Raw genomic sequence first — 72,089 nt, forward strand, 5'->3', positions numbered from 1 at the left:
ATCATTTGATTTAGGTCAGGACGGGTTAGTGAATCATTTAGCGAATTGAATCATTCAGATCAGATCGACACGCAATTTGAAGTCCAGATTTAAATCAAATTCAGATCAGGACTTCCGAGTGTGGATTGTGAATCATTTGATTTAGATCAGAACGGAGCATGAATCGCAAATCATTTACCAAACTAAATAATTCAAATCAAATAATTTGCGATGCGCGATTTAAAGTCCCAAACTAAATCAAATTCAGATCAGGACTTCACAATGTGGATCGCAAATCATTTGATTTAGATCTGAACTTTGTGTACCATGAATCATTTGATTCATGTCGGGACTTCGGAGCGCTTATCGCAAATCATTTGATTTAGATCGGAACTTCGGAGCATGAATCATAAATCACTAAACAAACTGAATAGTTCAAATCAAATGATTTGTGATGCGCAATTTAAAGTCCCAAACTAAATCAAATTCAGATCAGGACTTCAAAGTGTGTATTGCAAATCATTTGATTTAGATTGGAACTTTGTGTACCATGAATCATTTGATTTAGGTCAGGACGGGTTAGTGAATCATTTAGCGAATTGAATCATTCAGATCAGATCGACACGCAATTTGAAGTCCAGATTTAAATCAAATTCAGATCAGGACTTCCGAGTGTGGATTGTGAATCATTTGATTTAGATCAGAACGGAGCATGAATCGCAAATCATTTACCAAACTAAATAATTCAAATCAAATAATTTGCGATGCGCGATTTAAAGTCCCAAACTAAATCAAATTCAGATCAGGACTTCAAAATGTGGATCGCAAATCATTTGATTTAGATCTGAACTTTGTGTACCATGAATCATTTGATTCATGTCGGGACTTCGGAGCGCTTATCGCAAATCATTTGATTTAGATCGGAACAGGTTAGTGAATCATTTAGCGAATAGAATCATTCAGATCAGATCGATACGCGATTTGAAGTCCCGATTTAAATCAAATTCAGATCAGGACTTCAGAGTGTGGAACGTGAGTTATTTAATTTAGATCAGACCTTTGGTGCGGGTTCGCAAATCATTTGTTTCAGATCAGAATTCGGGAGCGATTACACAAATCTTTTTTTTCAGACTTTTTTCTTAAACAGTAGAAAACATCAAACTATATATGCAGTTATAAAGTAAAAGTGTAGTATACTTCTTTTATGCAGTATACTATTTCTCTTTTTTAGAATTTGAAATGGAAGACATCATTCGATAAGTGAGATCTCTGATTGAAGTCCTTGAAAATCAAAAAACTGGTGCTTAAAAAGTCCTTGAAAGTCCTGGAGTTTCATTTTACAGTATCTGTACGAACGCTGGCTCACAAAGACTGCATTTATTTGATCACAAATGCAGTAAAACTGTAATATTGTGAAATATTATTAACATTTGAAATTATATTAAATAAAGGTACAATTTATTCCTGTGATGGAATATGCTGATTTGAAGCTCAAAAAACATTTATTAGTAAATAAATGTTAAAAACATTTTTTTTGTGTGTGTGTGTGTGTGGCTTAATATTTATATGGAACTGTGATACACTACCATTCAAAGGTAGTTCTTTTCAACTGTCTTTTCATCAAAGAATGCTGGAAAAATCCTGTTTTGATAATAAGAACCATTATTAATAATTAAGCAGTATGTTAGAATAATTTTTGAAGGATTGCGTAACACTAAAGACTGCAGTAATGATGCTGAAAATTCAGCTTTGTATCTCAGTAATAAATTACATTTTAAAATATATTAAAATTAAGAATATTTTAAATTGTAATATTATTTTCACAATATTCATGCTTTTTGCTGTATTTTCGTCAAGTATTTTCAGCCTTGCTGAGATCTTAGGAGACTTATCTCAAAAACATAAAAATATACTTTAATTTTATTGTTTATTCTTACAACCTTTCTGGGCCTTGAACATGGTAGTTGTGTTGCTGTCTATCCAGGGTCAGAAAAGCTCTCAGATTTCATCAAAAATATCTTAATTTGTGTTCTGAAGGTTTCCTATTGAACCTAAAGAAGCTGCAAATTAAATTAAGGTTATCCGGTTTAGAAGTTCGGGTTCTCAACATTGAGTGTTGCCTTCTCCAAGATCAGTGACTCTTTGTAGTCTTTTATGATTTTATGCAATGAAGGTGTCCACTGTTCTCAAAAATCCTCCAGGTCCTGTAAATTCTATTGGTTTCTGCGCATCCTCTGCACTTTTGAACTCCTACCTATTTAGAACAATTGAGGGACTCATCCACATCTATCACAAACATCTTCAAGACGTCATTGATGCTCACGGAGGCAACACATGACATTAATGTCATTTTTTGGGGAATGTTTAAACATCTGTTATGTGGTTTCTTCAGGGCAATGCTCAAAAAGATCAGAAAGGTCTGATTTGAAAGATTTTCTCTCTGTTTTTAAATGCTGAGTTGTGTTTTAAAGCTTTGTCTTGATCTGTTTTTTTTCTAATCTGTCTCCATTTCATGAGAATGAAAATTTGAACATTCCCTACATGTTTGAAAATGCTTTTAGGTTGTTTGGTTTGGGTTTAATGACAGTGTTTTGGATGACTTATCTTTTGATGGTGCCAGGTTGGCAGCAGATTGGTACTTCAGACCACCGGGCTTCTTATGATCATCTTGGGACTCTTCGGTAAATTCAGCGCTGTCTTTATAACTATTCCAGACCCGGTCATTGGTGGAATGTTCCTCGTCATGTTCGGGATGGTAGCAGCGGTGGGAATTTCCAATCTTCAGGTACACCTGATAGTCGACATACATTTTATGTCAGGGCGACTTCATCTAAAAAAATACATACTAACGAGTCATCATCTCATATTTCATTTTATGTTTGTGTTTTTCTTGCAGTATGTGGATTTGAACTCTTCCAGGAATCTCTTGATTCTTGGCTTCTCAACCTTCAGTGGTCTTGTGCTCCCAACCTGGTTTCACTCGAACCCAGGCATGATCAACACAGGTGAATATAGCATTAAAACACAAATTTACAGCAGCATTTAACCCATCAGCAGTGGGAATATTAAAAAGCTGTATTAGTCAGTAAAAGCATTAGTTAAAAGAACTCATAAAAACTCAGAACATGAGCATCTGTACTCTTATAGAAAGACCGCTGGTAGTATAATCCGCGAACACATGGGTACCCTGTAGCATGGCCAAAAAGATCAAAAGAAACCAAACCTGGACATGAGACAAGAGTTTGCTTGTGATGTTAACTTGATCTTGTGCAAACACTTCAGGCATTCATAAAAAAATTAGTTTTTTATCAGCTCATTCCTGCTTTGATGTAAGTTTTATATGATATTCAGAATTTTTTTTTTATTTCTCTCACCCTTCTTTGTAACAGGACAGAGACAAGATTGTTATGTAACATATCAAATCCATAAGTTATTAAAATAATAGTGTGTGTACTGTATATACACGGCCATTCAGAAGTTTGGGATCAGCAAGATTTGTAATGTTTTTAATGCTCATCAAGGCTCAATTTATTTGATCAAAAATACAGTATAAACAGCAATATTGTGAAATATTATTACAAAATAACTGTTTTCTCTTTTAATATACTTTCAAATATAATTTATTCCTCCGATGTGAGCTGAATTTTCATTAGCCGTTACTCGAGTCTTCAGTGTCACATGATCCTGCCTGCTTTGTTTTTGTTTGTTTTTTGGAACCTGTGATAGTTTTTTCTGGATTCTTTGTTGAATAAAAAGTTCAAAAGATCAACATTTATTCGAAATAGAAATCTTTTCTAACAATATAAAATTTTATAGTATCACTTTTTATCATTTCAACTCATTCTCACTGAATAAAATATTGAATATTTGAAATTTCTGACATTTTACAAAAAGGTTCATTAGTTAACGTTAGTTAACTACATTAGTTAACATAAACTAAGAATGAACAATACTTCTACAGCATTTATTAATCTTGGTGATGTTAATTTCCACATTTATTAATGCATAATCACAAGTTGTGTTTGTTAACATTTGTTGAGTGACTGTGAACTAACATAAACAAACAATGAACAACTATTTATATTAACTAACATTAACAAAGATTATTAAATAGTGTACTAAATGAATTGTTCATTGTCTGTTCATGTTAGTTAATACATTAACTAATGTTAACAAATGACACCTTATTGTAAAGTGTTACTGATTTTTTTTTTTTTTTTTTTTTGAAAAATGTACTGACCCAAAACTTTTTAACGGTAGTGTACATTGACTTCTATTTTAAATAAATGATATTCTTTTCTTTTTTTTTAACAAAAATATTAAGCATCACAACTTCTTCCAACATTGATAATCAACATATTAGAATGATTTCTGAAGGATCACGTGACACTGAAGACTGGAATAATGATGCTGAAAATTCAGCTTTGCATCTCAGAAATAAATTACATTTTAAAAAATATTAAATTGAAGAATACTTATTTTAAATGGTAATATTATTTTCATAATATTCCTGCTTTTGCTGTATTTTCATCAAGTAATTTCAGCCTTGCTAAGATTCTTAAGAGACTTATTTCAAAAACATGGTAGTGTAGTAGTAATCCATGCTGCATATTAAGTCAGTTTTATTTTATATAGTGCTTTTCCCAATACACATTGTTTGAAAGTAACTATACTTTATATTTTAAAGTATACTAAATTTGAAACCGTTATTTTAAATTGCAATAATATTTCACAATATACCGTTTTTTCTGAATTTTTGATCAAGAAATAAAGCCTTGCTGAGCATGAGAAAAAAAATAAAAAATCTTACTGATCTTACCAAACTTTTGAACAGCAGTGTAGATAGAGAGAGAAAGTTCATTTAAAGTAAATCTCTTTGTCTGTGACCAATATTTACAGCGCTTTGATGACTGATGATCCAAAAAAATGTAAAAATAGGTAAAAGTTAACTATTAAAAAGAATAGCTGAACATAAGTTCACAAATAAAATATATTGTTACTGACTTGATTTTGGTATAAACGTAAAATCCTAAAAAACACTAACTTCATGAGATTCATACTTGGCTTTAATACACAGAATATTAATTACATTGCTAATGAAAAAATATAAAATAGAATTGTTTTTCTCGTTATCTGATTGTGTAAGTAATGCTTTTTTAACCAAGAAAATGTGACTGGGACATGAATTTAAAATTTGATTTAAAAAAAAAACAGGGTTTTGCTTCTCATTTCAGAGCACCACTGCAAACTTACTTTTTATGGAAAGCAATGGATTACAATTACTTTTTACAGCCTGGGTTGGCCTAGCTTTTTTGGCTTATTTGGTTTTTAAAAACCCCAGAACTTACATTTTTGGCAACTGTAAAGGTCCTTTCACAACAGAAGTAAAATAAACAAGTCTCAGGCTGAAAGAAGAGCCTCTGCCCCTCACTCCCAATTCAACTTCCAATCAACATGGTGACAGTAGAGGTGTCAGTGAATAAATGCGAAAACATTTACGTTACTTATCTGATAAAGTATCTCAGATATTTCATTGTAAATTTAATAGTAATGTATTACTAGTTAAAAAAGTAAACTGATATCTAATTACTCATATTACTCATGTTACTTGTAATGCGTTACCCCAACACTGTATATACGTGTTATTTTTATCATGTGTGTATTACACAATATTATATAATATTCTAAAAAAATTTAAAGTAATTATATTATTTTAAAAAGTAACTCTCTCTCTGTCTATATATATATATATATGTGTGTGTGTGTGTGTAAAAAATTCACTTGAGCAGAATCACTCTGAATATATATATATTAGTGCTGTTAAACGATTAATCGTGATTAATCGCATCCAAAATAAAAGTTTTTGTTTGCATATTATATGTGTCTACTGTGTATATTTATTAGGTGTAAAAATACACATACATACAGTTTATATTTTAAAAACATTTTCATGTATTTACGTTTTTACATATTTATATTCATATAATTTATATTATGTTTAAATATACTTAATATATATATATACATAACATTTTTCTTAAATATATACATGCATGTGTGTGTATTTATATATACATAATAAATATGGAGAGTACACACACATATATTATGTAAACAAAAACCTTTATTTTGGAAGCGATTAATCGCAATTAATCGTTTGACAGCACTAATATATATATATATATATATATATATGTTTATATATGTATGTATGTATGTATTTACTGCTTTATATTTATATTTAAATTTATATTTATATAAATATATATATAAAGCAGTAAATACATACTATATATATATATACATAATAAATATGGAGAGTACACACACATATATTATGTAAACAAAAACCTTTATTTTGGAAGCGATTAATCGCAATTAATCGTTTGACAGCACTAATATATATATATATATATATATATATATATGTTTATATATGTATGTATGTATTTACTGCTTTATATTTATATTTAAATTTATATATATATATATATATATATATATAATATATATAAATATAAATTTAAATATAAATATAAAGCAGTAAATACATACTATATATATATATATATATATATATATATATATATACATAATAAATATGGAGAGTACACACACATATATTATGTAAACAAAAACCTTTATTTTGGAAGCGATTAATCGCAATTAATCGTTTGACAGCACTAATATATATATATATATATATATATGTTTATATATGTATGTATGTATGTATGTATTTACTGCTTTATATTTATATTTAAATTTATATTTATATATATATATATATATATATATATATATATATATATAAATATAAATTTAAATATATATATAAAGCAGTAAATACATACTATATATATATATATATATATATATATATATACATAATAAATATGGAGAGTACACACACATATATTATGTAAACAAAAACCTTTATTTTGGAAGCGATTAATCGCAATTAATCGTTTGACAGCACTAATATATATATATATATATATATATATATATGTTTATATATGTATGTATGTATGTATGTATGTATTTACTGCTTTATATTTATATTTAAATTTATATTTATATATATATATATATATATATATATATATATATATATATATATATATATATAAATATAAATTTAAATATAAATATAAAGCAGTAAATACATACTACATATATATATATATATATATATATATATATATATATATACTGCTTTGCATTACATGCAAATGTTGCTTCAGCAACTGAACAGGATAAGTAGCAGTAGTTGTTTAAGATATGCTATGTGAAAGGTCACTTGGTGCAAGTGGCACATCCCAAGCTTAACTACATCGGTAAAAAGCATTGTCTGGACTCCTGAGGTTAGGGCGACTTATCTGCCAATCCTCTTTACAAGTCTCCGTTTGACTCTGCTGTAATCTCCCCTCTTCGCTTCAGTGCGAACCTTTCGCGTAAAAATCAACGGCCCTCCTTCGACATCCGGGCCAGTGCACCCTTCAGATGAACTTTGTCCTAATCTTCGTCCCGAGTTTTCTGTTAACACTGCTTAAAACAAGGGGGCTTTTCCACCAACAAAAGTCCAGTAGTGCTTTATCAGGGGCTCTTTTAAGCAGTTTATTGACAGGCTTTCAGGAATTAGTGCTTTAAGCTGACACATTGAACTCCTGACCAACGCTTGCTGCATGGGTCTCGTCAGATGGATGGTAATTGGCCCTGGAACATCCACCCTATTAAAACATAATAATAAGATATCTTATACCAAGAGTTTTTACACCCACACATTGCCTTACATTTATATACATGCATTAGACATCTGTCGATGTCCATCCGTTTTTTTGTGATCTGAATGTTTTAAATCTGTCAACAGGCATAAAAGAGCTGGATCAGCTCATAATGATTCTCTTCACTACACACATGTTCATCGGTGGATTCTTTGGGTTTGTTTTGGACAACACAATACCAGGTACATTGTAAAAATGCATGACTGTTGGGCATGTTAATCTGCATGGTCGAAAGGTCTTTGTTTAATTCATATGGCATACGAACGTTATTATTCAATAAAAATACACATCAACAGGAAATGCTAATGAATGCACACTCTTGAACATCCAGAATGGCAGAAATGGGTACTGCAGTCCAAATTCAAAATCTTGGAGAGCGTTGTGATCTCTGTGTAATCTGGTTCAAGACAGTTCGATATCATCCTACATCGCTGCAGAAGTACTGACCCAGTGTTTACAAAGTGAACGTGCAAAGAAGATCAGATGCCCTTTACGAAAAACGGTAAAACAGCGATGTAGGACAATTTTGAAGTTGGAGGAGCAAATGAGATGGGAGTTTTTTGACATACCCTAACTATCTTAAATCGGAATACAACGAGTACACGCAGAGCTAGACAAGACAAACATTTGAGGTTAAAAAGCATATAAACTCTCAGTTTTCTTAGAAAATAACTGATCGTTTCACTAGATAAGACCCTTCTTCTTCGGCTGGGATCGTTTAGAGCCCTTTGATGCTGCATTTAGGAAGTTTAAACTCGCAGGCACCATAGAAGTCCACTATATGGGGAACATTCCTGAAACGTTTTCACCAAAAAACATACTTTCTTTACGACTGAAGAAAGAAAGACATGAACAATTTGGGGGGGTGAGTAAATTATCTGTAAATTTTTGTTCTGGAAGTGAACTTTTTAGGTCAGGTAGAACCTGCAATCTCTAACCCTGGCTTCCATGACTGCAATACGCTGTTTTCCGTAATCTGGCAAACCGGGGTGTCGATATACTGTTGGGTAAATTTGCAATGGCCGGAATCACACAGACCAAAATGAAAACAGACATTCTGACACGGAATGCACATTTCAAAAGTAGAATAACTCTCTGTAGCATTTTGGAGAACTTTAGCATTTTGTAAACTTTAGGGTGCTTTCACACCTGACACTTGTTTCGGAACCTGGCGCGTTTCCTCCCTTAGCTCGGTTCGTTTGGGCATATGTGGACATGGCAATCGCGCTTGGATCTGCGGCAAAACAATCAGTCCAAGATCGCCTGAATGCAGAGGTCTCGGCTTAATTGAAAACAAACTCTGGAGTGGTTCGGTTGTAGTGAGAAAGCAATCCAATCCAACGGACCAACGAAACAGGCTATAAAACATGGTATAATGGGTAATTACAGTTCTGTGAACAGGAGTACCTTTGTTGTTTTGCTAATACCACTTAAATTCAACCTGTGAATGTCTGCGTGTGGGCACATCTTTGCCATTCAAAATCATTTTAGAATGACGTTTAATTGCTGTCTTTGTAGTAGGTTTATTTTAAAAATGTTTTCCAGACGAATCCAGGACTCCCGCTTAAAATTATAAATTAGTATAATGACAGCTACAAAAAAATGCAAGAATAAGCCCGCAAGGCTGTTGCCGTTCCATCATGACGGATGACAACTGAGTGGAATCCCGGAAAATAAACCATGTAATTTTGACCAATGAGAGGACAGTTTACTCACACGGGACTTGTATTAACACATTTGGTCCGTATAGAAACTTTGCTGTGTGAAAGCGCACCACACCAAGAATAAAAAGCAACATTGTAATAATTTTAATCCCTGTTTCAGAACAAAAGGATGTGAAAGCACCCTTACGTAATCCCTAAATATCTATAAAATCTATGCATTTTCTGGTTGCAAGATTTAAAGGGATAGTTCACCCAAAAATGAAAATTCTCTTATTAATTACTCACCCTCATGCCGTTCCAAACCTGTAAGACCTTTGTTCATCTTCGGAACACAAAAAAGGGTATTTTTGATGAAATCTGAGAGCTTTCTGACCCTGCATTGACAGCAATGCAACTGACACGTTTAAGGCCCAAAAAGGTAGTAAGAACATCATTAAAATAGTCCATGTGACATCAGTGGTTCAAGCTTAATTTTATGAAGCTATGAGAATACTTTTTGTGCGCAAAGAAAAAAAATGACTTTATTTAACAATTTCTTGTCTTCCGTGTCAGTCTTTGTCTAGTCACATGGACTGTTTTAACAATGTTGTTAATAAGTTTCCAGGCCTTGAACGTGGTAGTTCCATTTCTGTCTGTGCAGGTTCAGAAAGTTGTCGGATTTCATTTAAAATATCTTAACTTGTGTTTTGAAAATAAACAAAGGTTTACAGGTTTGGAACAATATGAGATGATAAGCGATTAATGACAAAATTTTCATTTTTGGATGAACTATCCCTTTAAATATCTGATTTGTCTTCTAGTTGTGTTAATGTAGTATTGGTATCATTAATAAAAAATATGTTGTTGTTTTTTTTTCTTAGGAACAGAAAGAGAGAGAGGAATAAAGAGCTGGAGGAAAGCAGTTCACGAAGGCTCTCAAATACACGTCAGCGATCACTCTTGTTACAATCTGCCTTTCTGCACAAACTTTATTCAGAGGTTTAAAGTGCTCCACTATCTCCCGTTTCTCCCGTCAGTTAAGTCACAGGAATTGGGAACACATCTGTAGTGCCGGAGCTTCCTGTGGTGAGGCTTGATTTTTGAATGGCACATTCCAGGCAAGAGGTGAGCAACGTTCAGGCCCGGCTCCAGAGTTAAACCGATCAGAATAACCACAGAACTGCCCTGGGTTTCCATTCGAAATCAACAACTGTGAACATTTTCAGCTGTTTTGGGATTATTAGAGTACATGAGGATTCCTCAAAAACTCCAGCTAAACTTCACTGTGAACATGGTGAATTTTAACCGTAAAATTGAAGTTAGATTTTTCAAATGACTACTTAAACAAACAACAATTGAAAATCTTGTTTAATTTGTGCGAGTTCTTACCTGATCAGTGAGTGCAGAGAGTGACGAAGTCCCACACTAAGAGTTAGATTTTCAAAAGTTCATAATACTGATAATAAATCAAAATGAACCCTTTTGCGTCAATGAAATCCAGTTGTGCTTGCAGGTAAAATAACATGTCACCTCAGGACTGCTGCGTATTTGCTCTAATCTAGAGTTCACAGGTACCGCTGGCATAAACGTAGCCGTTGTCATGACAATCATTGCGCACATTTTGTGAAACAACCTGTTTGTCTTTTCATGTCAGCTTTGCTGGCACACTTATATAACAGAATTCTTTTTTTCCGTTTTACTTGCTGTTGTTGATATATGAAATATCAAAGCATTAATATCATTCATACTGTCTAACAATTTGATATTTGAGCTGGGCCTGGTGCCATGTCAGTTTTTCTTTGTGCCATTAATTAAATTTAGTAAATTGAATACAGAAATGCAGTACTACACAAGAAATGTCATGTCAGTTCTGTGAGAACTGCACACAAGGCGTCTGAAATCCATGTTCTTTGAACACATTCCAATTTTGATTAATTCTTAAGTAATTATAGCAATGTGAATCAATTTTTAGATGTATTTTATATTAGTCTTGTGATTTTGTGCACGATATTTATTAAACATAAATCATTAAATACATGCGTGCGTAAAAACAGACCTATCACATTTCGGCAAGATTTCTTTAATGCTACCTCTACAAAAACCCAAAAATATTTGATTTAAAAAAATCCTTGCCAAAGAGAGGACGCTCTGAGATGATGCTGTCCTCAAATGCAAATTTAACTATTATTTTGCACACTTGTCCATTTAAATGACTGTATCCCGAAAATAGACAAAAGCAACAATTCCTTTCAAGCTGAATTTTTAGATCAAAGACAAAAAGGCCTGTGAATAAATAAATCAAATTGTGTTCATCTTCCTTGAAATGCAGGATGCGGTTCATGTTTACATTTGTACCCAAATAAATATGTTAATGACTTGCTCCATTTTGTTTTATATTTATTTATTTATATTTATTTTATATAGTTATCATGACCCAGCTGGGTTAAATCTTTTTACCAAACATCCTGGGTTATTTTATTTGAGTCAATTATTGTTTAAAAATATTATTGCTGGCTTAAAATGAACTGGAACTTATAAAAAACACATACAGAATTACTAGAGGCAACAGCAATAATATATATATATATATATATATATAACATTTAAAAGTATTTTATTTTAATGTATCCAACCGTTCTGCGTAATCGCTTTTTACCAAAATAGCGGTAATTCTCGGGCCGGTGTGTCGCCGAAATCTGAGCCGGTGAAGGGCTGCTGTTCGCCAGGGTGACCGCGAACTTCAGACCGTGGCCTCGCATTTCACTCGTGAAGATGCCGTGACTGACACCAAAATCTACCCGTAAACAAACAGTACTGACATATAGAGAACACATTTTAACGTCAAATTAAATTAAACTCAGTACTATAATGAATAAAATCGCTTTATTTTATGCAAGGCAAGGCGTTTCTGCCGTGCGAAGTGACGCAGCTGACTGACATCTCGTCCTTGTAAATTAATAAGGGCTGGCAAACGATTAATCGCATACAAGATAAAGTTTGAGTTTGCCTAATATTTGGCGTGTACTGTGTGTAATTATTATGTATATATAAATACAAGCACATTCATGTACATATTTAAGAAATATTTACAAGTATATGTATTTATTATCATTTTTTAGAAGTTATATATAAATAAAAATATTTTGTACGTAAACAACATATTTCTCTTTAATATATACCAGGGCTGGCGAATGATTAATCGTGATTAATTGCATACAAAATAAAAGTTTGAGTTTGCCTAATATATATGTGTGTAATGTGTGTAATTATTATGCGTATATAAATACAAGCACATTCATGTATATATTTAAGAAATATTAACAAGTATATGTATTTATTATGATTTTTATAGAATTTATATTATATATAAATAAAAATATTTTGTACGTAAATAACACATTTCTCTTAAATATATACATTAATTTGTGTGTATTTATATATACATAATTACACACAGAACACACACATATAATCGTTTGCCAGCCCTAAAAATAATATAATTTACAGCACAGTAAAAACGTAATAAATGAAATAAAATGTATACAAACCTTTATTTCGCTGAAGAAGTGCAATAACTCAGCAGCTGAGTTGTTTCATCAGAGACAGGCTTAACCCAGCGACTGGGTAGAAAAAAATAACCCATCAACTTAGTTACGGAAAAACTACCCAGCACCTGGGTAAAAAATATCAAAAATAACCCAATAAAATGACCCAAAAAGTTGAACCCAGCATTTGGGTTTAAAAAATCCCCAGCACCTGGGTAAAAATATTAAAAACAGCCTAATAAAATGCCCCAACAGACTGAACTCAGCATTTGGGTTAAAAAAATAACCCAGCATTTTTAGAGTGTAATATTATCATTATTTGTGTTCTGCAGAAGAGTTCAGAACGACATGAGTGTGAGTAAATAGTGACAGAATTTGTTTTTGGGTGAACTGTCACCTCTAGTGGGGAATAAACTGACTTTAAAGCGTTTTAGATAACTGCACAAGTTCAGACACTGGTCACTAGTGCATCCGGACTCCCCGGCACCACAACATTTAGCTCACTTACCTAAGAGCCGCCTGTTTTCTTTGACGTAGGACAGTTGCGTCAAAGTATCAGTAAACAGAAAGACAGATTTTGCCATGACATTTCAGTCGTGCCAAATGAAATTACGGCACTGCCAGTTCTCATTCCCTTTCAGAGGAATTCATGCAACAACATTTGTTTTAAATGCCTATGGGAATCCCCCCGGTGCCGTCTTAGGCCACGCTTGACTAAACAACTAAAACACAAGCAACCAATTTTCAAAGTCACCCTCAATTAATCACAAATATCTCATTTTCCATCTATAAAATTCCATGCAATGGGATTAGTTTGTATGTACTTTTGAGCGTTTTTATAAGGCAGTTTTCAACTTTTAATTTAATGGTATTATTAGGCAAAAACAACTTTCAGAAAAAGAAATTATCAAGAAACATATGCCAACCATAGCCAATGTCGAATCAACACGTGTGTGTATGAAAACAAATTTGACAGTCAAATATTGAAGTATAGCGTGCCATTCGGCCTTTTCACGCACGTAAACACATATCCCGCTGAAATACATATGAATAGCCTCCAGGCAAAAAAAAGCATACATAAACCTATAAAAACGGATAATATGGAACCTGACTAAATGCTGGTTTCTGCTCACTCATTCACTGGCCTCTCAGCTGATATCAGTCAGTCCGACTGTGGACGTCATCGGCATTACTGATATGGGCCTTCTTGGAATAGATATATGCTTAAATAAGAAATGGACCCATGAAATGCTTTCCATTAATGAATCCTGCCCCAGTTTGTAAAGAATAGTAGAACAGCAGCCACTGTAGCACGAAAGAAGATTACAACTAAACTTTTGAAGGGTTACAACTGTACAAAATTAGGAAGTGTGGAGACTCTTGCTTTTAATGTCTTCAGCACATCTGTGGCTTCAGCACATCCTTGGCTTCAGGACGTCAATTGTTTCTCAGACTGTGCTGGTGGGATTTTGGTCCACTCTTCTTCCACAGTTTGGTAACTCTAGTGGGTTTCTTAGCCATAACTTTGTCGCTGAGGGTTTTCTGGGCCCGCCATTTCATTATTTCAGTGGTCTTAGCTTCAAGGAAATGCTTTACTTGTTTTGCAGTGTGATGGGGCGTTGTTTTGCACGAAAATTGCAGGCTGATTAGGAGATGTTTACAAAGAAAGAATTGCAAGTTGCTGACAGAGGTTCTGATAAATATTTACACTGACCCTGCCACGTAGCTGCATAATAGGCCCAACTCCCGTTGCAGAAAATCCCCAAAACCATGACACCTTCTCCTCCACCTTTCACTGACTTCTTTACACACGTCAGTCTTTCCTCAGTTTGACGCCGAACAAAATGTTTCTCATCAGACCCAATTAAATTAAACTTGCTCTCATTACTTAAGTGAACTGTGGACCAGTTCTCCTCTCTCCATACAACATGCTCCTCAGCAAAGGTGAGTGTAGCCTTTGAATTCTTTCTGAGAAGTTTGGTCACGGCAGAGTGCGCTTTCAGTCCGACTTCTCTTAGGCTGTGTTCACCCTTGTAGTTCAGTTTGTTTGGTTCATTTGGTCTGGACCAAAAAGGAAAATTATACATTTGGTCCTAGTCCACTTAAGAGTTCACACTGGCATTTTTGACAGCGAACCTAAATATACCGAACCTAAAGGCATAGTAATACGTTCACAACCTAATTGGTCGGGTTGAATGACGTATATTTCGTGACGGAACTCACCGAATACTCCAAACAAAAGGAAAATGTGCGTTGACTTAAAGCAGCGCTGTAGGTCTATTACATCAAAGTACTCATTCACTGATCGGTCTGCTGAGAGCCACTTTAAGCCGCTTATTGTTGCATGCATATGATTTTATTTTCACCATCTGCGAACTCACAAAGAGCTCATAAAAGGCACTTTACCTTCTCATTTCTCCACGTTTGCCCTCTACTCATTTTGTATTGGATACACCGCTTGTTTCCTGTGTGAAATCATGTCGCATTGGTTCGTTTAGAAGTATTTGGTCAGTGTTTCGTTCATATTTCATTCGAACCGCACCAGAGTTCGTTTGGAAGCGGACCGAGACCCATCTTTTTAGCGGTCTCAGTCGGCTTGTTTGGTGTGCACCAGGGTTCGGATGGCAGCGTTCACACTTACTCAAATGAACCGCACTAACAGAGCAATCGCACCAGAGTTTGTTTTAATCAAAGCAAACATGGCAAGCAATTCCAGCTGCAGTGCTGAACCGATTTCTCCATTGAAATTTCCTGCTTTATGCTGTCTTCTTGTGTATTTGTCTTACATGGATGACTAGCCTTTTTGTGGGACTTTAGGGGGACTTGAATGAATTCAGTGGTATTTTTTGTGAATGCATGACACGGAGGAAAAGAAATTGTTGAATAAAGTTTTTTTCTTTGCGCGTAAAAATTATTCTCATAGCCTCATAAAATAAAGGTTGAACCACTGATGTCACATGGACTATTTTAACAATGTCCTTACTACCTTTCTAGACCTTGAACGTGTTAGTTGTGTTGCTGTCTATGCAAAGTCAGAAAGTCTCGGATTTCATCAAAAATGTCTTAATTTGTGTTCTGAAGATGAACAAAGGTCTTCCAGGTTTGGAACAACATGAGGGTGTGTAATTAATAACAGAATTTTCATTTTTGGGTGAACTATCCTTTTAAGTGTGGAAAGCAGACTAACTAGGTTACAACTGTTGTGTTCACTCTTACAGGCAAGCCAGTGTGGTAATTTGAAGTACTTTCTAATCTGAGTTGGATTTCTAGGATTGGATTACATTAACAGATGTATAGGCTGACTAAGCAACAAATCACCTGCGAAGCCTCGAACATTGTGTATTAGTGAAAGTCTCTCCCCACCTGCCAAGAGGTTTACAGGTCCAGTAGATGGTTAGCACCCTTTCTTCGAATGTTTCACTTTTATAAGTTAATCAGGGATAGTTTGGCCAAAAATGAAAATTGTTATTCATTACTCACTTTCATATTATTCCAAACCCTGTATGACTTTTTGATTTTCCTCATAAAACGTGAAAAAGAAATTGTCCCAGAGTAACAACCAGCTACACTGTCGCAACTCTTGCCTTGTACCTGTTCCAATAAGTCCCTTGATCCAGCTTTAGCCAAAGGTACATCATATTGAATTATCACCATAGGACCAAACGGCCACCAGCTGGTACTTGTGACCTGAATTGGGCGGTGCGTTTGGCAGTCATTCAGTCAGTCAAGTGATCCAGTTAGGATCGAACGCCACAGCTGCCCCATTCCAGTAGCTTTACAAGATGTAGACAGCTAGTGCAGTGATCTCCAACCTAGGCTATGTAAGCAGGTTCCAGGGGCTACATTTAAAGATTTCCATTTAATAAAGAAGATATTACAACTTATGTAAGTAGTTGATTTCCAGGATAAAAATTTGCTGATAATTTACTCACCCCCATGTCTTCTAAGATGTTTGTGTCTTTCTTTCTTCAGTCAAAAAGAAATTAAGGTTTTTGAGGAAAACGTTCCAGGATTTTTCTCCATATAGTGGACTTCAATGGGAGCCAATGGGTTGAAGGTCCAAATTGTAGTTTTAATGCAGCTTCAAAGGCCGCTACATGATTCCGGCCGAGGAATTATTGTCTTGTCAGCAAAACGGTTGGTCATTTTTGTAGTCACGTAGTCACATTGGAAAAGGTCACGCATGACATAGGCGGAGGTACTGACAGTGTTTACACAGCGAACATGCAAAGTCAAATGCCCTTCACAAAAAAAGGTAAAACAACGATGTTGGAGGAGAAAATGAGATTTTTACCCTACCCTACCTTTTTAAACTGAAGTACACAAGCATGACCTTTCCAATGTAATTACATAATGCGTACAGTCATCAACGCACATCGCAGAGCTAGTGCAAGATGAGCATTTGTGGTTAAAAATTATATAAATTTGTAATTTTTTTTTTAGAAAATGACCAATCGTTTTGCTAGACAAGACCCTTTTTCCTCGGCTGGGATCAGGTAGAGCTCTTTGAAGCTGGACTGAAACTGCAATTTGGACCTTCAACCCACTGATCCCCATTACAGTCCATTGTATGGAGAAATATCCTGGAATGTTTTCCCCAAAAACCTTAATTTCTTTTCGACCGAAGAAAGACAGACATGAACATCCTTGATGACAGGGGTGAGTAAATGATCAGGAAATTTTATTTTTATTTTTTATTTTATTTTATTCTGGAAGTGAACTTGTTCTTTAAATCTTTTGACAGGCCTATTTTTAATTATTTTTTACTACTGGGCTGTTGAATGTTTGAATCTGATTGGCTGAGGAATGTTCTAGTGATGGGTAGTTCGGATCATTTTACCGACTTTTGAGTCTCGTTCAGCAAAATGAACGAATCTTTTTTCGTTCATTTTAGCAAAATATAATTAAAATGCTTACATCTACTGCTTACACAAACGTTGATCACACTACAAACAAAACAAAACTGTAATGCTATAAGAAACAGAAAAGATTAATTCATTGTTTACCTGGGTCTTTAGTCTATGATTAGCTCACCTCACCTCTTATCTGACAAGTTTTCGGGTTTGAGTCCTTTGTTCATCACGTGACAACCCAATAAGCTTAACCAATCCAGTCTGAGCCGGAAAGAGAATTGATTAGTTCATCTCTAGAGTCTTCGGGTTTGAGTCGTTCGTTCATCACGTGACAGCCCCAAAAGGTGAACAAACGACTCCAAAAACCCGAGGACTCGAAACAGGTGAACTAATTTGAGTACAGAACCTAATAGGATGTTGCACATGCGCGACTGAACGAATCACTCCCCGAGACGACTTGTTCGTCCCGAGTCAAATTAAAGATTTGAATCATTCAAGAACGACCCATCACTAGTTCTAAGTTGTCATAGTTGGATCAAATCCAAGAGCAGTGAATGGGAGAGTACCACAAATATATATTTTTTGCATTCCCATTTGCTCAAATAGCAAAAGAAAAACTCCACAATAGTGTCCCTCCCAAAAACACCCTCTCATTAGCGTTAACTAGGTTTTTTTTTTGTAACTAGAAGAAAAGGTGATATAATACAAAGTACATAATAAATAAATGTACTTTTTTATCAAAAAATGAAAAACTTTAAAGGGTTTATTATGATGATGACCGTTGAAACGCGTCATCACAGTCTTGTGATAAGGGTCCATTATTTTCAGCGAAACGCACGGCGAACGTAGTTCCAGGCAGGTCTTGACCGCATTACATGTCTATATCACTTCTTCATACGATTTCAGTTATTTCAAAGGTCCTTACAGCCTAAAACAGCAAAATAACCAAACCCCACAACGACACTGGCCAAACAAATGCAGTAAACAATAGGATAAAAACGACAGATTGTTTCAATAGTTTTGCCACAAAATTACATTTTATGATGTACGGAAGCACTTCCTCAATCTCTCTCGCTAACTCTCCCTTTCAGATGCACACACAAACAGTTTGACACCTTAACATAGGTGCTAATGTTGTTATCGCTGCTGTGACGATTAACAACTTAAAATGTACATGACATTTCTCACAAGCCAGGTTGCCTGCTCCTGAAGAAAATGAACTTAAAGTTTAACTATTAGTAGAGACCCTGCTGCTGAACGCTTTTGAGAGACACACAGACAGACTCGCAGAGATAATTCACATAGTTAAGCTCTCTCTCTCTCTCTCTCTCTAATAACTAAATTATTAACTGCAGTCTGCTATCAACAGCTCAAGCCTCCGTTACACATGTCATTTATCCGTTAATAGGTCTAAAATGACGTTGTGGAATTATCAACGGAGGCACTGGATAAGCTACGTAAGAAATGAGTCCTACTCACAATAGCATTTAATGACAAAACCGGATGAATGCCTTGAAATATATCATCTGATCGATGTCTTGAAGTGTGGTAACCGTAAGCGGAATAATTGATGACGGGCCGTTGAGTTCTCAGAAAATAATGCACACCGAGGTTATTTTACACATTTTTTTTTTTTCCGCTCCACGTCTTGGCCGCATCACCACCTCGGGTGTGCATTATTTTCTAAGAATTCAACAGCCCGTCATCAATTATTCCTTACTTATTTCATAAAATGTTAATATAGTAATATAATGATTTTATGGATGATCCTTGTAGCAGAAAATATAAAAAGGCCCCCAAAGGTATTAATACTCTGAATAACCTTCACCTTTCTTTATCTTGTTAATTTTATTGTTATTGTATTTTTTTATTTGCCTTATCGGGCAGTTAATAGCTCACACGCTGTCTGAGTCAAAGTCTTCTTATCCGTAGTGCCCACCTGTTGAACTGTATCTGTTTCACCATGTCCTACTGGCTCTACTGAAGCAACAGCTTTGTTTGGTGAGGGAAGAGCGTGTGTGTTCTGAATCTCTCAATTCAATGTCATTTTGATTAGTTAATCCTTCACTTTGTGGTTTTGGGTTTTGGCAGAGTAGTCTAATATAATTAAATCTAAAGAAAGAAATCCATCACTTTTTATGAGATGTAATGTTTATACACGACTGTAACTCTAGCGTTGCATGATTTGAATTAAAACTACATTTTTTTTCATTTTCTGAAGAAACAAGAGCAGTGCCTGACGTGCAAACTGGGTGATCTGGGTTGTTGCTAGGGCATGGCTATAGGGTTACTAAGGTCTTCAGAGTGATTTGTAGTGTGAAGCTAAATGCCATATATATAAATGTGTGTGTGTGTGTGTGTGTGTTTCTGTGTGTGCTGTCAAATTATTAAAAAAGTAAACTAATCCCACATTTTTCTGTAATTCTGTAATTAACCATAATTAATGGTGATTAATTGCAAGTTTATCATAATTTCACACTGAATCTCCTTATTAATGTAGAAACAATAAATATGGTATATTTTAAATATGTTTTAATGGTGTGTGTGTGTGTGTGTGTGTGTATATAAATGTGTTTATTTAATTATTAGTTTGTTTAAACTATTAGTTGATAATTAAAACTAAAACTGAAATAAAATTAATACAACTATAGACATTTAGACATACTAATAAAAAACATTAATAAAAATGGCAAACAATATCAAATTGCAGTTTATATATATATATATATATATATATATATATATATTAATATAATATTAATTTAATATTAAATATTATATAATAAATATTAACTTAATATATTGAATATTAATTAAAATATTTATATTTGTATTAATTATATAAATAAAAAGTACTATTGTATGTGTGTGTGTTTATATATAAGTACTGTCAATGCATTAAAACATTTATTTTGTAATTATTCACATAATAATAACATAATTTAGTTTACCTTAGTGCTACCATTTGATTAAAAAGTAACTAATTAATCACACATTTTTCTGTAATTAATTGTGATAAATTGCATATTAATATATTTAAATGGTCATAATTTCACACTGAATCACCATATTAATGTAGAAACAACATACAAATATATGAACATAAAGAAATGTTATGTGTGTATGTGTGTTATGTGTGTTAAATGATATAATTTACTTAAACAAAAAATAATAAAAATGAAGAACAAACAAAAATACTAAAACTAACTAAAATGTAAATACAATGGAAAATGTAAAAAAAATAAAAAAACAATAATAGTACTATAATAGTATCTAACTAATTTACACTGATGGCTAAATTAATATATATATATACATATATATATATATATATATATATATATATACTTACATACGCTTTTGTTTTTGCCCCCATTTTTCATGAGCTGAGCTGAAGATCAAAGACTTTTTCTATGTACACAAAAGGCCCATTTCTCTCAAATATTGTTCAGAAATCTGTCTAAATCTGTGTTAGTGAGCACTTCTCCTTTGCCGAGATAATCCATCCACCTCACAGGTGTGGCATATTAAGATGCTGATTAGACAGCATGATTATTGCACAGGTGTGCTTTAGGCTGGCCACAATAAAAGGCCACTCTAAAATGTGCAGTTTTATCACACAGCACAATGCCACAGATGTCGCAAGTTTTGAGGGAGCATGCAGTTGGCATGCTGACTGCAAGAATGTCCACCAGAGCTGTTGCCCGTGAATTGAATGTTCATTTCTCTACCATAAGCTGTCCCCAAAGGTGTTTCAGAGAATTTGGCAGTGCATCCAACCGGCCTCACAACCACAGACCACGTTTAAGCACACCAGCCCAGGACCTCCACATCCAGCATCTTCACCTCCAAGATCGTCTGAGACCAGCCACCCGGACAGCTGCTGCAACAATCGGTTTGCATAACCAAAGAATTTCTGCACAAACTGTCAGAAACCGTCTCAGGGAAGCTCATCCGCATTCTCGTCATCCTCATCGGGGTCTTGACCTGACTGTTCGTCGTCATAACCGACTTGAGTGGGCAAATGCTCACATTTTGTGACATCTGGCACTTTGGAGAGGTGTTCTCTTCAAGGATGAATCCCGGGTTTCATTGTACAGGGCAGATGGCAGACAGCATGTATGGCGTCATGTGGGTGAGCGGTTTGCTGTCAACATTGTGAATCGAGTGGCCCATGGTGGCGGTGGGGTTATGGTATGGGCAGGCGTATGTTATGGACAACAAACACAGGCGCATTCTATTGATGGAATTTTGAATGCACAGTGACGAGATCCTGAGGCCCATTAATGTGCCATTCATCCACGACCATCACCTCATGTTGCAGCATGATAGTGCACAGCCCCATGTTGCAAGGATCTGTACACAATTCCTGGAAGCTGAAAACATCCCAGTGGTCACACAAGATACTGACTGGTTTTCAGACCCCCCAAATACAGTAAAACCTTTTATTGTGGCCACCCTAAGGCACACCTGTGCAATAATCAGCTCATGAAATATGGGGGCAAAAACAAAAGTGTTGTGTTTATAATTTTGATCAGTGTATATATATATATATTGGTTTTAGCATTTTTAGTTCTTATATTTTTTACTTAAATTTCTAAATCAAATGTGTAAATGTATAAATTAATAAAAAACACATACAAAATACTACACAATTTTAATATTGGCAATTTATCATCTAGCAACATGAAAATAATTACAGTATTAATGCATACATTCCTAGTTTTATCATAAACCAAACAAAAAAAAGTCATATTGATTAATAGTCAATTTTTAGTTTGAGCTTTCATTACTGATGTTGTTAATCACTAATAATGATTTTATTTAACAGCACCACCTTTCTTACAGTAAGGGCACATAATTAGTTTTATATGGCACCCACTACAAAAAGCCTGTAGGTAAATTCTGATGCTCGCTTATCTAAACAATGTTTCTAAGCTTGTAACAATACGCCGTGTAATATCTGTACTAGCGTGTTTCATGTATTGCCAGCAACCGTTTCTGGTACTTGTGACTACACCACCCCAAATGTACTATCTGCCAGCTATAAGCCTATTCCTCAAGAGACAGAGTCATTAAAAGTAGTTTATGATCAGCGGTTTAAGCTGGTGCCATGCATTATCTGGATGGGGAGGTTTTCACACAAATCAATTTCAGCACTTGTGATCACTTTTTTGGATCATGTGAACCAAATGATATCAGCCGCAAAATGCTCCAATGTGTTTGGAAACGTAAACAATGAAATAAACAGTTTGACAAATTGACAAGGTAAGAAAATAAGCAGGCACGTACCAAGAAAAACTCTTGTCGTTTGGATTTGGATATTCTGTTTTTTATTGCTCAGAGATGTAACAAAGTGGCAATTTTCTGACTCTGTGTGACCTCTTTTTCGAGGAAAGATGAGGGGAATTATTCTAGGAGGTGACAATGTTGCTGTTGTCGGTCGTTTCTCTTATATTTCTTGTCATGAATGAGGAGTTTTGTTCGTTTTTTTATGCCTCTTATGTGAGAATTTCAGTTCTTGACCTAGTATTTGAAGCTGAACAGTGCACCGATTGACACGGCGAAGGCTCTGGGAGCAGACGGTTGGATATGGATTTTGATTTGGGTGGGTTCCAGCGATGAACTTCTCATGCAATGTCTCACAAACTGACAGGGAGTAGATTAGACCTTCTTCAGATTACACTTGTGTTGTCAGGTTTGGTTGTTCTGCTCGCAGTGTTGTGCATACCAGCTCTTGTCTTTCAGCGCTCTCCTCCTCTTAGGAAACACCCTGCTCCAGCCCTCCCAACATGTGGTATTGCTTAAAGCAGTAAATTCTGATGTATTACTGGGAACATGCAGTAGCTTAAGAGCGGCTTTGGTCTCATAAAATAGTGGCAGCATCTATCACCAAAAATACTTGCTTAAATATTTGGGCTACATATCCATTTATCTAATTTACAAATAGAAAAGGTTGTAGATAAAACAGTATGTTTCAGTAGAAAATATTGTTTCAGTTTCATTTATTTCCAATCTTTTACTTATAGTTTCTTTCTAATTACTTGTGAAGATTACTAGCCGTTTTTTTTTTTTAGAATATAGAGACTTTTATTTTAAAAAAAAAGTAATAATGATATATAAAACAGATCATTTTAGTATTCTTCACAAGCAAATATTGTTTCAGTTTTTCTATTTTGAAAATTTTTAAGTTTAATAATTCAGTCTGTTATTTGCTATTTCTTTCAATTTTTGAGTGAATTTGTACACTTTTTATAGAATATATAGAGGATTTTATTTTAAAATTAATAAAAATTAATAATTCTATATAAAACAGATCATTTGAGAATGTTTTACAAGAACATATTGTTTCATTTTAAGTTAATTCCAGTCTGTTACTTATAGTTTCTTTGTAATTATTTGTGAAATATCAATTTTAAGTGAAAATTTCTACAGAAAAGTTAAGTTCTACAGTTAAGTTTAATTTAAAATTTAAATTTACTAGCAATGTTTGAGTGAAAAATTCTACACATTTTTTTATAGAATATATATATAGAGAGAGAGAGAGACTTAAAAAATTAATAATTATATATGAAACAGATTATTTCAGTATGTTTCACAAGAAAATATTGTTTCTGTAATTATTCGTGAAATTTACTAGCAATTCTTGAGTGGAAATTTCTACACAATTTTCTAGAATATAAAGAGAGGGACTTTTGTTTAAATACAAATTAATTATATATAAATCAGATAATTCGAGTGCTAAACAAGAAAATATTGTTTATATTTTAAAATATTTCTTTGTAATTGTAAAATTTACTAGCAATTTTAAGTGAAAATTTCTACAGAATTTCTATGTAATATATAGAGAGAGACTTTTAAAATGTTAAAAAATTGATAATTGTACATAAAACATTTCATCTGAGTATGTTTCACAAGAAAATATTTGTTCAGTTAAGTTTAGTTTATTAGAGAGAGAGAGACTTTTATTTTAAAAAAATAATTATAAAACAGATTATATGAGTATGTTTTACAAGAAAATATTGTTTGTTTTTCTATTATGAAGATTTTTAAGTTTAATAATTTAGTCTGTTACGTGCTATTTATTTGTAATTATTTGTGAAATTTACTAGCAATTTTTGAGTGAACATTTCTACACAATTTTATAGAATATAAAGAGAGAGACGTTTGTTTAAAAAAATACAAAATAATACTTATATATAAGTATTATATATATATAATACAGTTTTTGAGTGAAAATTTCTACTAATAATTAGAAAATTTCTAATTAATAATTACATCTAAAACACTGTTACTTGCTATTTCTTTGTAATTATTTGTGAAATGTACTAGCAATTTGTCTACACAATTTCATAGAATATTTAGAAAGAGGCTTTTCTTAAAATAATAATAATAATTATATATAAAACATTTCAGTATGTTTCACAAGAAAATATTGTATCAGTTTTTCTAAAACTTTCACATTTAGTAATTCAACTACAAATTTTGAGTGAAAATTGATTCATAAAGAAAGAGGAGAGAGACAGACATAACTATATCTACATATTACATTTAGTATGATTTAAAGTGTAATTAAATGGTTGGGCGCTTTTAAAGGGCACCTGATATACAAAATCCACTTTTACATGGTGTTTGGACATAAATGTGTGTTGGCAGCATGTAAACACAACCACCGTATAATAATAAAAATCCACTCCTTATTTTTTTTTAGTCTCAGTAGACATGCTGTTTTGATTCTCTAAGCAATGTGACATCACATTGTTTAGGCCCCGCCCACAATCGCTGACTGACAGTCCTGCATTACTGCAGTGTCCGCCCTCAGCGAGTTGTCTTTGGTTGTACACCGTCCTCCATTTTCTCCAAGCTCAAGCAGCTGTAATGTCAACAATGCCTCGTAAACAATCCCGGTGATCTGCGTTCGGAAGTAAGACTGGACATAAGAGTCTTCTTTTTCTCCCAACATCTGAGCCAATGAGGACGCAGTGTCCTACTTTTATTTTTGAAAGTAATGTGCCTCAAAATCTACCTACATGCGTTTATGTCTGCGCAAATAATTTCACTCCAGATGGGGCGGGAATATGCAGCTCATTTGCATTTAAAGTGATACACACCAAAAGCTGTGATCTGTGGGGTACACCAAAGATTATAGATATCATATAGATATTTCATATCGATTCCAGTTTGAAGAATGAAACTATCATGCCATACCCATTTATTCTCATGTATTATGAAAGTTTTCTGCATTTTTTGTGACCCTACAACAACAAACACATCCTCTTAATCACTGAAAAATTCCCTACATGTGTTCTAGAGGCTCAGCGAGGGCTGGAGGGAATCATAAATTTCCAGACAGACAGTCATCAGGGCCTGGAGGTCTAAAAGAAGTCTCTCAAGATTCTGGAAGCCCCTGTGTGATTCTTGGTAATGCAAGGGACAAAAGATGAAGTGATGCATTTTGAGTGTTGAGGGAAGTGAGATTTCAGCGGCTTGATTAAATTAGCGCCTGTCATGGAGTGAAAAATTAACCTTCTGTCTGATCTTCTCAAGTTACACCAATATCAAGAAAATAAAAGGCGATTAAGTTATCCCTCCTACACACACAGATGCAAGTGCGCACGAGGGGAGGTGAAGTGAAACCCGTGACAGCCTGGTGAGAGTGGAAGAAAAAGGAAAAAGCTGTAATAATAGATGAAACCATTATCAGAGAGGTATGACAGTGCATTAGTTCACAGAGGGGACATACCCATAAAACAACACTTCTTAGGAGAAAGAGTGCAAGGGTTTGGTCAAAGGTCGACACTGAACACTGTTCTGTAAAAAATACTTCTGCGAGAATAAAACCAGGGAGATTTTCGCCCTGCAGTAAAGGAGCGCGGGGTAAGATGTGCCAGCTTTTGGTTTACTCAACTGAAGTACGTTTTTTTGCAAATGGAGACTACATATGCACAGTGGCGCAACTTACCCCATGGCGTGGCTAAGTAGATCCTTCTTGGATAAAAAAACAAAAACATAATTGACCAATTCACTAAGCTCCATCCCTTTTGGTTCATCAGACAAGCTTAAAGAATGTCCCACAGGAATGAACTACGGAAATGGAGATTTCTGTAAACAAAGTGATTATGAGCTTATAAAATGTGCTCGAAAAAAAATGTGAACGAAAATGTGATATTAGGGAGATTTCTGCATTAATACCAAATGCAAATAATTAAAATCCTATATATATATCCTTTCAAAATATTTTTTATATAAATTTATTAGTATAGAAGTATAATATTTAAAGGGATTCAAAAGACCAAGCATTTATATATGTAACCCTGGACCACAAAACCAGTCATAATGGTCGGTTTTTTGAAATTGAGATTTATACATCATCTGAAAGCTGAATAGATAAGCTTTGATGTATGGTTTGTTAGGAAAGGACGATATTTGGCTGAGATACAACTATTTGAAAATCTGAAATCTGAGGGTGCAAAAAAAGTTCTTAGCAACTAATCAAAAATTAAGTTACAGTATGCAGTAGGAAATTTACAAAATATCTTCATGGAACATGATCTTAATATCCTAATGATTTTTGGCATAATTTTGACCCATACAATGTATTGTTGGCTATTGCTACAGATATACCCGTTATATTTGCTTTGACATTTAACTTTTCTATTTTAAAACACATTTTAGCATAGGACAAAAAACAGACAGTTAGTATGGTAGGCCTTTCAAAAATATGTAGTGACATAAATTTGTGCATTGTTACTTGCACAGGTGGTGGTCTTTCCACTGGCGCATCTATGAATAGACAATAATACTCGCACGTTTTATTGATTTAGTTATTTAAGAGGCACTTTCACATCTATATAAACAAATCAGTTATGTAAACTGAAGGTTTAAAACTTTTGAATGAACAGTAAATGGAAAATTGTCCCTGTGCCTCAAGTCTCCAAAAAACAACTATGAGCTCTATGCACCAGATATCAGCACTGCCATTGTTTTTTTGCTTGCTTTAGCACCCAAATAAAGTGCATCAACAGTATAATGATTAATCCTGATTCAAATGATTAGTTACTCACCATATATCCTCTTGAATGAACTGTGAGCTTTACTGCTGTATTCAAGAATACAATTATTCAGTGTAATTTGTGAAAGCAGCAGGGCATGATGGGATAAGATGTGTCAGTGAATAAGCTGCGTCACCACTTGCATAGAAAGGAAAATGCACAGTTTTTATCATTCAATGAAATGTGTAAAAAGGACCCACGAGCTGCCTGTGAGAATGGTGTCAAAGAAAATTTGTTTCATTACAATGAAAGATTCTGTATATTTAAATCTTACAAAAAGTAACCATGATTTTACTACAAATAAACCAAACAATCCATCATGGTAACCACAAACTGCGCTAACCATAGTTTAACGATGGTATTTGTAGTAAAACTGTGGTTATACAAATGCTAACCAATACCAAAAAAACATGGTTACTACTAGGGATGCAACAATACAGTTTGTCCACGGTTCAATAAGTACGTAAGTTTTTGGTTCGGTTCTGATATCTTGCCACTTCAGTGTGTTTTTTTTTTTATTTTTTTTTTTTGAACAAATTAACAAAATACTCCCGTAAACCTCTGTACACTAGAAAAAGCGTGGTTTAGTATATGTCTGCTTAATTTTTCTTTTGAGAGCGGTATTATTTTTTCGATTTTTACCATAGACTGTAAAACACATGGACGTAGTGTCCGTGACGTCACCTGTAGATTTCTGAAGAGCATTTTGGAAGCTCTTAGTGGGCGGGAGTCAGCCGTCGCCATCTTGGAATCGCGCCATTGCACGTCACTCCCAGATAATCGAAAATAGGCAAATCGGCGGGACTTGGGTTGAACTGGTTGCTAAAACCACGCCCGCCTAGCGCGACGGTGGTGACAGCAGCGGCAATCCACCTGTCACTTAAATGGCCACGCCCTAAATTATGCAGAACTTTAAATCTTAATATAAATTAAACGGATGAGTTATAAAAAAAATTCACCCCCCTCACAGTTAACATGAAGGGCAAAATTAGCTACCCTGGTGAAAAAAACAGCATATGCTGGTAGGTATGTTTTGATGCTGGAATGCTGGTTAGGTAGGTTTTGATGCTGGTTTAAGCTGGTCCTTTGCTGGTTTATGCTGGTCCTTTGCTGGTTTATGCTGGTCCTTTGCTGGTTTAAGATGGTCCTTTGCTGGTTTATCCTGGTCCTTTGCTGGTTTATGCTGGTCCTTTGCTGGTTTAAGCTGGTCCTTTGCTGGTTTATGCTGGTCCTTTGCTGGTTTAAGCTGGTCCTTTGCTGGTTTATGCTGGTCCTTTGCTGGTTTATGCTGGTCTTTTGCTGGTTTATGCTGGTCCTTTGCTGGTTTAAGCTGGTCCTTTGCTGGTTTATGCTGGTCCTTTGCTGGTTTATGCTGGTCCTTTGCTGGTTTAAGCTGGTCCTTTGCTGGTTTATGCTGGTCCTTTGCTGGTTTATGCTGGCCCTTTGCTGGTTCATGCTGACCAGCAAAAACCAGCAAAGGACCAGCTTAAACCAGCATCAAAACCTACCTAACCAGCATTCCAGCATCAAAACATACCTACCAACATATGCTGTTTTTTTCACCAGGGTATATAGACCAAAATCACTTTTTGTACCAGGCTGTAAACATATTTTTTTCTGCTGTGAAGTTGGGCATTTTAAGATCGGGAGTCTATGGGATTGACTCACTTTTGCAGCCAGTCTCTAGCGGCCAGTCGATGAATTGCAGTTTTAGTCACTTCCGTGTTGGCTTCAAGAGGGAGATCGGGAGGTTGCCACTTGATTTTTACGCAAAATAGAATGGGTTTCATTCATACTGGACGCCACAGGGCGCCCTCGTGCAAAAAAAACACATATGCGTCAAAGAAGTATCACTGATGACGTTCCGTTCCAGCTTCTCTAATATGGATAAAAGCATCGCTATTGCTGTAACTGATTAAAAACAAGATATAACGTTAAACGTTTTGAATGACGAAATGTAAGGACAATAAACACGCGTCTGCAATAATATATGGTTTATCTGTGTTCTTCAAGCCATCTCATGTATTTTCATAAGCCATTGCTAATCGACATACTTTGAATATGAGTGTAGAATTTATCGTCTGCCTCATTCTGTGATAAGAATCCACATCAGATCACACAAGGAAGTTATTTCAAACACTCGACTGATGTTGTGAATTAAAAACAAGTTATAATGGTTTTTTTTTTTTCTTTTGTTTATAACTTTTGTTGGGCAACAGGTTTAGAAATGCTTATCATTGCATGTCATTACAATGGAAGATTCTTTGCGTGTGTTGCTTTTTCAAATATAAACGGGGCGGCGTTTCCTCATTTTAGCACGTCAAATCGCGGGCACGCATACAGCAAATTCCGAGGGAATTAAAAAAGGAAGCTATTTAAATGCAAAAACCGAAAAACCGCACTTGACGCGTACTGAACCGTGGATGGCGTACCGAACGGTTCGATAATATATTGAGTATTGTGATATCCATAGTTACTACACTTTTACCGTGTAAATCCATGGTTAATTTTCGTAAGGGAAAGCTTTCCTGTCCGCAGCCAAAATATGACTTGAATAGGGTATTAGCGCATTTATATTTCTTCATATTTTTATTTAAAACGTCATCTATCTAATTTGTCCTTGCCTAGAGGGTAACCTATGTTTAAAAAATGGCATTTACCTCACTCTCCCTTACTACCTAGTTTTGCCAGAGTACTGTACTGCTGCTGTAGATGTCACTGTTTACCTCAGGGTTCGCGCACGTCTGTCACATTCGAGCACATTTGAAACAGAAAAGTCCAACACGTGGGATTTGAACATATTTCAGTCGCGTATTTGATCAAATGTCAAGTATGTGCAGTGTGAACCCACCAAAAAGGCTTCGCGTGAAGATGAAACAGCGGCTGCTGGTTTTCACTAAACGTTACGTTCGAGAAACTCCGAATGGTCAGCTGCGCTGCATTTCTTGAGTTTCCATAATAAGAAAATCCAATTTAGAGCGATCAAAGGCTTGTTTCTGTCTTCGTCCTATTCATGATGTTTTTAGTACATGAATAAGAAGAAGTAAACGCTACGCGCTTTCCAGAACGATTCCAACAATCACTGAGCATTTCTGCAGCGCCAAAGCCCTTTTCACTACAAAACATCTTACAAAGTTTTTGCAGTCACGACAAGCCGTAAACAGGCGACTCCATCCTGCGAAAATTAGCAGGAAAACACTGCCATCAAATAAATCTCAGTTGGACGTTTGGATGGTGATTGTGAAATCGACTGAGGAGACCCAGGGCAGCAGACGATCGAGAGAAACTGGGGTGGGCGGGAGTGCGCTGAAGCCACACGATAAAAAGGCTTTGCTCTTGGGAAAAAACTCTTGATTCTTTCCACAGCCTTCCGATCTCCATCGTACGGTATGAAGCGTCTACCTGGATACTTACCGTCATTACGCAAATTTAGGTGACTTTCTTTCCCTCCCGACTTGGATTCTACCTTATGATGATTTTGGATATGTACCTTTGGGATGAAGAGAACCCTTTCCCTGCCCGCCGAAGTAAGATAAAATAGGGTTTCGCTGACATTGGAGTTACTCCTCTCGTTCCATATGAAGAAGTCAAACGTAAGTGAACGGCTTTTGCATTAACGCGAGTTATAAGCGTGAATCACATGTGATTTGCATTTGTTTTTTGCTACGTGCGCTTGCAAAAATGCGCTGCAGAGCATAACTAGAGGAAATGATAGTGTGTTTTTTATTACAGCATATTGAATTGATAGTCTTTAATAAAGACTCTCTCGCATCGTTGAGCTTGTAAATATTTTAAGACGCTAAATGCGCACGAAAGCGTGCAATTGTGCACACTTAATTAGGTGGGGGTGTGGAAGGACTGGCTACATAATGATTTATTATTTAAAATCAACTCGACGCATGTTGTTAACTAAGTACCGCAAACATGCTTTGATCTCAAGGAGCTGAAGATTATTATACGGTTACAGCATGTTTGTTTCCATCCATTTAACTTGTCACAACCGTTTTCGTCATTTCTACTCACTTGAACCAGAAATGTTCAAAAGAAGCGCAACTTTCAAAAAGAATTAACGCAGAAAACAGCTTTTAGCGAGTTCAGATGTTTTACGATGTGGCGAGACGTGCGTTATTCGATCTGGCCGAACTGCAAAATCGGTTGTCGTTTAACTAGAGAATGTTATGTGTTATGTCCTCTCGATGGTTTTTGTGAACAATGTAACGATTAAAACATAATCCACGCTCGATAAAAAATAAAGTTCTCGAAAATGGAGATAAGAGTAAATTAACGTTGATAAAACGACGCGAACTTTGGACGCTTACGCAGGTGCTTAACACGAGAAATCTACATGCACATGTATTCTGTGAGAACTAGATTTCCCTGGTACATTAGGCTACTCGCCGACTTGGATATGTTGTACAACGGGAAATAAGCCAGTGGAAATGGTTTTCATTGACTGTGGGGGATATTTACTCGAAATGCATCAGGCTTTTCTCACAGCATCAGTAACGCTTTCCTACATGGCCTTAAACTATGTGAGGCTTTTTTAGGTAGGCTACTGTAAGTTATGAACATTCACCTGAAGAACATTTGCCATGTTGTAAATCTACTCTAATCGCAAGAAGACCTAGTCTATATTGATATACGACGAGACAGAACTCATTCACTTTGCACCTTCTTACTCTGGCTGGGAATTTGCATTACCTCTTGCTGTTGCAGGATGATAAATTGGCATGTGGTGTTTTTTAAAGATTATTTTGGTGCATTTTTGCTATTTTATTAAAAGACAGTAATAGAGAAACAGAACATGTTGACTTGAACACTGATCTTCAAAAGCATGCAACCGCTAAATGCAAGAGCATTCATCCAAGCTTCAATAAAACACTTTATTCTTAAGTGCGCGTAATTTATGTTTAACCTTGGGTGTCTGAAAGTGCATTTATTGGCTATAACACACCTGCCACTATGTATGAATCTCATCGCTTGTAACCTTGTATTGTAACCTTATTTGAAATGAAGTTAATCATTTGCAAACATATGCACAAGGACACTCGCTCATACTGTACACCTGACAGTTTTATTTTCTGATCAAGACTGAGTCATTTGATTTTTGCGGTTATTCTGTTGGAGAGAATTTAATGTATGAGGAAAGTCCTGTGTGAACACCAGCATAAAGTATTCACTATGTGAATAACCATTGAACAAACTGTACAGCTCTTCGCCCGTCACCCGCATACACTGACCCCTTTGCCAAAACTGAGGCTCAATTATTTGAAACATCCAGCATGAAAGCAAAACACCTTCGATAACGTGCCAAGCCCAAAGGCAAAAATAAGTTAGTGACAGTTTGCAAAGTGACTATGAGGAAGTGTTACGCATCGAAAACTAACAATCTTGCAGTAGAAAAAGACTTCATATTTTGCAACACTAAATTTCCTCTTCATGGGTAACTAATACCAGATTTCTGTTTGGTACGTGCTACACACATGTCCACATGAAGCGCATAGTTCGACAGGGTTGCTTCCTGGAAGATTTCATCGTAGAAATGTGCAGTTGACATTCTTGTGCATGGACTGAATTAAACGTACAAATGCGATTTGCATGTTTAGCCTTTGAAATTAGACATGGAATAGTGAAGACATGTATATAAGCACCTCAGCTAGGAAATACTACAAATGAAATGAGCTGCAGCCGCAGCTTATGTTGTATAGCCACGACACTAATCCTATTCACAGCTTTCAAAACTGGTTTTGAAAGAGAGAATGATTTACGAGGTTGTGAAGCAATGACACATGCTTGTGTAGAAGTTGTAAGTTACTTTTCAATTAAAGTTTGAAATGTTTCACATTTTAGCATAATACTTGAAGTAAGTTAATCAATGTTCTGGTACTGCAGAACGGTCTGGGGATGTTGCAGCATTACAGCATTGAAGACAGAGGTCATGTGTTCTGAGAAGAAAATAAATTAATAAGACAGAAAACTCTTAGTTTTATGGAATCGGTTGTCCGTCGGTTTCCATCTGTCATGCACCGTTGTCTTTTTCTGCTATATGCATGCTTTAGGTCAAATCAAATGTGAAGATAACTCAAAAAATAAGTCACTAAAAAGACACGAGGGGTTTTTCTCCCTTAAAATCACTGTAACCAGCTTAATAATTAAAAAAGAAAACTGCACCAATGGCAACTATTTAACTAATAAATCTGGAGTATGTGATCAAAGGTAAATAATAACACCAGATTTGCTGGATTTTACTAGTAATGATTTTGTTATGTAATTATTTTTTGTTTCCTGTTTGGGCTGAGGATATGCAGCAATGTGTTGTTGTGTCTAAATTCAAGAAAGTTTATGAGCCGTAAATCTGATTTTGTTATATCAGATGAGTCATTTTGCACTGTAAAGATAACTTGTGGAGTTTACGGTTTTGAGTAAAGCAATAAGCAGACTTCCAATAGATACTAAATGGACTACTCTGTAATTCTTTTAAATATATTTTCAGCAAGCTGGAGATAAAATACCAGAAAGAGGAATGACGGCTCGAGCTGTAATTTACCTAAATGTTATCATTGCACCATTCCATTAAGCCTGTTTACCTGTTTACTTTGTTTCCATATCCTTTTAGTCCTTACATGGCATTTGACACTCACCGGGCTTTGACACTGCTAAGCCTAGTCCAAATAAAAAGGTTTTCAATAGCGGGTGGCCATTCACAATAAAGGGTGAAACTTCATCCGTGTTTGGAAAGAGCTTAAATGTATAATGGACTCTCTAAAGTGAATTGAATCCAATGATAAAAATGAAATCGTTGGCCCGGCAAATAAATCTCTTGCTTTCATTGGCGCACCGCGTAAACCGAATATGTCAATAAAATTAAACTTCTAACGTACAATATGATCCTCATTAGTCTCCTATTGTTTCCGTATTACGTGTTCCATTTGTCTGTTGTTTTATTGCAGGAGTTGGTTTACCTCAAGTACCCTGGCTCAATTAGCGATTTGAAACGAGTCATTTCGCGATAATATCTTCACGTCGAGAAGTCATTTTCTCAGCATTCTCCTCAAAGCGTTGGGTGGCGTCCATTAGCGCAACTACTTTTCTTGGTTAGTTCCCTAACAAGGCCTCTCTCCAGCTCAGGCTATTGTAATTTTTGCTCCCACCCAGTCACGGACTCCTTTTAAATTAGCTATAAAATAGCCAGATCACATTTCATTGGGCTCCTGTGGCCTGTTGCCCTCTATTTAAACACTTGTCAGAGGACATTGCGGCATAGTCTGTGTTGTCCCAGGCTATGCTGGTTTGGTTTGAGATGTTTAGCAGCACCCAGTGACCTTAATGACTAATTCCATTGAAGAAGTAATCATTACGAACCACAGAAATGTCAAGTCATGGCTGCTGAGGAAGAATTTTACATTCTTGGCAACATGAGAAAGCTTATATATTCTTTGGGATACCTGATAGCATCTTTAGCTAGCGTTTATTCGGTTAGCTAGAGGTTTGTAAAGTGCACCTGAATGGACACAGGCAGACTGAGTGCAATTTGCGGAAGCAAATTTGATTTGAGTAGTTTTTGAGTGGATACTGGTCGCTGGCTAGTCAACAGAGGCTGAAATGATTATGCTAGTTTTCCGGCCTCTTGCTACTTTGGCCTGCTATCACATGGGTTAGCAAAACTGCCTTCCAGATATACATCTGGTCACTTTTTGTGGTCAAAACTAAGAAACAGAATTGTTTTTCCTCACAGAGTCTTTCAGTTTGTGTTAGCATTTGTGTCAAATGCCACTAGCTAATACGAGTCATTGGGATTCTGCCTGTTTTTGAAGTGTTAGACTGCTGTACACCATGAGATATCCAACTATTGACTGTGAAAAGATGAAAAGATGGAAGATAGATGGTGACTAGACATTTTTTTTGGCACCATGCGCTCTGTTCTCGCTAATACGATTATGTAGTGAATGGTACATTGTTCAGAACAAGCTTGTATGTCCGTCTGGGGAGCCTGCAAAGTTAATAAACCCTAGCGATCAAAGTGTCTGGTCAGCATGACTCTGGCCGTGATCTTATTCTCTAGCCGAGAGAGTTGCTGTTAACATGATGTTCAAAAGGAAGGGCTGAGTTGTCGCTCTCTCTTTTTCTCTCAGTCCAGCTCAGGGTCAGCCATAATGAGATCTTGTTCTGCTTCACATCTCCTTTGTCTGGCTAAATGAAAGTGACCTCTCATTTGACGTGTTGTAGCAAGATAATGCTTTTAAGATTTCTTTGTGATTATAATACAACAGTCTGTACAATGTCATAAGAAAAGCCTTAAATTAAAATGAAAAACACAATTGCGAGACATAATGTCTCAATTATGAGAAAATAAAAAAAAGGGTTCTCAAAGTGTGACTTTACATCTTGCAATGTGACTCTGTCTTCCTCATAATTGCGATTTTATATCTCCAATGTGACTTTATAATTGTGAGAAACAAAGTTGAAATTGTGAAATATAAACTCGAGTCGCAGTTATGAGGAAAAAAGTTGCAATAGCGTCAAATTTCAAGTCACATTATGAAATACAATATCACAATTATGAGAAACAGTCACAATTGTGAGATAAAAGGATATAAAGTTGCAGTTATGTGGGAAAAAATTTGCAGTTGCTATATATAAAGACACATTGCGAGATATAAAGTCACAGTGGAGAGTAACAAGCTTGTGTTGCAGGATATTTTGTTGTATGAGGGGAAAAAATGTGATATGTAGAGTCACACTGAAGTTGCAGCTATGAGAAAAATAACTGCAGTTGTGGTTAGGGCTGCAACGATTCCTTGATTTTATTTTTTCGATTTGAAAAAAATCCTCATTTCATTTTGCAAATACCGGAAGTGGCGCATTCCACATGTTAAGCCCACTTAAAAATCATAATAAAGCATAATGCTATTAAGAATTAAACGCCAAGATTCAATAAAATAGATATATGCGATGCAGGTTTAATGTATGCGCTTTAATTGTTTGCATGCGTGTAGGTTACGTACTTGCATCTCAGAGAGGCTCTGTTCACAGGAAATGCTGCTATGCAAACTGTTATCATTAACATGTGGGAGCGTCTCAAACTCCATCTCTGCATGTTGTTGTGAGTTTGGGTTTATTATAACATTCATCTGGAAACACAGCGTGCACCATTTCATCAGATTTGTAAGGTAAATCATTTATAAACCTATGCAAACACAGGAGAATACATCATTATCATTGTCATACGCTATCTGTTCATCGTGATTTCAAAATAAAAACTTAAACCCTACGTTCTGATGTCCACATATTCAAGAAATTACAGTGTCTGTAGCTTTTCTGTCATGAAGAAATGGCCAAATTTTGAAGATTAAGTGGACATTTGATTGTAATGTGATTGAGATAATATTAAACACGGATTAGATGGCGTAGTAAAGTGTAAAAACAATTGTCAGGTCGTTGACGCACTCTGCAGGCATTTGTTATAATGCATAATGTACATTAGCTCTATTGTTTATAATACATTATGCATTTTAACAGTTTTTTTCTATAAATCCATATGATTTCTTGCTTTGGTACTTTATTTTAACTAATTATTATTGCCTCATTGCTATTATATATCTATTTTAAGTCATTTTAAAGGCTATTGTTCACTTTGGTCTATTTTTACTACTATATATATATATATATATATATATATAATCATTAGTGACAGTCACATTGTGAGATATAAAGCAGAATTATGAGAAAAAAGCATTACTTTTTATTTTGTATTTACTAGGGCTGTCAAATTAATCGCGATTAATCACGTACAAAATAAAAGTTTGAGTTTGCCTAATATATGTGTTTTTAATTATTGTGTATATATTCATGTATATATTTAAGAAATATTTACAAGTATATGTATTTATCATATAATTTTTACATAATTTATATTATGTAGAAATAAAAATATTTTGTACATAAATAACATATTTCACTTAAATATGTACATGAATGTGTTTGTATTTATGTATACATAATAATTACACACAGTACACTCATATATTAGGCAAACTCAAACTTTTATTTTGTATGCGATTAATCACGATTAATCGTTTGACAGCCCTAGTATTTACTTCATGAATGAATTTGTATATACACAGCTATTTTTAATAATTACATGCTCACAGCAGTGTTTTCTGGGATTGTGTTCACTATGTATATATGCTACAGTTTGCCATGTATTGTACATGAGAGAGAGTATTTAGAAGATGCCTGCACCTTCACACACACACCTATAATTCCATAAGTGTCAGTGGTTTGGGAGTAACATGTTGTTCAGTTGATCAGTTGAGTGGTTGGCTGTGCTTACAGTCTGTTGATTTATGGCAGTCAGAGCTGAGTTTGAGCAGAAGTGAGTTTGAATTGTTGACGTTTAAATAGGAGACAGACAAACGTTTGTTGTTGTGTCCAAAGTACTTGCTGAAATCATAGTTCTTGGCTATGAGAGGACCTTAACGTCTTGAGGGAAGTCAAATCATGGATAATATAACCAATAAAACATCTGGGCTTCCATGTGTTGTTTCATTCATCAAATTTCAACAAATCCTCATCTGGTTCACAACACGCAAGAGCTCTGTACAGTTTCATGGTGATGTTGTCTGAAATACTCACAGTAGATTAACTGCTTGTTGAGTGCATACTAAATTCCAGACGCGGTCATGTGTGCTAGCATTGAAAAACATATTGCAGTCCATTAATTCAAAGCAAGGCCTGAGCATTTACATGTGGCTAGTCTTATTTATGGTTTGATGCAAATAAATATTTCCTGTTTTTAACCAGGAAGAATGTTATTAGAAGAGCTGGTTGGACGGAAGAGACTTTTTGGCAACTCATGACTATTGCATCTTTTATTATATATTACAAATTTGTAGATTTGATTTAAAAGCTTATGACCTTCCTAGCAGCATGAATTAAGTCATTATAACATGGCTTTGATTAACTACTTGTGACTTTGAGTTAAATCATTGATACCATGATGTAATCAATGATGAAACAAGGTTCTTCCTTATGGCTTTACTTTTCATGTCAGCAGAGACCTTCCAGGACGTAGTCTTCAAGAAAAAACTGGGAGCACTGAATCAAAGATGGTCCATGAGTTGATTATTAGCTAAGAAGATTTAATAAGTCAGACTAGTTTATCTAGATTTTCTTCTTGGCTCTTTTTAATTATCATGCTGTGCGTTAGCGTTTATACCGTTTTTATTAAGTATGAAAATTCAAACTGCTCCGACTGTTCATATTTAGGTGAAATATGTTTGGTATTTGTATTGAGTTGTGTCTCGCTGTTTTTCTTAAATGTCCTGTCACTTTGGATTTTAAAATGTTATGTCAAGTTCAAAACAGTTCAGCTTATGAATTGAAGTGAATTTTACAATATATTTTACTTAATGTGACATTCCAAGTGAATCAGGATATCCAATACTGAGAAAAAAAAAATGTAGTGGGTGATTTTATTTTGTTTTTTTTTAATTATGAAATGTGGACATTACTTACCAGTATGGTGCTGAAAGCTAGTTTGTTAAAACAATGGCTAAACAAAATGCTAGTTTGCAAAAACAACGGTTAAATAGAATGTTAATTCTATGTTAATTGATGCTAAAACAAGAGCTAAAAAGAATGCTAGTTTGCTAAAACACTAAATAAAGTATGAATATACTGAAACGAGCTAAGTAGAATGTTAGTTTGCTAAAACAAAGAATACTAGACTGTAAGTTTGCTAACATACTGCAACAGTTGTCTAAAAAAACTGTTAAATAGAATGCTAACACTAAAACAGTGGATAAATAGAATGTTAGTTTGTTAAAAAAGCAGGTAAATAGAAAGCTAACTTGCTAAAACAACAGCCAAATAGAATGCTGGTTTGCTAAAACAATATCTAATGAAATGCTAGTTTGCTAAAACAACAGCTACATAGAATGCTATTTTGCTAAAACAACAGCTAAACAGAATACTACTTTGCTGAAACATCGGCTAAATAGAATGCTACTTTGCTAACAGCAAAACAGAATGCTAGTTTGCTAAAACAAAGACTGCTAGACTGTAAGTTTGCTAAAACAACAGCTAAGTAGAATGTTGGTTGGCTAAAACAACTGCTAAATAGAATTTTATTTTGCTAAAAAGTTAAATAAAAAACTACACTGTAAAAAATAAAAAACACAATTTGTTGAGTCAGCTTAAAATAATTTGTTACCCTGCTGCCTTACAATTTTAAGTTCAGTCAACTAAAATAAGTTTAGTAAGCTTAAAATGTTAAGTTGTACTAAGTAACAACTTACATATTTGTGTTTGCTAAACTTAACAGATGGGTAAGTAACCCAGCTGCCTTAAAAGTTTAGGTTGATTCAACTCAAATATCTAAGTTGTCACTTAGTATAATTTAACATTTCAAGTTGAATAAACTTTTTTTGAGTTGACTGAACTTAAAATTTTAAGGCAGCCAGGTTACAAATTATTTTAAGTTGACTCAACAAATTGTTTTTTACAGTGTAGTTTGCTAAAACATCAGCTAAATAGAATGCTAGTTTTCTAAAGAACTAAATATAGTGCTAATACACTTATACAACAGCTAAATAAAATACTAATTTGTTAAAACAGAGATTACTAGACTGTAAGTTGGCTAGAACAAAAGCTAAATAGAATGATAGTTTGTTAAAACAACAGCTACATAGAATGTTTTTTTGCTAAAATAACAGCTAAATAGAAAACTAGTTTGCTAAAACATCAGCTAAATAGAAAACTAGTTTGCTAAAACAACAGCTAAATAGAATGCGAGTTTGCTAAAACATCAGCTAAATAGAATGCTAATTTGCTAAAAGACTAAATAAAGTGCTAATGCACTAAAACAACAGCTAAATAGAATGCTAGTTTGCTAAAACATCGGCTAAATAGAATGCTAATTTGCTAAAAGACGAAATAAAGTGCTAATGCACTAAAACAACAGCTAAATAGAATGCTAGTTTGCTAAAACATCGGCTAAATAGAATGCTAGTTTGCTAAAAGACTAAATAAAGTGCTAATGCTCTAAAACAACAGCTAAACAGAATGCTAGTTTGGTAAAACAAAGACTACTAGACTTGTTTGTGAAACAACAGCTAAGTAGAATGTTAGCTGGCTAAAACAACCCTGGTGAAAAAAACAGCATATGCTGGTTAGTTATGTTTTGATGCTGGTTTAAGCTGGTCCTTTGCTGGTTTATGCTGGTCAAGTTGCTGGTCAAGGACCAGCATAAACCAGCAAAGAACCAGCATCCCAGCATCAAAACATACCTACCATACTGTTTTTTTTTCACCATAGAACTGCTAAATAGAACGCTAGCATTCTAAAACAACAGCCAAATGATAGTTTGCTAAAGGACAAAATAAGTGCTAACATACTAAAACAACAGCTAAATAGAAGGCTAGTTCGCCAAAACAAAGCAAGCTTGCAGTCTAGTAGTCCAATTTTTTTAACAAACTAGCATCCCTCTTAGCGGCTGTTTTTATCAAACTAGCCTTCTGTTTAGCTGTTGTTTTAGTATATTCGCACTTCATTTAGTCCGTTAGCAAGCTAGCATTTTATTTTGCTGTTGTTTTAGAATGCTAACATTCTACTTAGCTGTTGTTTTAGTTGTCTAGCAGTCTTTGTTTTAACAAACTAGCGTTTTATGTAGATGTTTTAGTTTGTCCACCCTTTATTCAGTCCTAAATGTCATCCTATTTAGCAGTTGTTTTAGCAAACTTGCAGTCTAGTACTCTAAAACAACAGTTAGCTGGCTTTTTTTTGCTAAAGTTTGCTAGGTAGAATGCTATTTGTTAAAACAATGACTAAATTTATTAACATTGTTCAGTATCCTGCACAGCCTTAGTGACGTGAGTAGAAAAGGAAAGAATGACAGTCATTTTATAGGAAAATTCTTACATTTTGAGGTAAAATTCAACTTTGGAATAGCATGAATGACATATAATAAGACCGGAAACATACATCAAGAAAGTTTTAAGTCATGCTGAGTTTAAAAACAACACCTCTGCATTATGCTCTAGCTGTTTTTGAATGTAAATGCCTCCAATCGTGGCTACGTGATCCCAAAAGCATCCTAATTTTTGAAAACATGTAATTGCGGAGTATAATTGTGCAATTACACACTCGGAACATCTTGCAGCTCAACAGCCTGTCCTCAGATGAGTCGGCTCTTGACCCCTGCTCCGCTATCCCCCTCCGAGCAAAGCTGAAACTCTTTCAAAGGCTGGCCCGTTTCTCGCGACAAGGCTCATGCATTGTTTGTCTGGGATCACCTTTGTAATCAGGGTTAAGAGCAAATCTGCCTCATGTTATGCAACAAGCTCAAATCGCAGGTCCGGGAAGAGGGGAGCAAAAGCTTTAAGCTTTAAGCCACCATGGGACCACAAGCTTTATAGCGGCGGCCGAGAAAAGACAAAAACGCTCATTTATTCGATCAAAACTGACCCGGTTGTTCTCTAAAAATAGCAGGGCAAACATTTTCCGTTTTGCCTTATTCTCTACAATGAGATTAGAGATTAGGACACAACCAGATAGGGGTGTAAGAAAGATTCTCAAAAATGGAATATCGATATTCAAAAAAAAAAAAAATCAAACAAGATTCATGACAGTTGCATCGTTTTGAGCGTATATCCTGACTGCTAGATTGCAGTCTTATTTCTAAACTTAAACAGTGACAGGAAATACTAGCGTCACGGTCTCGGCGATTCCATGCGGAGCGTAATTACAAACTAAAAAACTTGCGAAATCCAAAACTTACGAAATTCTCAGAACAAAAAGGTTCTCAGAATGTCTAATATCTGTATTTAACAGACAAAACTTTTGTTTTCTTTAGGAATCCTGCAAGCACTTGTAAGATGTAATTCTTAAGTTCAGATTAAAATTATCTGACATGGTTACAATTATAAAGCAGGGTCTAAAAATATATATGGTCTGTTTATAAAAGCTTACATTTTATACATTTAATAACTAAAGAATCTTGCAAGCACTTTATTTTCCCCCTTTACTCGTACTGCACAAAAAGTGAATTAGTAACATTAAATGGTTTGCATATGGTTGTGTGTTCTTAATTACAGCTTTCCTAAAATGATGTCCTATTCATAAAATAAGAAATATCCCAATATATCGCCTTGTTTACAGTATCGCAGTGTCTCGCAACATATCGTATCGCAACCCCTGTGTCGTGATACATATCGTATTGCCAGATTCATTAAAAGATTTTCAACACAGTCAATTAGACTGATCTTCTACCTCTTGTTTTTCAGATTTGGATATGCACCTGTGTCCATTTATTGCTGTACATGACAGTTGCTGCCTATTCCAGTGAAATAGGAAATCCCATTACAGATGACATCAAGAAAATTTCTTTGTTGGTAAGAGCTTGGACATTCTTATCTCTCTATTGCCGGGGGGGCTTTTTTTTCCCGAGCGTATTTTGCGAAAGAAGGCTGATTTATCGATGCACTGGGGGGGAAATTTATTTCATGTGTGTTGGAGTAAAAGCCCCAGACATGTGGTTCAAAGTATGATAATAGAGTGGTGTACATAAAACAAATGCTTCGGTGCAGACACTTTTTTAGGATCATCAAAATTGGAAAGGATTATTGAGTTTATCGCTTGCTTTGAATATGCGAGTTGTGTAATGGCATTTGCTTTCCTTTAGCAAAATGTTTACGAAGTAAGATGCCAAATGGCTGTGCGTGCCATATGCTGAATTGGTGATTAAAATCTTTTGAAGTACAAATTTTTTTGTGGCTTCTATATCTACACCTACGGCAAGGTTAAAAGCCATTTAGAGCAATTGCATGTTTATGTTGTGGTTACTCACTGGAATGTTTTATTTTTGCTTTTTATTGATGATGAAATGACCATGTGCTGTGTAGTTTTTGGCTCTCAGAACCGGCTTTCTTTCTCTTCTATTAGAAACAGAATATTCCGAAAGACTACAAGATTACATTACGTTATATACCTAAAGAAGTGGTGAGTTGTTATCGTTCAGTTTTCATTGAATCTTTCATGGGAATGAAAGCAAACATGGTGATAATCTAGTAATGTCTTTATGTTGTTTTTCTTCAAGAGTGGTATGTGCTGGGTGAAGCTAAATGTATTTCACTTGGAGGTGAGCTTAAAAGGCCTGGCGCAGAAGTTTGGGAACATATCCTCCAATAAAGATAATATAGGCACTTTTGTCCAAATACTGCAGGAGATGCGGTATCACATTGGACATGGCTTGGTAAGTTACAAAAACAGCTGTATTTCAGACAGAAATCTTGATATGATCTAGTATGTTTTGTTATTTTGTGACTAATTTTCCTGTCAACTGTAGTTTTTTATAAAAAACAATTCTGTCAATTCTATATAGAACACACTGAATGAGTAATGATTGGGAAAAAACTAAACCTGCAATGTTTCTTTTTAAAAATTGTTTAAAATAATTTCGAAAAAATATTTATGTTTTTTTGTAAGTAAAAGATTGTAACCAATGTGAAAGATTTGTGAATGATACGATAAAATCATATTTTATCATATTTTATATAAAATAAAACATAAAATATATTTTAATTCATATATTAAAATGCGTATATTTATCTTTTATCTTTTATTTTTAATTTCAGTTTATATTTATATTTAAACTATTTTAGAAATAAAATATTGCAACAACCAATGAGCAAGGTTTGAAAAATCACATGGAAAAATTATATTTTATCATATATAATATTTGATATAAAATATAATATTTTCATTTATATATTAAAATGTATATATTTGTGTTTTATATAATTGACATGTATTTTTCTATTTAAAGTATTTTTAAAATGATTTAGTTTTTAAGTAAAATATTGCAACAACCAATGAACAGGGTTTGTAAAACCACTTGGAAATATATATATATTTTATTGTATATATTTTATTTTATATTATTTTAATACAAAATATAAAATATCATATTTTAATTCATATATTAAAACATATATTTATCTTTTAATTTACATTCATACTCAACTGTTTTTAAGTAAAATATTGCAACAACCAATGAGCAAGGTTTTAAATTTTTTTTTTTTTTTTTTTTTCATATATAATATTTTATATAAAATAATATGTAATATATTTTAATTAATATATATATATATATATATATATATATATATATTCTCTTTTATTTTGAATTACATTTATATTTCTATTTAAACTATTTAAAAAATTTTTTTTTTTTTTTTTTTTAAAGTAAAAAAGTATTGCCAATGAGCAAGGTTTGTAAAGACCACTTGGAAAATTTTATCATATATCATATGTTTTATAAAATATAAAACATCATGTTTTAATTCACATAATGTATATATTTATATTTTAAAACTATTTCAAAAACTATTTTTAAGTAAAATATTGCAACAACTAAGCAATGAGCAAGTATAAAATAGTATAAATGTTATAATTTTAATTCATATATTAAAATGTATATGTTTTTTTTTAAATTTACATTTATATTCCTATTTATGCTATTTTTAAAGCAATTTTTGTAAGTAAAATTTGCAACCAATGAAAAAAATCCAGTTCATAACAATAAACAGCTATTCATTTGTAAAGCAGTGAACAATCTGGTTTTATGTTTTATTAAGGTATGATTAATTTCTTTTTCAAATAAATCGGATTATTTTTGTATAATTTCTTTTTCTATTTATTCGTATTCATATTCAAATCTATTAAAAAACGATTCGTTTTTATTATTCCTAAGTAAAAGTTGCCAACAATTGATCCATTTTTTTCTGATTCTTTAGGAGGATTCAATGCTAGAATTCGATTGCCACTACTTAAATGAGTTGTGGCTTACAGCGAAGTATTTTGAATTTGTGGAGGACTTTTTCAACACCGCCAACTCGTCGAGAGATGTGGAGGACTGCGAGCCCCCACCGTGTCCCACATCCACAAAAACGACAGTAACGACAACTACGACAGCGTCGACGACGTCAGCGCAACATAGTACAAATGGTGAGGCGCTTGAAGGCCTTGCGAAGGCATGGTCCACATATTGCAGCGTGTTCTCCGTGTCGCTTTTAATGAAGCTATTGAGAAACCACAGAATGTCGTTTGTGGAAGGCCGCCCATTTGCAACTGAGGTTTTAGATGTTAACACCCGCTTTTAAATCATATCTCTTGTGGCAGCCTTGGTTGCAATTTTGCGCATGTTGTGTGTGTGGGGGTGGATGTGTGTGTGCTCAACGCCTTTTCAAACGAAGCCGCTGGACAAAACAAGAGAGGCAACATGTTTTTGTCAGTGCTATTATGACAGAGTCTCAGCTGAGTTTCAAAACCAAGAGATGCTCCCTAGTGAGCGCCATGAAAGGGAGGACAGAATCGAAGTCCAATTGTCACCATGTTGATTACAGAGCAATCTTCAGATCTTCCCAAGCGCAAGCTCTTTCTTTCCAAAAGCGGACAGATCAGATCTTTCATGGGGCGGAGAGAGGGAGGAGGAGATTGTGTGCAACTTTTTAACCATCTAACAATGAACGGTTTCTATCTGAGACTTTTAATGCTTCTCTGTTTCTGGCTTTCTCTAGAGAAACGGAACGGTTTGCCTGGCGACCCCGAAAAAGGTGAGTTATCACTTATCACTACTGTATGCATCTAAGAGATAGTTGATCCAAAAATGAAAAATATTTACCTACTTGCATGACTTTTATCTCTTCACTGGAACACAAGAAGAGATACTGTTGGTTTTTTTTAATCTTTCAATGTAACTGAACGGAATAAGGCCGTCAAGCTCCAAAAAAAGACAGTTTTGTGTAATGAATGGACATAAATTAGTTGTATTCATAGAAAATATGCTGCACGTCAAGACATTTCATGCCAGGTTGGCAGACAATGCTTCTTTTTTGTCATTTTTGATACTTGACAAACTCAGTCCCTATTTACTTTCATTATTTTCAAAGGAAAAAGAGGGAGTGAACATTCTACACAATTGAATGTTTTATAGAGGAAATGAAGAACAATACCAAGTAAATGATGACAGAGATTTATTGATTTATTCAGGGTGATCTTTTCCTTTAACATTTTATTCGTTTGAAGATGACTGTCCAGCTTGCCTAAGAAAAAAGTAATTACGTGAGGTTGAATAAATATTGACAGAAATTTAATTTCATTTTATCCTTTAACATGCATTTGAAGATGACTCTCCAGCTAACCAAATAAAACCAAAAATGACATGAGGTTAAATAAATGGTGATATTTTATTTTATCCTTTAATTAACGTTCATTTGAAGATGACTATCCAGGTAGCCAACGAAAAAAGAAATTACGTGAGGCTGAATAAATGCTGACAGAAAGTTTTATTTTATTTTATTTTATTTTATTTTATTTTATCCTTTAACATTCACTTGATGATGACAATCCAGCTAGCCAAAGAAACAAGAAATGACATGAGGTTAAGTAAATATTTACAGAAATTTGATTTGATTTTTATTTTATTTTGTTTTATTTAATAACATTAATTTGAAGATGACTATCCAGCTAGCCAAAGAAACAAGAAATGACTTGAGGTTGAATAAATGTTGACAGAATTTTTTTTTATTTTTTCTTTTAACATTCATTTGAAGACGACCATTCGGAAGTTGACAGAAATTTTATTTTATTTTATTTATTTATTTATTTTTTTTAACATTCATTTGAAGACGACCATTCGGCTAGCAAAAGAAACATGAAAAGACATGAGGTTGAATAAATGTTGACAGAAATGTAATTAAATTAAATTTTGTTTTGTTTTATTTAATAACATTTGTTTGAAGATGACTGTCCAGCTAGCCAAAGAAACAAGAAATGACATGAGGTTGAATCAATATTGACAGAAACTTTATTTTATTTTATTTTTTTTAATTTATTTATTTATTATTATTATTATTTTTTTTAACATTCATTTGAAGACGACCATTCGGCTAGCAAAAGTAACATGAGAAGACATGAGGTTGAATAAATGTTGACAGAAATGTAATTAAATTTAATTTTGTTTTGTTTTATTTTATTTTATTTTGTTTTATCCTTTAATAATCACTTGAAGATGACTATCCAGCTAACCAAAGAAACAAGAAAAGACATGAGGTTAAGTAAATATATATAAATAAACAAGAAATGACAAGGTTGAATAAATATTGTCAGAAATTTTTTTTTTCTTTTTTTTTTCTTTTAACATTCATTTGAAGACAACCATTCAGCTACCAAAAGAAACAAGAAATGGCATGAGGTTGAATCAATATTGACAGAAATTTTAAATTTCATTGTAATTTTATTTTTTCTTTTAACATTTGTTTGAATATTGACAGAAATTTGACATTTTATTTTATTTTTAACATTCATTTGAAGATGACCATCCACCTAGCTAAACAAGAAAAGACATGAGGTTGAATCAATTTTGACAGAAATTTTATTTAACTTAATTTTAACATTCATTAACATTCATTTGAAGATGACTAGCTAGCTAGCCAAAGAAACAAGAACTGACCTGGGTTGAATAAATGTTGACAGGAATTTTGTTTTATATATTTTTTTTTATCCTTTAACATTTATTTGATGATTCAGCCCAACACTGTCCACAGAGGAAACAATAAATGACTTGAGGGCGAGTAAATTTTAATAAAAGGTTTTATTTCATTATTTTGGGTGATCTATTTCTTTAGCAATTATTTGAGAAACAAATAATCTAACTATCCAGTGACATGAGGTTGAGAGTTATAATTGAATTTTCTTTTCTTTTTTACCTTTTATGTTAGTATTTTATTTCGGGTGATCTACTTAACATTTATTTACAGAAAACGATCTAGTTATGCAGGTCAGATGTTCTGATTGTCTGTCACAGTTCAACCATAGCATTTTTGCAAACCAATAAAACCCGTCTCGTTGTTTTTGTAGGGGCATTCCTTCCAAAAGTTGTGGAGAGCAGTCTTATGTCACTCCTCGCCATCCCGTTCATCGCAGTGGTGTTTCTGTTGGTCTGGAAGGTATGCGTAGCATCGTGTCCCGCTGAGCCTTCAACACCACAGCATTTCGCTTCAAATCCTGATTGTTTTTTGCCCTTTCGTTGCAGATTAAATCAAAAAGAAACGCCCCCCAAACCGAACGGAGTCCGGAAGAAGGTCCCGCCCTTTTCTCAGGAGAGGAAGCCAATATACCCCCATTAGATGTGGAGATATCTGAAAAGTAATGTCGGCAACAGACAAATCTGCATAGTTGTGGTTTCTACACTTATGTTGAGACCTAAGAATGTCACTTTTGAGGTCTGTTTTGGTCCGATTGAGTTATTTCAACCAACACTTCCTGTTTTCCTTTTCCAGAAACAGATTAAATATTATCATGGCAGTGTAAATCCAGCCCCAGCTTAACCAATGCAGGTAAATAATGTTCTCATAATAAATAAAGCATTAACCTAACCTGCTTTACCGCATAGATGAATAAAGATTCACCAATTTTGTTTCCCATTAATGACATTTCAGCCACTCCTTCAGACGGCACGACGGACTGGAACAAACAAGCACCACCTCCGAAAGCTTCTCTTACTGAACTTCTAGTTGTGAAGGACGCATACAGGCCTGAAACGCAACGAACTGATGCCCTCTCATATCAACCACTGCTGAGCCCTTTGGGGTAGAAACGGCTGCTCCTTCTGAGAACTTCTGAGAGTCGCTCTTCATGCTCTTCAAAGCTTCCTACTCCTCTCGGAGACTGTGCAGGGGGAATCTGATGAAAAACAGAACGGCATTGGATTCAGCTGGAGACGTCAAATAGCCGAGCGCATTTTTTCGAGCGCAGGAGCCGCGGTTCAGAAGGAGGGCAGCCATGTTGTTGCTTGAGAGCAGATGGCTATCTAAAAGGAGTTTAAGCAGAACTGACTACCTCCAGCTGCACTGGTCCATCTCCTTCTTTCTCTCTTCGTCCCTGTTCTCTTTCTTTCCTTTGGTCTGGGTGTCCAGATAGACGCCTTTTCAGTTTTTTGAGTGCTTGAATCAGTAAAGTCGTTCTCATCTGATTTGTGAATTGTTTTTATTGTCACTATAGACTGGTGGTGTGGACTTAATTTATTTATTACCGAATACGACACGACACCCGCATGGCAAGAAATATCGATCGGGACGGCGAATACGCCATCGTCTCGACCTTAAGACATATCCCGCAATCCTTAATCGCTTGTGTATTTCGACAGTTCATACTAGCCGCAACCTTGTAAGTACTTGTTTTTAACGCTATATATCGAATATTAAAGTCTAATTCGCGATTAATATAGTTAGTTTCACATTATGGCTTTTTATAAAGTCTGTCAGTGTTTTGAAAAAGTCCTTTAGTCAAAGAAAATCTCTGGTGGCTGCTAATTTTATAGACGTCTCAGCTTTTGTCAACGCTCATGAGAGATAGATTTTAATTCAAAGATGTTTTCTGCCATACTAAAGTGAGATCAGGCTTTTAAAAACTCAACTAGTATTACATAAAAACAAAACGGTACACCTCTCACCAAGAAAAAGCGACTTCGAATACAGAAATTTGTTCGTTCTTTGACGCCGTCGTAAAACGTGTAAGCTTCTACTCGTATTTTTGTGCCTTTTCATAGCATGGCTCTCCCTGTAAAGATTCTTTTTGGATAACCAGCCATATATTTATTATGAGAAAAAAAATAATATAATGATATTGCACTAGTTATATTGCTCTAGGACATTTCATAACACGATCCGGTTTTGGTCTCCTGCTGAGTACGAAACGATTTATGCATGCTCACATCTGACGTCTTACATGGCTTGCGCTTAATCTGTACATACTGATTTATGATAGCTACGACTCATATAGAAAAGTGCTAATGATTTTGAGACGAAACTCAGAGGAGATCAGATTTGATTTGTACCCTGCTTTCTCCAACTGGTTGTAATGATCTATATCCTGTGTTGTGGGGAATAACCTGTTGTCTGCCCAGTCTTCGTTTTCTTAGTTAGAGCACAACAGTTTTTTTTTTTTTTTAAGATACAGTATGTAATGTGAAGTTGACATTTGGTGAGTACTATCTTGTCCTGGTTAAGGTGGATGTTTACAAAAACTTGTATTAACATTGGCAGCAATGGAAACGTCTCCCATTGTAGTGTTCTAACGGTTTTCATGCAGTTAATCCAAGTCATTCTAAAGCTCTCGATAGGGGCACGTCAGTGTATTTGCTTTTTCCAAAACAGATTTCGGGACAGCGCTGAGATTTGGGATCTGAGTTTCATTTTTACACTCATTCAGGAAACTCTGTGAACTGGAGGGCTTCCTTTGGCGGCTTTGTTGGTGCCTTGATAAGGTTCCATGTAAAGAGTCAATAAGTAATTGTGACAGATAAGCTGCACCATAAGTGGAAACATCCTACATGTTGTATGAGTTTTGTGTGCGAGTTAGGACCCCCAAAACACCAACCGCAGACCATACGAGCCAGCCAGTGAAATTCCCACCACTGCCCTGAAACTACTGGGAATGTTGGCGAAGTGTCAGAAGGCACTGTGAGGCTGATTTGAAAGGGACGTACAAGGGAACCGTACCAGGATTTTTCAGATTTGGCACGTCCCAGTTGCCGCAGTTGGATCCTGCATCATATTTGTAAGACTGCAGAAGACAGCTAGTCAGGAAGCCAGTCAGGGTGCCAAACGTAAACAAGGAATTGTGGCCCAGTCATTGTCTGGGTGACAGTCTACTGTATTCTGTATTTTATATGAATATATGCAAATATATGTATGAGATGTGAATAAAATACATTTATCCACCATTGCTGAGGCTTGGGTGGGCTTTACTTCCCATTACAACCAATAAAACCATAATGACAGTTGAGCTGTCTGGGTTTGATTTAACCTTTTTTCCTTTCGACTTCCTTTTAAAATGTACTGATGCATTTAAAAAGGACGGCTTACTTGCTTACTCACCCTCATCCGAAGCCAAATTACTTTCTTTTTGTAGAAGGAAATACTGACTAAACACGGTTCACATTCATGATGGTTAATGAAAGTTGATAAAAGACAGACTTCTGGGTTTTTTCAGTGATATGGTTAATCCTAAATGATTCATTCTGAAGGAGTCGAGTTCACCTCACTGACTCAGTTCAGTGTTTTGTGAATAATTAGGGATGGGGGAAAAAACTGATTCACATATTTCAAAAATCAATTTTCTAGTTAATAATAATAGCATGATGTTGTCAGAACAAAACAGTAACAGCAATGAAGGAGAAAGAATACATCCTGCCCCATTTTCAGCAAGGGCAAGTGTTTGGGGGGAAAAAATACGATATCAGTACGATATCTTTAGTTATTATGGGAAGTAGGGATGTGGCCAAATAGTGAATTCGTATTCGGAAAGGCGAGGAAAACGAACAACACGTTCTACGGAGTCGCTAAGGGGACATGATTAGCCGCTAGCTAGCGGTAGCCTGTGAAAGTAATTTAAAAGCGATTTTAACGACGCCCTGATCCCTGCACTTATATACAGTATAATTAACGTTACCCAGCAACATAATTGGGAGAGAAAACACTGAAATACATGTTTCCTCCCATCTGTATTTAGGCGTTTCGTAGTACATGGAATTTCCTTCCTAAACAACCGTACGAGCTGATTCGGACACATCCCTAAGGGGAAGTGTGAAATATTTTTGATTTATTAGGAAGTTATTAGTTAATAGGAAACACTGATTTCTTGAGTCAGGACTACCCATACTATAGACTAGTGTGTTTTTGTAATAAAATACCAGTGCGTTTGATGTCCAGTGTGCACAAAAAAATCGTGATCGATTTTTAATCGAACCGTGACCCCAAGAATCAATATGAATAGAATTGTGAGGTAATGAAAGATTCCCGCCTCTAGTGAATAACACCTAACAAATTCCTCACACAAAACTATTGTATGACTGTTTACTATTGTCCTCTCTTAAGAGCTTTGCATTATTGAAAAACTATTTTTCTGTTTAACACCATAAAGCTGCTTTTCCGCAATAAAGCTCTATGAATAAAGATTATCTTCAAATGACTAAATATTGATACTGTTTTATATGGAGCTGTTTAATGATGCTTTGATTGTTCCATGTTAACAAATCATTGACTTTTATTACACTGTAGAATCCTCTTTTTGTGTCTCACGGAAGACAAGCAATAAGAGCATGTGGGTTTGCAAGGACATGAGAGTAAAACAATGTTCATTTTTTGAGTGACTTGTTCCTTTAAGAGTGTGTGCCGTTGGTTGTTATGGGTCAAATATCTTTTCTTTTCATTTACTAGGAAACAGCACGCCACAATCGCACGCACTGAGCATACTGGTTAAGGGTTCAAATTTCATTTAAATGATACCATTCTCTTTCCTGTTAAATGAAACAGTACATTTGGAATGTAATCTTTATGAGGCTTTATACAAAAGCTGTTTCCAAAGAATATCCATAATGTGAGCATTTTTAACACAGCGTTTAGTATTTCAATATTTTGCATTTCATTTAAATTCCCGGTATGATTAAATAGGACATTGGATGCTCATTTCCCCATTCTTTAGGGTTTTCATGAAATGTCTGCAACATACTTTGGTTAAAATTTCTGTGGTTGTGTAAAACAACACTGTTTTTACCTTGTCAAAAACAGCTCTGTTCACAGGACCCGGTGCATGTCTCTTTAAATGCTAACGAGCTCTGCTCACCTCATCCCACCCCCTAAAGTGTGAGACTTACTTCTTCTGGAGGTGCAGCTGGATCACGAAAATTGGGTACTCATGCATCCTTGAGTTTAAACTTTTACGCAAACCCTGCTTTGAACTGTCCCTCGAATTTAGGTGTATCCAGTGGCGCATTACCATTAAAAACATAACTAATCCACTGTGTCCTCAGTGGCTCTCATGTCGGGAGAAAATGAAGACTCTTATGTTCACTTTTACATCCAGCTACAAAACATCTGCATTGTTTACTAAATATTGTTGTCGCTACAGCGACTCGGACGCTGAGAAAATGGCAGTTGGCGCACAACTGGCTGAGGGTGGGAATATGACATCATACTGCTCAGAAAATTAAAATGGCAGTGTTAGCAGTAGATGTACACATCTACCCTATAATGATAAACAGAGCTAATTTGCATTTAAAGGAACAATCCCTCAGAATAGGATGATTTTTGCAGAGCTCATTTTGACAAGGTAAAAAGGGTGTTGCTTTACACAACCGTTAAAAATTTTTAACCAAAGTATATTATGGACCCCTTTAAAAGGATAATTCACCCAAAAATTAAAATTCTCCCTAATGAAAAAACTAGCATATGCTGGTTAGATATGTTTTGAAGCATGGCTGCTGGTTTGAGCTGGTTCTTAGCTGGTCATGTGCTGGTCCTAAGCAACTAGCTCCCGCTCAGGACCAGCACATGACCAGCTTAAACAAACTCAGACCAGCAGCCATGATTAAAAACATAGTTAACCAGCATATGCTGGATTTTTCAACAGGACTGTCATCATTTACTCTTTTGTTGTTTTGGACCCCACTGATTTTCTGTATGGACAAAACCAGTGGACACACTGGTTAAGAATGGTATAATGGTGAGCAAATTGTGATTGAATACAAATTTTTAAGTAAACTATCCCTTTAAGTGCTTTTATTCGTGTAGCATTTCAATCCCCAAATTAATTACAAGCTGTTTATGGTCCAAATACAAGCCTGTGGAGTGAAAATGCGCTACACTTAAGGTGATTGATCGCATACCATCAGGGAATTGTTGTAAAAGTTAGGCCCAACTCTGAGCTAACAAGGTGTGTATGGTGGTACCTAATGTAAACCTGCTGTGCACAGATCCTCCAGGGCCTTTAAACACCCCTGTAGGGTAACAAATCCTTGTTACCTCAGTATTATTATGCTCACTAAAAACAATTACAGCCAAAACGAGCATTGTTAAGCATAATGGTGGTTCAAGGGTTTAGTGAGAAGTAGCGCCAAAACTGGTAATTTGAGCTAGTTTATTTGTGCGAGTTAAGGATGTACAGACATTCGGTTCTCCGTGCCACGCTTGTGTGGGCAGCGGCCTCCCGCTGCTCAAATATGCAGGCGCTTGAGCGCGCTACAATAAACTCTGCCGTCTCTTGAATCTTGAACCCAGATTGCAGAATGCATAATACAGATAAAAATGGAAGCGTTTTTGCATAACAGTCTACGGCTCGGTCGCCTCTGCCCTTCTCGGCGGCCCCCTCGCATCGCATTAGCGGCGTTCGTGTGGGTTGGTACGCTGGTTGAGAGCCCAGGCAGATGACACTATAAGCCTGTCCCCCTGAATGCCAGCCTCTCCTGTGACAGTACGTACATTAACAAAAAAAGGGCTTTTGAATGTGTGACAAAGGTCTTTATGAATTTAAATTGTGTGTGTTTTTTCTCGGCGGTGGGAATCGGCACAGGACCTTAGTCACAGGTCATGTGGTTTAGGGTTACTAAAAGCCTCTACCAATAGAGTTGTGTTGCGCGCTTTTTGCCCTTTTACAAAGCCCTTTCTGCAGCCGCGAGAGAAAGCGCTCGCCCCCAGGTGGGGAGCGGAGACGGACGAGTCGGGTCCCTGGAGGCCGTAACCGGAGGCTTATCAGAGCCCGACGCTGTTCTGTAATACTCCTGTGAAAGGCCTTCTCCGCCGCCTCCCAATAGCTGCGTCTCTGGGCAGGAGGCTGTAATGGAGATCTCCGTGGCCCCTCGGTAAGCAACGAAGGAGCGAAAAAGGGGGGGTCTGTCTCAGGACGAGGCGTCCCGCTCCAAAGTCGAGCTGGGACGGAGGGAGAGATGACACTGCCGCGTAGGCGTGACAGAAGAGAGGAGAGGTCTAATGAGTCAGAGGGGAAAGGCTCGGGTTCTCCTCAGGGGTCCCCAGCCGCGAAGCGTCACCTCACGGGGTGCAGGCGGACACGCCCGCCATTCGAACGCCACCGCGTTTCTCACGGGCTCCCCGGGGAGCGCTTGTGTCGTGGCTGAAAAGGATTGGATAAAGACCGGCAAGGTTTACACCAGTTCAATGACATTCACATTAAAACCCAGGCCGATTCAGCCGGGATGAGTAACCTGAGATTTGCTGATATGACTAAGGCAAATACACAGTTGGGTAAAGATAAATGCCATGCTGCCGTGCAACTATGAGTCATGGCGCGACCATCGCCTGCTCGCTTCTTGGCTGCTATGCTGACTGAAATCCTAAAGGTTGTTTTGTCAGTCCTTTCGCCAGCTGATAAAACTGGCATCATACCATGGTGGCTTGAAAGGCTTCCGAAGAAGAATTTCAAGAGAAACCTAGCAGGGTGTTGTAAGTGATTTCGGAAAAGGCCGGATGACGCATTTGTCAAACCATTAGCACTCACCTGTGCAGGAAAAATATATCACGCAATTCAAAATTATCATTAACATGAGAGCAAAAGTCCAATCCAGTGTGTCACAATGTAAAATGCATTCACTTCCTCAAAAATCAGCCAGTTCAGTGAGAGTTTTTTATTTCAAAATACATTATATAACCCCACGCATCGTTTTGATTCCCAGGGGGATAAAGGGTGTGTAAAAAGAGGTGTTTCCTTTTATAAGAATGAACACTGTTGGGTGTTCTTATTGTTTGCTGCTGTTTGAAATGCAGATTCTTTTCACACCATTCGACTGAATTATTTCAAAAGAGTAACTTGATAACCTTGAGGGTTTGGCTGCACATCTAAAACATATTCCCGTATACAAAGACATATTTCCCTGGAGATTTTCAGAAAATGACATGAAAGACATCCATTTCATACATATTTGATGTCATGTGGGTTACGGCGAGTGCAATATTGTAATTGAAAAGTAGAGACCAAATTAATGTTTTGTGTTTTCCTAGCAGATTTACCTTGCTGTTTCAACTTGTTGCTGATTTTTCAAATACATCATATGCATAAATCCGCTTGTTAAAAGAGAAGTTCACTTCCAGAACAAAAATTTAGCCTGCAGATAATTTACTCACCGCCTTATCATCCAAGATGTTCATGTCTTTCTTTCTTCAGTCGTAAAGAAATTATGTTTTTAACCTCAAATGCTCATCTTGTCTAGCTCTGCGTGAACTCTGTGTATTCCGGTTTATGACAGTTAGCTTATGTTGAAAAACTCCTGTCTCATTTTCTCCTCAAAATCGCTGTTTTACCTTTTTTTTTTTTTTGTAGAGCGTTTGACCCTGCTTCCCAGCAAGCAATTTGTGGTCTAAAAAAACGTATATTAGCCGTTGAAACACAGCCTAGACGTCTAAACATAGCCCTAGAATAGACTATACATATATATATATATATATATATATAAATATATATAAATATAGAAATAAAACCAAACACCTTGTAAACGCTGTTGACTTTGCTTACATGATGAAATATCATATATCTCACAAGTATTTTGCAAAAAAATGACATGTAACTAAATTCAAGATTATTTGGTCTAGAAGTGGGTTACAAATAGCCGGACTATATCGGGTCTATAGTTAAACTAGACGTTGAAATGATGACTATTGCTTGCTGGGTTCTGTGTTCACTGTGTAAACATTTGCTCTGTACTTTTGCAGTGATGTAGGACGATTTTGAAGTTGGATGAGAAAATTAGATGGGAGTTTTTCATTTTTTTCGACATACCCCGGTCTTGAACCGGAATGCACAGAGTTCACACAGAGCTAGAGAAGACGAGCATTTGAGGTTAGAAAGTATATAAATTGTACATTTTTGTAGTAATTAACCAATCGTTTCGCTAGATAAGAAACTTCTTCCTTGGATGGGCTCGCTTAGAGCCCTTTGAAGCTGAATTTAAACTGTATTTTGGAAGTTCAAACTTGGGGGGATCACTGAAGTCCATAATATGGAAAAAAAATCCTGAAATGTTTGCCTCAAAAAACAATTTCTGTCCGACTGAAGAAAGAAAGACATCAACATCTTGGACGACAAGGGGGTGAGTACATTATCTGGAAGTGAACTTCTCCTTTAAGTCTGACGTCACACGTCACGGATCAAAATGCTCTTTCAGATGCCATTAGAAAACAACAAATGGTGCTAATATACACTCAGAAAGTGATATAATGCTAGCAAAAAAATAAAATCCAAACCTTTAACTCCATACCGAAATCTCAGACAGCCAGACAATGAAATATAAATAAATAAATCTAAAAATTATTTGTGTTTGGAACGTTGTGAGCAGGGAGACTAGTGTGCATCGTAAGTTTTTATTTTTTATTAAATTTTTAATATTAATAAACAGTGCTTATAAACGGCTGCTGAGAAAGTATTTTTAAGTGAAACGAGTTAAGGACTTGGACTCGGAAAAATCATTCCTTATGTCACCACTCTTAAACCAAACCAAAATATATATATATTTAAAAATCATCTAAAAACAATTAATTATATATAATTTATTGATTATTGATATATAATGAATTTGATATAAAAGCAGAAATTTAAAATCATGCTGCGCATGTTCAGTTGAGTGAGCCGTTGAACGGACGTGGTTTGAGCGCGTTTTATGCAAATTGCTAGCGGTCGTTAGTCAATTTCCATGTACAAACATCCGGATTCAGCGACTTTACAACGAAGGTAAGAGAGCGTATTTTCGTGTTTACTCACCTGTTGAATACTGCGTAAGAACTTTTCCTACACTCAAAGCAGATGTTGTCATAAAGCACATATTTTTGCTCCAAAAATGAGAATTAGAGATTTTGAAACGTAACGTCTCTCGTGTGCCTCATTCCTAATCTCTCTCATTCTGCCTCATTAATCATTTCATCGGTAACGTAACTTACCTACACAGTATATCCTTCGACTGAACTATTATTTATAATTATTAACAGGTCTTATATGTATCTGGTTAACTTCAACATAACTGCTGTCAATTCTCAATGGCTACTTCATGCCAGAGAATTGCTAGTTACTTAAAGAATTTAAAAGTTCACCTTTCACCAAATTTTCCATCATTAACTCTTGGCCGGCCGCCAAAGTAAGTTACAGTTCTTACATTTCTATAAAGTGTGTCCATAGAGAGGATGATAAATTAAGCATATGCCCAGAGGTTAAGCGTTTAATTAAATATGGAGAAACCCAGTGAACACGACTCTCTTAAAGTTTATCTAAACACAGTTTCTCTGCCAGACTGTCGAAATGAAGAATCACTGGCATTAAAAGTGGAACATTTATCTCATGTATGAGGAAGCAATAGATAAGAAATGATAAGAATCACCAAAATGGACATTAATGTCATGGTTTCATTCAGATGCTTTGTTTATCAGCCTTATCTTAATTCAGTAGGTATATATGAACATGAAACATGCAAGCAGGTCAAGGCTTATGGATTTTATATAATTCACAGATGTGTGAATTCCTTTCACGTGGTCTTGCAGTTGGTTTTAACAACAAACATCTGATACCCTCTTTTCAAAATGTAATCCTCCAGTCATTAGCCTTGCCCAATAAATTTTCATGGTATGAGGTCTTTGTAAGAAGTTCCAATTAAATCGCATATTTAAAGAATGAGGCATCATTGAACTGTGGTGATAAAGTGGCTAGTTCCTGTTGTCTAGTGCCTTTTATCCTTTGAAACAAACCACCACTGCAAATTGCTTTCTAAGCAAAGAACAAAGAAGCTGACATGTGCTTCAAATCTCTGTTAAATTGTTTTTGACAAAGTGGGCATTTAATGCCAGTACAAATTTTTGATACAGATACTCTACATAAACCTTGAGAAACATCATTTCTAATTAAATTTAATAACAGAGCGGCTCACCGACCCAATCCAGTGCCCAGTCTTTCATGATAAAATCGCTCTGAGCAAAGCTGAAACGCTTGCAAAAAGCCAAGCCGACAAAGTTCTCCCAGGCTGTTGCACCTATTTGTGTGAAAACTTGATTGTCAATATTCTATTGCCAAGTCAGAGTTACACTGCACTCTTGATTGGCATTTAGTGGGTTTGTTAAACGCTTAGTTTTCTACCGCACCCTAACATGCACTCGCAAGTATCAGATCTCCCCATCTTTTCCTATCTTTTTTTTATGCATGTCTGACTAATAGTTTGAACTATTTGCCATAAGCAGAATGCAACAGGTTGATAGGAATGTATTAAATTATTCTCCTTAAATGAGTACTTCCAAGCACTGACAGGTTACAATTAAAAAGTGTCTGCAAAATGTGTGAATATCCAAGGATATATCCTAGATTGTCCAAAAAGTAGGCTGCTTGAGTAGTATTGGAAATGTTGTGCAGTTTTTATGGTTATCATTGCAAATTTTGAACTTTTATCTACTTGTTTTCAGAGCTACAGGGAAAGCTGCAGTTTCCTGTGATTATCATAGCAGATGTAAGTAGATCAAGCATTTTTATGTTTTTTTTTTACATGTTTAAAACTAGAATGTAATATATATTGTGCGTAGATATAAATATAGCTGTTATGCTACCCGCAGTTGGAACCAGCTTCCAGAAGAGATAAGGAACAGTTGCGTAAAGCATTTAGACTAGTCTTACAAGTTAGTCGTCCTTAAGACAGTGTCTTAACATAAAGCCCTGGTTTATGCAATGTGCTAAACCAGTAGCCACATTTAAATCTAGACTCATAACTCATCTGTTTACTACATGAGCAGTTTGCTATGTCTAAATGATTCTTTTTTGTTTTTTTATTTATAATGAAACATTGACAGACAAAGAGTCAAAACAGGATACAGTTACTGGTCTCCTTTCTTGATTATCCACCTTTTTCCTGAAGGTGGACGTTTCCCCTGACTGGAACGTTGCTTTGCATTTCCGGTCTCCGGTGTTTCCAGTCAAATTAACATATTTTCCCGAGCTGATGGGCGTTGGAAGCAAAAAAAAAGTGGGTGGGTCCTCCCCCTGAAAAGATTTACTGGAGTAAATGCCATTTTCATGTGTTCTGGTGTCTATTAATAATACAAATTGCCTTTATAGCCTAAAACCATTAACGCATACCTGGCAATGTTTCTCAGAAATGAACACAGCAACAAGTAACAGTAAGTTGTTTTGAACAAAATAATGTAAAAGCAACAGGTGAACAAATGATGAACATTCACTTGAAGGAATAGTTCACCCGAAAGTGAAAATTCTGTCATTAATTACTTACCCTCATGTCGTTCCAAACCCGTAAGACCTTCGTTCGTCTTCGGGAACACAAATTAAGATATTTTAGATGAAATCCAAGAGTTTTCTGACCCTGCGTAGACAGCAATACAACTGACACTTTCAAGGCCAGAAAGGTGGTAAGCACATTAAACATAAAAAGTAAAGATGTTAAAATAGTCCATGTGACACCATAATTTTATATTTAACGACTTTATTTAACAATTTCTTCTCGTCCATGTCAGTCTTCGCTGCGCGGCCACCAGAGTACCATGAAGCATGAGAATGGAATGGAGTTGAATTCATTAGGGCATTCCTTAAAAGGAATGGATTTGACTGATGGCGCTCTGAAAAGTAAACAGACACATGTGCTGAATTAGAGATGGTAAAAGTGATTGGGTCCTTTATTATTGGTCCTAAAAAGTGGGTGGGTCTTGCCTTACCCACATACAACGATTCTGACGCCCATGTGATAATACAGTGTTAAACCTGAGAAAATGGCACCATAATTCCATCACTTTACAGTGTCACAGCGACCACCTTTTTGCAGTAACTTACCTGTCATAGTTTAATGAAAACACATGAGCGCACATATAATACATACAGCTCCCAATTGGGCGAAGTTAGGAGGATTTTTTCCACGAAATTATAATTATGTAATATAAGTACACATTATTTTATTTTTTTACACAGAGTATTTTAGTTTAGGCACTGCAAACCATGCTTGTTTTCTCTTTCCAGCTTTTGACATAGAATGCAACACATACACTGCCAGACACAGGCACATTTGCTGGTGCACAAAACAAGCACTTTACAGGAATTCCTTAAGTTTATTGCTGTTACTGTGGTAGCCAACAGCAGCACTGTTTAACCATGCACATTTTTAGATTTGGTTATACTAAAAAAAGTTTGTTTAATTAATTTAGTCGATCTTATTACACCATTTCAACATGGGTTTCTATGGAGACCAGAACACAACAGCATCCAAACGGATGTTTAAATCCATCATGGTGGCGCTCATTGGTTACTCGGGGAAAAAGGTGGATTGGTAGGAAGGAAAAAGTGCCTGAACAGAAAAAATATCAAAAGGGTTGCAATATGGATACATGCATATTAAGATTTATAAATATGACCCTGGACCACAAAACCAATCATAAGTAGCATGGGTATATTTGTAGCAATAGCCAAAAATACATTGTCTGGGTCAAAATAATACATTTTCTTTTATGCCAAAAATCATTAGGATATTAAGTAAAGATCATGTTCCATGAAGATATTTTGTATATTTCCTACTGTAAATATAAACCTTTATTTTTGGTTAGGAATATGAATCGCTAAGAATTTTATTTGGACAACCTTAAAGGCGATTTTCTCAATATCTTGATTTTTTTTTTTTTTTTTTTTGCACCCTCAAATTCTAGATTTTTAAATAGTTGTATCTCGGCCAAATATTGTCATATCCTAACAAACCATAGATCAATGGAAAGCTCGTTTATTCAGCTTTCAGATGTATATATCAAAAAGCTGTCTTTCCATATTTTCTTTCCATATTGCATATTTCTGTCACAATCTGTTCCCGCTGTATTTGCTGAAGCCATATGCAGTGATGGCTTTTTCGCTGCTATTAGTACAATCTTTATTACTTTAAAGATTTAAGGTTAATCACTAAATCCAGTATATGTCCAAGGAGTAAAATATAACCTGTATTCTCTAAAACCTCCTGTATAATTGTATGTATTTCCTTCCAAAACACCTTTAAAATTCTGCAAGACCAAATAATATGGACATGATCAGCTCATAATGTCCCACATTGCTTCCAGCAAGATCCTTGATTTGTTACTTCCTTTTTTTAGCTCTCAATTTTGAAGTACTAAAGAAACATCCTGTATTTTTCCAGAACAGAATTCCCATAAAGCTCTGGAAATACTAGTTACACACTGTAAATGCTGTATATTTAGATACTCTTCTTCTGATATATGGATCTGCATTGACCTTTAATGTCTTGAATACAGGTATACATTTGAATACAGGTATAAATTCTTAATATGAATTTTTTTACTATCCTTTGTATTGTATGGTTTAATAATTATGCTTACCAGGGGAGAGTACTCATCCATCTGCCTTTTAATTGCCATGTCATAATGTCCAACTTGTAAAAATATGTAAAAATCCTGTTTCTCCAGTCCTTATGACATCATTAAATTCAGAAAATTTTGAATTTCCCACCTCTGGTATGATTGAGCAGTATGCAGTTATTCCCTTGTAAGCCCAAAACCTTTTATCTAGCCGGGCAGGGAAAATTTCAGAGACAGCCAATCCAACTTAATATCCTCATTTGATTCTGTGTTCTCTGTTTAAATGTCATCATCACCTTGTACCTTTTTTTTCCCGCATTTTGTCCGTTGACTTATGTTTCCACTTATCTCTTTAAATTTTATATTTTCACCTAAAAGTGACTGAATAAGGATTGGTGTTTGAGACATTTCTAGTTGTTTCCATTTTGAAATATAGCTAGAATTGCGCCTACAAACGAAATTTCCCAATTGAGCAGGAATATAATTGTTGTGCAAGCAAGGTTGCCCCTTTTTCTTTTGCTAATCGTAATTTGCTAATTTTTTTTTTTCGCTTTTTCAAATGAATCTTGAAATTATTCTGAATCATGAAATTGTTTCCTGGAATAGATATAGCAACTGGGGTACTATGTTCATTTGAACTGATTCTGTTTTGTTACTCATATATAGAGGGTAATGGCTATCTATTCACATCTGTTTTTATTGTCTTATTAATGGGAACATAATTGCTTTCATGTAACATAGAGAGGTTTTTAGGTATAATTACCCCCATAAATACTTGATACTCTAAGAATTCAGTTTAAAATTATTCAATTTAAAATGTCTCATTTAAAGCCTGAGATGGAGAGAAATTAAATGCCATAATATGTGTTTACTGTATGTTTACTAATTTTTTTTTATTCTTAGCTGTTTTAATTCATTTTAAATATTTTTTAACCATTTAACCTTTAACTGTCACCCCCATTTTTTAACATAGACGTGAAAGTGCACTATCAAAACTTAAATTGTTAGTACATTTTCTAATATGATTTTGAAGTATCATTTCCATGGTAATGCAATGTCAGATTTTAAAATGGACTTGAAATTATGAATTATAATATAATATAATGTATATAATATATAGTCATTTCTAAAACATGAAAGTGAAAAAAAGAGTTTTGGTGACAAAGGTCAGAACTCCTGTTATGATGTAGATTTTTGACATGCACTCTTGTCATAAATTATTCTATTAATGTTCCTACATAATTTGTAATATGTAGGAGTCTTAAATCCTTTCAACAATATATAGTTTGTCATGATTAGACTAGGATTTAATTGTAATATAGTGAAGTAAATGTAGGCGTCCCTCAGGGACGGGTGACAGTCAAAAGGTTCAACTTTTTATTATTTGCTTCTATTGTTGTACTATTTTCATTCCATTTTATGTAAAGCACTTTGAACTGAACAGAAAAGACCATTTTAAAAGTTATTTTAAATTAGTATTTTTTTTGTTTTGTTTGAATCTATTAATAACTCTGGGATTAGAAACTGAAGTTAAGTTGTCCAAATCTTGTCCAAAACTTATTTCCAGAGAGATATTATTAAGTTTACAGGCTACAGTAGTTTTTCAGTTGTAGAAAAAAATATTTTTGACATTTAAAATATAATTCTATTATTATAATCCTGTTCTGAACATATTAAGTTTTTTGAAAGATAATGATAATAAAAACAAAATTGATAAGTATAATTCAGAGAATGAGAAAATCAGTATAAGCCTGTTTTACCAGTGTTTTGATGATTATTTTTTAAGGCAGTCTATGTTATAAAATAAATATTACAATAATAATAGTTCAAAGTATAAATAGTTTTTAGTCAGTTAAAATAAAAAAGACTAGTCTCCTCGACGCCCATGAAACATTCTCCCTTAAACAGCAAGAACGAAGTAAACATGCATCTTTGTTTATATTGCAGTGTGCTGTATATAGCTGCAATTAACGTTACTTCTACAACAAACAGCAATATAAACAACAGCTGTGCATGCTTGCTTTACGTGTTCTTATAAAGTAATAAGTAAACAAGCACACCTCTCAACTGAGAACCCCACTCACCGGCAGCTGCGGGCGGTATTAAAGGTGTCATAGTAGTGCGCTAAATTACTAAATGTGTCTGAGCGTAGGGGGGGCCTCTTGGATGAGGTCATCGAGTGAAAGGTCATCGTGTGGGTCATTTTATTTACGCCTAAAGTGTTATTCATTCATTTTACTAATACTTTAATATAGGCAGGCCTTCACAAAAAGGCCTCTTTTAGTTTTGCAATGACAAAAGGGCACTTTGGGCATCAATGGGCAAAGTGGCAAGTGCTTAAACATATATGTGCTTTATAAATAAATTCAAAAAGAAAGTAAACAAAATGAAAAAAAAAAAAAATTCTAATACATTTTTAAATATTTTAATATGTGACCCTGGACAACAAAACCTGTCATTAGAGTCCATTTTTGAAAGTGGGATTTTTTTGAACAATGAATAAATAAGCTTTCCATTAATGTTTGATTTGTTAAGATAGGAAGCGGCCACTCTAGTCAATGCTTGTGTTTATACTTGCCGCGGTGCGGCTCGTTGAAGTGGCTCTCTGCGCTGCATCTCTAAAGTTAGGCTAATCCCCCACCTCGTCCTTACACACCCCCCAACAATTCGAATTTCCGTAGGCGGGATTTAATTTAGTGATATTCTAATGGACCGTGTTGTCACATCATTGCATGCAGAAAACAAACGCTGTACACTGTAAAAAATAAAAAACACAATTTGTTGAGTCAGCTCAAAATAATTTGTTACCCTGCTGCCTTAAAATTTTAAGCTCAGTCAACTAAAATAAGTTTAATCAACTTGAAATGTTAAGTTGTACTAAGTAACAACTTAGATATTGGTGTTTGCCATACTTAACAGATGGGTAAGTAACCCAGCTGCCTAAAAATTTTAAGTTGATTCAAATCAAATATCTAAGTTGTCACTTAGTATAATTTAACATTTCAAGTTGAATAAACTTTTTTTGAGTTGACTGAACTTAAAAATTTTAAGGCAGCCAGGTTACAAATTTTTTTAAGTTGACTCAGCAAATTGTTTTTCACAGTGTAGTCCAAAGGAGCCGTTTGTTGTATTTCTTGGAAATATTTTTTTTTTTTTAAATGAAATATCTCCCTTTGGAGTGGACTTTGAGATTTGTAACTTTGTAGATCTTTTTTTTATGCCCAAAGATACACACCACACACTGACTAAAATTCAAATAGTAAAAAAGCATAATAGCACCCTTTTAATTCTTCAAAATTTGTAACTGGTACTTCATTTATAAGTGTAATATTTAAATATTTATTTAACATTCTTACATATTTTAATATTTTATATGAGAGTTTTTAAAGTATATAAATATTCAGCAAAAATATCAGCTATTGATCATCATGCATTTTGGCAGCATGCATGAAAAAAGCAGTTTTGACATTTTGATGGTCATCCTTTTTGTGTTTAACAAGGAGATGTCATCAAAACTTTTGAATCATGAAACATAAAGGTGAGTAGAATTAAAGCAAACAACTGTGAAATTTAATTATCAACTATTTTCTGAAGGTGCAACACAGTTTGAATGGCAATGCCACTTGTGTTATTTTGAACAGGGTTTTCGTGGAAATCGCGCAAGTTACTTTTCATTAGCATTTTAAAAGTATTTCCATTAGTATTAGAAAAACAAAAACCCTTATAAACCCTGACCATCAAATGCCGCCCATGGATAGGATAACCGCCATTTCTCTTTAATGATCATGAGTCATGTATCATATCCCCTAGGCAGTCATCAGTTTCTTGAGTTAAGTCTATGCTGAAGCATTTAAAATCTTTACAGGTTTGGCAATACTTATGCTTTGTAGTGCGAAAGCATTTTAAAACACATATACATGTCTGGGTCAATTTCAGTGCAGAAAGAATAAGTGAAATGGAATTCCCTTTCAGCACTTCAGTAAAATGACCATAAAGTAAGACAGGTTCAATGACCTTTGTCACAAACATAATGATGTAGCAACTTCGCACCAGCTGCACTGAGCACCTGATAAACTTTATTAAGGGTACGTAAACAAACTTCAAAGATTTTGTGGCCGACAAGCAATAACGCTTTTATTACCCTTCATGTGGAGTCAAGTGTCTTTTTGAATCTTTAATCTAATGATCTGACCTGACAGAAATTTGACTTTGTTTCCAGTGTTTGTACATTTAAAGCTGTGCTCATATGAGATGTAACACAACAGTATGTGGGAGCTGAAGCCGCAGGCCAGTTACCCTAAAGGATTTTAACTTGCTTGAACTCAACATGCATCCACATAACAGATGTATCTCCTGTTAGATATTAAGCAATGTTTACCCACACTACAACGGCGGCACTGGAAAGCCCTCAAGTCAATTGCTAATAAGATCCGATGTAGAGTTTTGGCTTTCAATGCAGAGCGATGAAATTAAATAAACAAAAACAAAAGCACAGGGACACTGAACTCCCTCTCTGACAGATCTGTATTGCTGTGGAAGTGCTCACTTTAAAAAACAAACAACTGCACTAAAAGCGGAGTAATTATTCTCTGAAATTCAGTTACTATATCAGGCCTAATCTTCATGATCTCAACCAGCAAGACATGCAGACCTATAAAAAACAAAACAAATCAGAAAGAAAATCATATGAATGAGATCACTTTAAGATTTTAGATATTTCTCCTATGAAGCGAAATTGAGACTTTGTTCTCAAATGAACTTCTGGTGGAAAAAATATCTTAAAACGTGTTGTCTGTGCTTTGCCATTCACATTTTATTGCTCTATTCTTTCTGTATCCTGTGTCTGTCTGTCTATCTATCTATCTATCTATCTACACTACCAGTCAATTTTTTTCAAGATTTTTAATGTTTTTTAAAGATTCTCTTCTGCTCACCAAGCCTGCATATATTTGATCCAGTATATAGCAAAGTCAGCAATATTGTGAAATATTTTTACTGTTTAATAAAATTGCTTTCTTTTTAAATATATTTTAAAATGTAATTTATTCCTATGATCAAAGCTGATTTATTATTATTATTAATATTTAAAACAGATGAGTACATTTTTTTTGATGAATAGAAAGATCCAACGATCAGCATTTATTTGAAATAAAAAGCTTTTGTAACATTATTCACTATACCATTCAAAAGCTTTGAGTTAGTACAATTTTTGGGGGGGGATAAATGATAGAAATTAATACTTTTATGTAGCTAGGATGCTTTAAATTGATCCAAAATGATGATAAAGACATTTATAATGTTACAAAAGATTTCTATTTCAGATTAATGCTGTTCTTCTGAAAGAAGAACCTGAAGAAACTCAAAGAAACCTGAAAAAAATGTGACTGAAGTAATGATGATAAATTCAGGTTTGAAATCACAGGAATAAATTATATTTTAAAATATATTCAGATAGAAAACAGTTATTTTAAATTGTAAAAATATTTCAAAATTTGACTGTTTTTACTATACTTTGGATTAAATAAATGCAGTCTTGGTGAGCAGAAGAGACTTCTTTAAAACATTAAAAATCTGTTCAAAATTTCTTTACTGTTCCAAAATATATCTCTTCTCTGTCTCTGATAAATTGTATTGCCTTTAAAACATTCTTTAAAACTGGTTTAAATGTTATACCGACAATTATTTTATTTTAAAATAAATTAAATTTATTTTTTAAAACTTTTTCAACTTCAGAGCTTGTCTTAAAGGAGTAGTCCACTTCCAAAACAAAGATTCACATATAATGTACTCACCCCCTTGTCATCCAAGATGTTCATGTCTTTCTTTTGAGAAAAACATTCCTGCATTTTTCTCCATATAATGGACTGATATCCATTTAAATGCGGCTTCAAATGATCCCAAATGCGGTTGTAAATGATCCCAGCCAAGAAGGAAGGGTCTTATCTAGCGAAACGGTCTGTTATTTTCATTTTAAAAATACAATAAATAAAATTTTTAATCTCAGTCGCTCATCTTGCCTTTCTCTCCATGAACTCTGTGTGTTCTGGCTTAAGACAGTTAGGGTATGTCTAAAAACTCCAATCGTATTTTCTCCCTCAACTTCAAAAATCATTTCAAAATCACCCTACATCGCTGCAGAAGTACCGACCCAGTCTTTGCAACGTGAACATGCAAAGAAGATCAAACACCCTCAACAAAAAAGGTAAAACAGCGATATAGGATGTTTTTGAAGTTGAGGGAGAACATGAGATTTTTCAACCCTAACTGTCATGAACCGGAACAAAAACAGTCCAGGCAGAGCAAGACAAGACGAGCATTTGGCATTAAAAAAGTATATAAATTGTATTTTTTTAAAACGAAAATAACCGATCGTTTTGCGAAATAAGACCCTTCTTCCTTGGGATCGTTTGAAGCCGCATTTAAACTGCATTTTGAAGTTCAAAATCGGGGCACCATATCAGTCCGTTATATGGAGAAAAATGCTGAAATGTTTTCTTCAAAAAACATAATTTCTTTACGACTGAAGAAAGAAAGACATGAACGTCTTGGATGACAAGGGGGTGAGTACATTATCTGTAAATTATTGTTCTGGAAGTGGACTTCTCCTTTAACAAAGTGTTCAATCTAGTTTGTTTCTAATTCTTATTTCTAAAGATAACACTTGTATTTATTTAATTTAGGAGAAGCATCTGCGATGAAACCAATACATCTAGCGGTAAACTTCTGAGATCTGGGAAAGAAACTTTTCTGGAAACTCGGCACCAGGTAAGACCATGGACCACTGTGACTGAATACAAGCATCATATATCTTTACATTATTTGTAAATCTTTGTAAAATAATTTAAATATGAATGGTGAATGAATGATGGTTAAAATCAGATTTTTTTTATACACATAAATCCTAATCGTGAGACTGACTAACACACGAAGACACACAAGGATTACATTGTATATATTTGATCAGATGTTAGTCATTTTGAATCATCAAAAAGGCTGAAAGTGAAACAGTTGGATTAGGTGGGAGGAGAGATGGATGTTTGGCTTAAAATGGTTTAGAAACAAAGTAAATATGATTAACACAATAAATCATGCACAAAATTGAAACTGATGTCCATGTTTTCTATTAGTAGTGGGTAGGTAATGAGAACAGCATTCTTTGTACTCCAAAGTTATTTAATGGATAAGTAGTACGTTTAATAAATACGGCACTATTACATCAAATTTTGAGACACACAGTGCCAACAAACAGCATGTTACAACACTCTCAAGTCTCCTTTAAACTTAACAACTCCTGCAAACCCCCCACCGATTACTGATCTTCAAAGAACATGTTTAGATTATGTGATTATTTTAACTGTCATTAACTCAGCATGACAGGAATGATACTATTCGTTTGTAGGAGTATTACTGAGTGAATAACAAGACTAGACTCTCAAAACCTCTCCTGCCTGCCAGACAATAGTTAAGTAAATTGAAATGTCAATGAGGAAACATTCATAAATGCCTTCTCTCCAGTCTTTTCGGTGCCTGCTTGTCTGTGGAATGAAATCACATGCGGCCGATATCAAGTGCACATAATTTGTGGAAAACCAATTTATTTATTTTTGCCCAGCCACCAAGCGCGAACAGTCTTAATGGAGTACAGTAAGTTCTGAAGATGCCGAACTAAGTCATTTGGGTGTTTTTGCTAATTATTATTTTTGATCTGTTCAAGAGACAATTTCATATTTTCTTAGTACTGGGACAGGTGTGGCTTGCAAAGCTGTTTAGCTTTCACAATATGTGGGCACCAATTTACCCTTTTAAAAGTTCCTGAATAAATACCCTAATAAAGTTTGAGAGGAATAGCTGTAAGGATAGTTACCTTAACAACCAGATGGCTTTTTAAATTAGTTTACCTTCCATATGTGTTGTCAACCATGTTAAAAGAGTGGGACAAAAAATAAATGTAAACATATGATGAGTCAATTCAAATGTACATGCATTAGCTGGTCGACCGTGAACTATCTAGTAGCACTTTCACTAGCAGAAAGTATGTAGCAGCAGGTTAATGGTAACCATAGGAAAAAACCTTCATGCTGTTTGTGCAACAGATTATTTGGGTGGTCCTCCTCGGTATTTTCCCATACATATAAATAAGTACTTAAAGGGATGCTTTATCCATATATTAAAATTCTGTTTGCAATTACTCACCCTCATGTAGGACTTTTTCTCTTCCTATTAATTAAACAGATGTTTAGCAGGATGTTCATGCTGCTTTAGACTAGGGCTGCCCTTGGCTAAAGATTTTTTTGGTCGACTAGTAGTCATTTTAAGCATTAAACCATATAAATAATAATAAGCCTTTAAATGCCTACATAGCTCAATAAGCGCTCAAGCGCACGCAAAATAGCTTGCCACAATGCACAGGCAGATATAATTATTAGGGGTGTAAGAAAATATCGATACACGTATCATGATATTTTATTTGGTGATACTGTATCGCAAAAATATCGAAACATCTGTCATGCAGTTACTTTTCAGATTCCTCACTCTGCACAGACACTTCAATAGCACACATTTTTCTAGGTTAACATTAGACTGAGCAACAATGTAAAGTTGATACTACTTACATATTTCAGATGAAAAGCCATATTTGAGGTTGATGGTGAGCATTTTGATGTTCTGTCCGATATACTATATTACCACATAGACCAGCTGTTAATGATCTGTCCGTCACAGACTGCTTGACTTTGCCATTTCCTGACGAATTCTTTTTTCTGCAACTAAGCGACTAATACATTTTTGGTTGACCAAGCTCTTCTTGTTAACTAACAGTTAGTCAACTATTAGGGGGCAGCCCTACTTCATACACTTTTTTTTTTTTTGAAAGAAATAGTGGAGAAACAATTTTTCCTAGTAAATTTTACAATGAAGAAATATCAAGTAAACATTCAATTAAAGGGCTAGTTCACCCAAAGTTGAAAATTCTGGCATTAATTACTCACCCTTGTGTTGTTCCAAACCCATAAGAGCTTCGTTCATCTTCAGAACAAAAATGAAGATGTTTTTGATAA

At 35.0% G+C, this 72,089-nt stretch overlaps 2 protein-coding genes across 4 annotated transcripts in view; both read left to right on the forward strand.

Annotated features, from left to right (window-relative positions):
- Positions 1-11,786, forward strand: part of si:dkey-106n21.1 (solute carrier family 23 member 2) — a 74,685-nt gene extending 62,899 nt beyond the window's left edge. For 2 of the 3 annotated variants that reach the window (XM_051098909.1, XM_051098911.1), the window contains 4 exons: positions 2,600-2,764; positions 2,876-2,984; positions 7,853-7,948; positions 10,291-11,786. In XM_051098909.1, the coding sequence (XP_050954866.1) occupies positions 2,600-2,764; positions 2,876-2,984; positions 7,853-7,948; positions 10,291-10,478 (558 nt within the window). In that variant the 3' untranslated portion in view covers positions 10,479-11,786. The remainder of the gene's footprint in view (positions 1-2,599; positions 2,765-2,875; positions 2,985-7,852; positions 7,949-10,290) is intronic. The other variant, XM_051098910.1, reaches the window with a different exon arrangement.
- Positions 11,787-31,049: 19,263 nt separating this feature from the next.
- Positions 31,050-51,646, forward strand: kitlga (kit ligand a). Its single transcript, XM_051100116.1, has 10 exons — positions 31,050-31,452; positions 43,144-43,251; positions 43,802-43,858; positions 43,956-44,111; positions 45,655-45,865; positions 46,438-46,473; positions 48,779-48,867; positions 48,954-49,066; positions 49,201-49,257; positions 49,360-51,646. The coding sequence occupies exons 1-9, from the start codon at positions 31,438-31,440 to the stop codon at positions 49,229-49,231; spliced, it is 816 nt and encodes a 271-aa protein (XP_050956073.1). The 5' UTR covers positions 31,050-31,437; the 3' UTR covers positions 49,232-49,257; positions 49,360-51,646.
- The last annotated feature ends 20,443 nt before the right edge of the window (positions 51,647-72,089 follow it).

Source organism: Labeo rohita, chromosome 25 (genome assembly GCF_022985175.1).
Source record: "Labeo rohita strain BAU-BD-2019 chromosome 25, IGBB_LRoh.1.0, whole genome shotgun sequence".
Classification (NCBI taxonomy): Eukaryota; Metazoa; Chordata; class Actinopteri; order Cypriniformes; family Cyprinidae; genus Labeo; species Labeo rohita.

Coding starts and splice junctions, on each gene's coding strand:
- kitlga (XM_051100116.1), top strand. Junction 48,868..48,953: donor TGTTTCTGTTGGTCTGGAAG/GTATGCGTAGCA, acceptor CTTTCGTTGCAG/ATTAAATCAAAAAGAAACGC. Junction 49,067..49,200: donor GATGTGGAGATATCTGAAAA/GTAATGTCGGCA, acceptor TTCCTTTTCCAG/AAACAGATTAAATATTATCA.